General features: G+C 36.8%; 1 protein-coding gene across 1 annotated transcript; it reads right to left on the reverse strand.

The window, feature by feature from the left end:
- Window positions 1–960: 960 nt before the first annotated feature.
- On the reverse strand, window positions 961–43,013 carry LOC138396286 (alpha-2-macroglobulin-like). The gene is made up of 36 exons (XM_069489403.1): window positions 42,853–43,013; window positions 40,439–40,622; window positions 39,158–39,317; window positions 38,944–38,996; window positions 37,483–37,503; window positions 37,038–37,206; window positions 36,098–36,182; window positions 33,430–33,550; window positions 32,378–32,492; window positions 32,119–32,228; window positions 30,126–30,287; window positions 27,699–27,926; window positions 27,392–27,455; window positions 26,109–26,251; window positions 25,331–25,480; window positions 22,190–22,357; window positions 21,630–21,735; window positions 20,171–20,291; window positions 17,901–18,129; window positions 17,062–17,188; window positions 16,602–16,723; window positions 15,761–15,812; window positions 11,507–11,590; window positions 11,058–11,234; window positions 10,651–10,738; window positions 9,697–9,853; window positions 9,341–9,415; window positions 8,773–8,953; window positions 6,585–6,808; window positions 5,079–5,297; window positions 4,783–4,910; window positions 3,833–3,923; window positions 3,085–3,153; window positions 1,978–2,080; window positions 1,458–1,499; window positions 961–1,116 (listed from the first exon to the last, which is right to left on the reverse strand). The coding sequence occupies exons 1-36, from the start codon at window positions 42,936–42,938 to the stop codon at window positions 1,100–1,102; spliced, it is 4,431 nt and encodes a 1,476-aa protein (XP_069345504.1). The 5' UTR covers window positions 42,939–43,013; the 3' UTR covers window positions 961–1,099.
- Between the last annotated feature and the right edge of the window lie 29,076 nt (window positions 43,014–72,089).

Below are 72,089 nucleotides of genomic sequence, written 5' to 3' on the forward strand. Positions count from 1 at the left end.
TATGTTACAGCTTTTGTTTTTTATTTTTGCCCAGCCTAAACACAGAGCTAAGGACTGCTTGAACTTCAAAGTCCTTTCAAGTTCTTAGCTTATAACATCCACATTTATCTTATGTCAAACCATTGCCATTTTATGCCAAATGAAGACTAAGACTCCTAGCACTGCCCCTAGAGAATCTCTTGGCTCTGAATCCTCCTGTGTTAACCTCCTTCCTACTTCCTACAAACTCCTGAAGCTTCAGCCTCCCCTTCCATATAATGAATGATTTCAATACTTACTGCAAAGAAAACGAGAGAGAGACTAGATATTGTAAAATCTCTGATTTCTGCATCTGAGTATCCCCTTCACTTTATAGCTATCCTTTCATTCTGGCTTAAAGTTCCAGAAGAAAGATGCTTCAATACAATACTCCTATTTGGGATTTGAGTTATATACATTCTTTCTTCTGAGAAAACTTGCCTCTGCATGTACCACCCCATCAACATTTTCAGTCCATCATCCATATTGAATCTGAGACCCAAGGTTAACTGACTGATCACTCTTACCAGTCAGTGGCAGATTTGGATCTAAATTAGGGCACATAACTTCCAGTTCAGGTCATGTCGCAATCAATTATGCTGCCTCCCAATATAACCTACTCAACTTTGTATTTCATTACTTCTTTTTAATGTGAAAAGTCTTTTCTGGTCAAGTCAGTCTTCTATTTTTTCATAAAAATCCACTCTTCTGTTTTTTCTTAGGGTATTCGCATAACCAAACACACTGTACACTCTCGTAGTATGTAACCCAATACTTTCTTCTTTTCCCTGCAACCCCTGCACAAAGCCTGCTCACACCACCATCACTGTAACATTTCTCGTATTCCGAAGTCCTTCAGACCTTGATTGCTATTGATTTTTATCTCAGGATTCTATCGGGAATCATATGGAAATGTTTATTGAATGAATGAAGAAACGGTGATAGAGATTGACCAGAAAAAAAGTTTATTCATCAAATCTTTGGAGATAAAAAACCAAACCAAAACAAAAAACAACACTTGTCTTCTGTGGAGTCCTGAGAACAGAAACTCCAGCAAAAACACTTTTCATTCATGTGGTCTTCAAGCATTTCCTTGATCTGTGATAGTGGAAAGAAAAGAAAATTAAGATGAACTTCAGTTTCCATGAGCAGAGAATATTACTTCCCTTAGATCTGGGTAGCACAGTGCCTAAGGAAACCCAGTCGGTACAGTGGGAAATGAAATCTATTACAGATAATTGCCCAGTATGCAATCCTATGAACTGCCTGAGGTTTGACAGAGTCAGTGGCCCTCTCCAATAAATGTGTTTCTCTATAATAATGTGCAGTGTGAGCAACATGATCTCTATGAAAAATATTTAGCCACAATTTTATTAAGGAGATTCGAGGGACAAGCTAAAGGAATTCTGACTATATTTGAGGGAGTGTGAATTGCTTACCTTTGCTGCAAGGAGCATTGTACTCAGCAGTTGCAAACTCATCTGAAAAACAAACAAAAACCATTATGTGAAGTGAGAGGGAAAACAAAAATCTGTTGGATACAGGTCAATGAAGGAATCTTCATTGCAGGAAGAACCATATTGTATCAGAAATGTCAGCACCATTCATCTGATGCATTGCTTGCTGCCTTGTGTTACCCTTTCAAATACAGTATATTTTCTTTTACCCCAAACTCCTGAAGGACACTTCAAATATTCTACTTCATTAAATCTTCTATTGTTCTATAGTTGCTTTAACTGATGAACAGGGAACTAAAAATCCTACAGGTGTTTTGTATTAGTAGTTGATATATTTATAATATGGAATGTTTCTAAAATGTATGTCTAGAGGACAAAAAGAGGAGAATCCGACTTGATGGAGACAAAATGAAGTGACAAGGGCACTTAATGTAATAAATTCTCACACCTAAATTTCTGTGATTAGGGATTTAACTTCTATGTGAAAATCACTCACACTCACCTGTCTCATAGTAATCATAGACTTTCACTATGGCTGGTTTCAGGTCTCGTACTGGAATATCTTGCAGAACCATGAAGGAAAAGCTCAGTGTCTGATTTGACACCTAGAAAGCAAAAGGGAATTAAATGACTTTCTGGGGAGCTTTCTTTTCTCTTTGAATGAGTTTAACTATTCATCTACATTTGGGGAAAAAATTTTATCAACCAACAGCACACTACAGGATCCTTAAATTGTGCAGAAATCCCTCAGAGTGGATGAGAAATTCTCCAAATTATTTATTTTCCTTTTCTTTTGTTTCCTTTAGAAACAGGGCCTCACTGTATTGTCTAGGCTGGTCTCGAACTCCCAGGCTCAAGCAATCCTCTTGCTTCAGCCTCCTGAGTTTATTTCTTAAATAACTAACATAACTCATATACCTCCATCAATGCCAGCACATGCCTCTATTTATAAATGATACATGATTTTTATTGGTTGACTAGCTATGCCCATTTTTAAATATCCAGAGACTTGGTACAGTTTCACCCTTTGTCTTGCAGAAATACTTGTGTAGACTCAAAGAGGTATCTAAAAGTTTGATCATTGTAAAGCCTTAAGTTTTATAAAATTTATAAACTATAATTCCCACCAATATATGCATGAATAAACCATGATACCACACATATCTATAAAACCAGATTGTTTATTGGTGGGCTGGTCTTATTGTTTTATGATCCAAGCCCTTGTGGATACTGACAGCACTTTCCCCTTTTATATTGTTGACGGGATATTAGTAGAATAATTGACTAATCACAATGGTTACTTCCCTATATTACTCAGCATTTTCAAAATAACTTGTAGATATAATGAACACACTCTGTGGAGGATTTCTTGCTTCTAGGGTCCTGGAAATAGTCCTATCCCAATATTACAATTAGCCATTTCTGCTTACAATCCCAGGTGAAATAGAAATTAATGAAAGGAGAACATTCACTGGAATTAATATTAGAATTCTCAAATTTTTAGCATGGAAGTGATGTTTCTAAAATGCATTCACTCACTTCCCAGATGCTCCCATAAGAGAGATTACTATCTATATATTTTTTGCAACTAGATGGGCAGGGCTCTCACCTTATCCAGGTAAATCAAGACATGGTTGTTGCTAACTTCTGTCCGGCTCACATGGTTAGATCTTTCAAGCTGAGGAAAATTAAAACATCACAAATGTTAATAAATAAATGAAACACCTGCAGTATGCAGAGAAAATGCATTTTTTATTGCCAAAATAAGCCTGATGGTAGAATTTCTTTGAGCACTTTTTGTAAGTAAAGACATAAGGCAGTAAAATTAAAAATGAAAGGTAATTTGGATAAAGAGTTTAATATTAGTATGACACATGATCTATATGTAAAGTTGATTTCTCTGAAGAAAAAGGAACTAAATATCTGAAACTTGGGAATTGCTCATATTTCAAGATTCAATTTACATTCTAGTCCTTCATGAAGGAGTTTTCTTTTTTTTTTTCTTGCTCTAACTTACAGTAATCTCATTTTTTTCTTAACTTGTGTAATACTTACAGTTACGCCAATCGAGCATTTTCACTGGCCCATGTTCCTATACTTTATCTTATTAATGAGATTCTAAGCTCCATGAAAGCAGGAACCTACAGACTTTTCTTCCTAGTACTCACGGCTCCTAGCAAGCTCTGTGCACATGGTGGGCACTCACGCAAACATGCTAAATTATATTTCTGAGTTTGGAGAAAGTGTAAGTCTTTGATAGAAGATGATTTAATAGCATTTTAATATTTGTATTGTTTTAGTGTGGGGATAACAAAACATTAAAAAAATAGGACATTCTGGACTTATAATACACCTACCATTTTCACTGTTGGTTTCAGGGGAATGAAGCCAGATACCATCTTCACATCAGCAATCGCCATGTTGGAGGCAGGACGGCTCCCAGTGTAACTGAGGATGCAAAGGAGGAAGGAATTAGGGTTTTCTGTGTTATTAAATGTCCTCTTTTTCTCTGTCTACACTAAGCACTCAACAGCTCTAAAAGGTACACTTAAGTCTTCCCAAATATCCTACCCCAGTGGTTTGGAAAACTGGCTGTGTATAGAATTTTTAGGGAGCCTGTCCAAGCCACAGAGCCCAGGCCCTACTCTAGACCTGGTGAATCAGAATTTCAAGTGTGTGGGGCTGACTCTACAAGTGCTGCATGAGCTTCAGATTCTAATCTGTGCCAGTTATTTATTACATAAAGTGTATCCTAATGTTCTTCCTGAATAATATCCCTAACCAAGTTATTCTTGTGGACAGATACTTTTGTGTAAGCCCTGTAGCTATTTGAATATTGCTGTATATAAATGTACTTTTTCCCCAGAATTGATTATATTATATATAACCTGAGATTTATTTATTGCCAGTAGGAATTCTAACTAAAGAGTTACCACTTTCTTCTATTCATGCTTTTTAAGAGTTCTTGATCTCTGTTCTGAATAAAGCAAGAATAATATGGGATTTCATTACGTTAGAAGGAATTCAGGTCAGAGGCGAGGGGTAATATTCTTTATTTAATTACTACTGGGGGGACTTATTACCTTTAAATAATGAGGTTGGACAATAATAGGTCCTGGAGGCAGAAGACGGACAGTGTAAATCACATCATTGAGAAATTCTATTATATCAAGTTAAGAGAATACATTGCTTTTTCAATAAATGTAGTGTAAACATTTACTGTTGGACTGCTTTACTTAATGAGGAGTCCCAGTAAGAAGATTGGTTGTTATTCCCAGAATTAGGTGATACAATCAGAAGGTCTTACCTGACACTCAGTGAGACCTGGAAGCTGGTGTGGGCTTTGGGTCCATCACAAGTTTGGGGTAGAGTCTGTACCTCTAAAGCAAATGGGAACTCTTCCTTTGCTGGGACAATATTGAATTTCAAGGATGTCTATGGAACATTAAAGACAAAGTCTGTTTCTCGCCCTTCCCCAGAATTCCTCTCAAGTTCCCTAGGTCTTTCTCTGACTTGCCCCATTGTTTGCCAAGGTAGGACACATTGGTGAGAACAAGCGCTGTCCCCATCTACTCTCTGTCCTCATCTGCCCAAGAGTCTTACCTGGAGGTAGACACAGCCTTCTCCTGTCACTCTTGTGCTGTATTCCCCAGGCAGCTCTGGCAATGAGACCTGCTGTAGTAACAGGCGGTTGTTGTTGTCCACTTGGAAGTTGGTGGAAAATGCCCCGGAAGACTGGACGGTCACCTGTGCAGCCTTGCCAGTCCTGGTAAAAGTGGCTGCTCCGTATTTGGACAAAGCATGGAGAGCTACCACTGTGTCCTGGAAGAGATGAATGAGAGAACCTATTTTTAGGTACGGAACCCTTTGAGGGCTGAGATATTTTCCAAACGCCCACATGAGCTGTCATAAGGGGGCTTTGATTTCCTCTTTCTCTCACTACTTAAATATTAGAGCTCTAATTTGAAGATTGATTATAATCTTTGGATAGATGACAGAACTGTAACATTCACATATCTACCTTGGACTATATGCTCTAGACATTTATTTTTACTTGTCAGAGAACTGATTGTTTTCTCTCTATAAATATATGGATGTGGAATATGGAAAATATATGTGAATGGGAATCATTTATTGGCATCAGCTATTTGCCAAAGATGTCTTTCTTGACAACTGTGCCTATATCTGCCACCACCCACCCAAAGTGTCGCCTGCATCTCTCCCCAGATGAAACTGCTCTGCTGCTGAGGTCAGTGTCCTGTGGGAATCTGGGGTTTTTTGTAGCCACAATCAGGGTCATGATTCAGTTTCTTCAAGGAAATAAAAGGTGAATATTATAATTATTTTCTTGATTTAATAACATTTTATCTGGCTTTATTTTTTTTTAATTTTTTGGCTTTCCCTTTTTTGTTAGAATATTTCCTTTGCCCAGTGGATTCCTTTGGTGTGCCATATTCTCAATACTCATCAACACTGAACCTGGACGACATCCTTCAAGTAATAGATTTCTCAGAAATGAATGATAACTCTTTTAACAAAATGGTTTAGTCTTTTTTTCATTCATATGGAAAAATAAGAGTTTAAATACAATATAAAAAGGATGGGATGCCATTTTGTCACAGTCTCTTCTCTTTTAGCATGAATATGCTAATACCTAAATTCTGTGAATTCCTGCCCTGCCCATATTGATGGATTGTTTAGATATAAGATTATATAGTTAGGCTGAGAAGGTTGAATGGACAAAAACAGTTCTTTATGCTTCTGATGAACAAATGTTTGTGTATTAAGAGCTGGATAAGAGAAGCACAAAATGTGTCAGCTTTAAAAGAAGCTCATTAAAGGGGACCTAAGAATGGACAGATTTGCAAGGAGAGATTGCTGGATTTTGAGTAGTTACTCTGAACAGTTTGAAAGAGACCCTTAGAACTTCCGGAAGAATGGTAGGAGATATTTCCTTCATTCTGTTGGTGCCCCACTACTGCTTTAGGGAGGCAGAGCTGTTAATGGAGACAGGAGACTGATAATAACACTGAATTCCGGGGTGCAGGTGTATTTGTCTTGTTCAAACCTTTTGCTACCTGAAGTGAAAGGTTCTGGCAAGTCACCAACCTGGGTGGAGGAGAAACCGCCCTGGGAATTCTGTTGCTTTGTGATCCACTTCACAATGTGTGTTGCAGAAGTCAGGTCCTCCGAGGTGGGGGTCGGCTGGGCTGTGAGGTAAGCGAGGAGCACGTAGGACGTCATCTCCACCTCAGCAGAGGGAGCCTGGGGCTGGTAAAAATGCCCCACTCGTGCCTTGGGTTTCTCAGGTCGCTCCCAGTGGACTGAATTGTCTGGGTGTGAGAAAGAGATATTCGTAAGTGACACATATTCATATTTAATTCATAGTAAAAGTACCCAAGCCAGTGCTGAAGTGAGGGTTGCATTCCAACTGTAATCTCTTGAACCTTGTATATTAATAACGATTTTCCTTCTATGTAAACATGAACTCTGTGTGTCTCAGCCCGGCTAAGACAGGTAATGGTGCTGGGATCAGAGGCCTATACCCATCTATGTTTTCAAATAGTTGCTATAGTTGGGTTGGTGGGAGAAAGAAACGGCAGAGCAAGTTCTCTCACTGGTTGTGGTTATTTGCCTATTTCTGACGTTATCTAGAACTTATCTGGAATTTGTTAAATTTCCTATGAAGCGTGTTCTTAGAGGTTTCTTATGAGGATCACAGATCACATGAAATAATGGAATTTACACTTATTAGTAGATTGGAAAAAAAATACAGTAATCCTTGAAATACCAAAGGCTGACGTGGATATGAAACAACGGCAGCTAATATACACTGATGTGGGATGTCAGTTGCTCTTTGGAGAGCGATTTGGCGATGTTCAGCAAAGGAGAAGATGTGCTTAGCCCACTAATCAGTCACCTTACTTATTGAATAATTTGGGGAAACTCACACACATGCACAAGGAGACAGGCACATGAGTATTCATTGCAGCATTGTTTGCAATAGTAAAAAATAAGAAGAAAAGATTCATGAGGAGAAACTCAGTATGTAAATTTTGACCTATTTTTATGCTGTAATATATTATGTAGCAGTGAAAATTAATGAACTAGAGCTACAGGCATGCATACAAGGGACTTCATTAGCATAATGTTGAACTTAAAAAATAAAAGGCAAACAACCAAACAAAAAAAAAGCTTCTGAAATATCCAAAAGTGTGATACTGCTTATCTAAAGATGAAAACAATCTAAAAATTATGAATATTACTTAGGAATATATATGCAGCAAAAATACAAAGAAATCCATGGAAGTTATAATGACAAATTCAGGATAATGATTACCTCTGGGGGTGGAAGAGGGACACAGAGGATTTTTCCTGCATTGGTAATATTAATATTTTATTTCTTAAGCTGGGAAGGAGTTATACAGGTGTTTGCTAATTATTCTTTATTTTTTTGTGTGTATCTGAAATATTTCCCAAAACATTTTAAAAACAATTAATGGCACTGTCAAAAGAGAAATGTTGAATGTATTTTATGTACATCTTATCATTTGCATTTTATTTTTCTCTTCAGTCCTTCGTATAGACCATGGTATATGTAGAAGTATCGCGTGACTATGAATAGATTGGTCAACATTATTGGTTTTGTTAAATGAACTTAAAATACCAGAATTTATTCAAGGGGTTACCTCTATCAATTTTTCCTTATGTTTAAGATGTTATGATGTGCCATGTAAGGGTTGGGTATATATTAAGAACAGAAATTTTAGTAACAATAGCTCATACTTTCATTAACTACATGCCATATACTATACAAGTGTTTCATATGTGTTAACTTATTTAATACTCACAATAACACTATGAGGTAAATACTATTACCTTCATTTTACTGATGAAGGAACTAAAACACAGAAAAGTTAATGACTTGCCCAAGTGGTACATTCTGGAGCTAGTCTCCAGAGACTGAGCTTCTTACTACTGCACATGCAGATGGTCCCCAAGTTATGATGGTTTGATTTAATGATTTTTTGACCTCATCATGGATTTACTGGGACATAACCCCATCATAAGTTGAGGAGCAGCTGTACTGCCTCTTATCTTTGGCTGTATGATTTGATTAAATTTTATAAAAATTGAATTAGATTTTATTAAAGTATGATATGGACAAAATATATATGACATAGATAAAAGAAGAGAGGGGACAGGGATCACAGGAAGTAGAAGCAGAGGGTTTTTGCAGTGTAGTTCTTGATACAGAGAACATGGGACAGAAGAAGGATCTCAGGTTTGCTCTCACCTTTCTTCACAGATTCCTCATTAAGGGACTTGAGTACTTCTGCCCTCTTGTCCTGGTTACCTGCCAGGGCAAAAGCATAGGCCAATAGCGCCTTGGTGTAGACATGGCTGCCACCGGCTCCTTCGTTTGCTGACTTCCAGGCTGACTCCAGGCAGAACAGGGCATTGCGGACAACAGGATGCTGTGAAAGGACCACAGGAAGGGAGCTGAGCTATGTGAACAGGGTGCTAGTATTCCCAGGTAAACACACAGACGGTTTTCAAATGCATTTTTCCATCTATTCCTCATTCTTATGATAGAGAGAATAGTATTTTTTGTGTGTTATTTTCATATTCAAAAGGCATAACTTTAGGATTTTTGGGGGGGGGGTGGAGAAATAGCCTGGGGCATCACTAAGAAACCTTTCTTAATGGATTGACAAAATTCTCTATCCATCTGGGAAACATTAACACTGCATAGAAGAAAAGCTGACACTTCTTTTAGTAGGCTAGTAAGTAGTTCAGGGAGCAGCTAAGCTGTTTCAATGCATCCAGAGCTACCTTCAGCGGAGGCATGAGGTGGTACCTACAGTGACTGGGAGAGGAATCTCCAGAAGAGCAATTGTAATATAGGCGGAGAGGGTCACTTCGTCTTCTACTCCTCCCTGTAAACATGAGAGGAAGACATTTGAGTAATTCTACTTCTGAGAATGCTCTTGATCAGCTTTTTCTATCTGCTGTGTCATGCAATTTATCCCTACACACATCCATTCCTGTGGGGCAAAATATTATAACCAACCTAAGTTCCATCCTCTCTTTCTTGGTGCTATCTGGGATTTATTTTTCTATGATACCTTCCTTTAAGAATTCCTGCATTATTCCTTTCTTTCCTCATCCTTGTAGTTATCATAAGAGACAAATCAAAACTAGCTCCGGAACGGTTCACCTTCATGGCATTGTTGAACAGTGACCCAGAGCTCCTGAAACAGCCGTTGCCCTTCTGCTTCTGGGAGAGCCAGGTTAGGGCCTGGGTGATGTGTGCTTCATCGATGAAGATGTGGTTTCGAGCCTGGGCAAAACTCTTCAGTACAAAGGCCGTGAGCCTGAGAGGGGAGGAAGTGATGAAGATATGCATGTTGTTAGAATGGTTCTATAACCACTTCACAGCAACAGGCTTCATAGGACACTTCTTACATTGCTGTGAGATATCTAATAGGAATTCTCATGTACTTAGAGCTTCTGTCTCCTTTACTCTTTGATTAATCTGCTAGATCTGCCGACTCACTTTCCCTTGGCCACAGGGAGTCTAAGTACTTCTAATTTCCTTATTTTTCTTAATTATTTGAGTAAGTCTTTAAATCTCACTTCTCTTTAGAGATTTCTTTCAGTAGATGATAGAATCTTCTCATGTGCAGCTCTTGTATGCAATAACTTCTACTTTCCTTTGCCTTAGGGATTTTAAAAAATAAAGTTTCATATTACTGTCTTCCCAAATATTTCTTCCTATTAATAAATTTATTATAAGTCAAGATAAGTCTGATCTATAAGACATAATATAAGCTGAAGTTAACATGATTTATCTGGAAGTTATGTGTTATGTTCACTGGCCACATCATTTAAAAAACTCATGGTTATGAGAGTTATTTTGGAAGGAGTAGCTATTTTAGAAAGAATGCTTTGGTATATTATTAACAAGATCAATTTTGGGAATAAGTCTAACACACATGCATGTGGATATCAGCTTTTCTGCTTGTACCTTGCTAATCTTGGTGCATGTATTGCGTATAACCAACTATAGGTCTAATAATATATTTCTGTTACGGTTGCTGTGAATATAATAGTGATAATATATGTGAAAGAGCTGGCACACAAATAGCTCAAAAAATTGTTCTTTCCTTACCAGGTGTTGCCCTGGCCCCTGCCATGTTGCTCCCCAAAGGTGCTGTAGGAGCCATCGTGGTGCTTGTAGTTCAACTGTCTCTGATAACCTGGAGTGGAAGGTTCATGAAACAACATGACAGATTAATGTTCATGCTGAGGCCAGAGAAAATACTAAACTATGTTGGCTTTACTTGTGACCTTTCTTAAATTTGTTGTTATATATTAGAAAGTTCTGAGCCTTAAACATTTTATTGGAGGTTGGAGAGTGGATAGTTTCCATGAAATTAAGTACCATAGCATTCTTATCATAGTAGGTACCATAGTGATAAGCTAATGTATTATACTATTGATAAGTGACCGAAGCCTCTTGAGAAATCCAGTTGAAATAACAATGTGAAGTTTCCAATCACTCGTTCAGTCACTCACCAGTGTTGAGATAACCAATGGCCTTGGACTTGATATCTGGAGTCAGCTGCTGTGTTTCATTTAGATAATCCAGAACGTAGATGTTAGGAGCAAAGAGGGCCATATTCTGTTCTCCACAGCCATAGGGCATCTGGAGGAGATTTTGTGTGTTTTGCATGGCAGAGCCTAATATGTCTCCTGGGGAATGGGAGAGATGGGAAGTCATAAAGCTTAGAGATTATAATCTATCAGAATCATTAAGAATAAATAACTAGTCAAGCTAAAAAAAATGAGGAATTTTAGGAAGGGTGAGACTCCCAGGGACAGAAATATGATTGGAAGCAATAAACAAGCCCAAAGAAGGAAAGAAAAAAGAAGCTAAAATTTAGTTGTTATTTTAGTAAATGTGTATGGAAATAAACATAGTAGAAGCTATTAATGCCCAAATCCACTAGGGGCTAGAGACTCACCCACAACTGAGACAGAGGCTCGGGCAGATTCTTCTACCACATTTGGTGGCAACTTCAGGGATAATTCTTCAGTTACCTCAGCACCTAGAGAAAGAAATTAGCCATAAGAAAATTATTTCTTCATCTTATCTTTCTGAAGAGCTCTATGACCCAGAAGGTAGGACTATACCTTACATCTAAACTTATCCTGAAAAGTTGTCCCTCCTTTTAATAGAAGTTTTTTAATATCTTAAAAATGGGGTACTGGGATTCTGAAATTTCCAGAATTTCTTCTCCAACTATCTTTTCCCTTATATGTAGAATTACTTTCCAAAAGAAGATAACAAATGGATAAGAATTGGGTATGCTGTGATTCTATTTCATCTGTTAGTCATCTGATGGCTAACACAAAATAATTATCACAAGATGATCTATTTAGTGCCCACCTTAACCTCCTCACTCAACAGTTGTATGAGGAAAACCCCCCAACAATGCCCTGTAAGTGTGTGTGTGTATATATATACGCAGAGGAAAAATTTCTCCAAAGGTCCAGATTTTTACAATAATGGTATGTCCTTTCTTCAGTCAATTTTTACCAGATATAAAGACAGTATTTTTTGAAAGACCTAGAAAATAAGGGTGGAGAGGTGAACATGAATAGTATTTGACTCACTGAAAATAAAATAACACTGACAAACATACATTTACTGCCATTTTAATCTTGGTGAATTATTTGAAGATGAAAATGAGAGAATTGCATTTATTTTCATATTGAATCCTTCATAAAATTAACATTAAAACTTTTATAAAAAATACAGATGCCTTAAGCAAAGACAAAGGACAAATCAACAAGTGAAACAAGATGTTTTGATTCATTGAAAATAAAATAATTGCTACTGATGAACATATGTTTACTGCCATTTTAATCTTGGTGAATTATATGAAGATGAAAATGATAAAAGTATAGTATTTATCTTCTTTTTCTCATAAAATTAATATTAAACCTTTTGTAGGAACAAAGATGCTAAAAAGAAAGTTAAAAGACAAATGAACAAGTGAAAGAAAATATTTACAACATAATTAATAAAGAATCAGCGTCATACAACTGAGTCAGAAAAAGACACATTACTCAAAATGTGAATGGTCAAAGGCTATGAAGACAATTCACAAACATGCAAAAATAAGCTCATCCTTACTCCCAACACTTGTGATTAGGGAAATATAAACTAAAACAATATAAAAACATTTTTTTCATATAAATTTTTGGCCAAAATTAAAACATTGATGGTGATGTTGGTGATGGTGAGTATACATTATAAAAATGTATGCTGGTGGAAGTATAAACGTATTTAGTTAATAAAGAGAGGAGATTTTTTAAAGTTCTACTAAAACTCAGAATAGAGCAAAGTGGTGGAATAGGAAGTCTCAGGCTCCTCCTCCCTCCACAGAAAGTTCAGCTATCAACCATCTATGGATCAGAATATCCTTTTGAAAACCCCAGTGCTTGGAAACAAGTCTGGGACACCTGTGTAGTTCATGGAACTGAATGAAAACCAAATTAGAAGAGTGGTCTCAATTTAATCATGCCATCTCATTCTCTCCCTTAAATTAGCACAATGCCATATGGAGAGGATTCCCCTGGGCCCACAATTTCCACAGGGGGAATAGAGAACCAGAGGGAGTCATACAGGTTTCCAAGCATTCTGAGGCACTTTTCAGGAAACCAACTCTGGTCTCACCTCATGGGAACACTGGGAATAATGGCTTGGCTAAACCAGCTGGGGTCAAGTGGAAACAAAGAAAGGAGAAAGAGCTCACAGTGACAAACATGTGAATCCTGGTGGTAACTCTGTGTTTCTGCCAGCTATGGTGCGCATTTAGAGATACCAGCTAACTATATAGCCCACTTGCAAAGCTGAGCTGGTCACTTTCAGAAGCATTATATGATGTTCAACCTGGCTTGAGATTCTAGATGGCCTGTCTCCAAGCTCAGCCTCAGAACTCATCCCAATGCCCCTGCCCAGGTAGGAGACACAGGCCTCTGCACATTTCAGAGAAGTACAGGGGATAGACCTGCTTGACGCAGTTGTCCAAAATGTGGCTCAGCTCAGCCAAAAGGCCCACCCAATGACTTTGCCCAGGCAGGGAGATACCCAGCTCCACACATGTAGAGATATAGGGGCTAGGCCTGCTTGACCTGAGAGGTTAAGCAGCTGCTCAATTCAGCCAAAACCTCACCCTGTGGCTCCACCTACACAGAGAGGAAAGCCTCAATCATGAATTTCTAAGGACATAGTCTTTGGTCCTGCCCATCCCCAAGCAACAACTGCACCTAACTACAGAGCCCAGCCTGTGGCCCTGATTGCTACTTGGAACCTGATCATCCAGCCAGGCAATAAATCTTCTGACTAGCTTGATCAGAGGCCATTGCAGTACCCAGACAGCAGCTCTACCTGACAGTAGAGCCAAACCAGTCATCTCACCAGACAGCAAACCTGGCCAGTGGCACCACCCAACATCAGAGCAAAGGTAGTGATCCAGTTAACTAGAGAACCTATGATAAGATCTGCTTAAAGAATAAATTTCAAATATTCTTACCACAAAAAATAAGTATTTGAGGTTATAGATATGCTAATTAGCTTTACTAATTATTTCACATTGTATTCATAAATCATAAAACCACTTTGTGTGCCATAAGTGTATACAATTATAAATTGTCAATTTACAATATAATTAAATAAAAAAACAAAAAGCAAACAAAAAAACTGTGCATATATGTGCATGCCTCCTCTGACTCAAGAATTTCACATTTTGGCATCTACCCTAGGTACATTTGCATATATACACAGGAGGCTATTATTATCATTAATTAATTAATTTTTTTATTGACAAATAGTTGGAAAAACCAATATGGGAAGGTTAAAAGACCAAGCAGAATTGTGATGTATTGATATTATAGAATTAAAAGCAATTAAAAGGAATGATTGGAACTACAATTTAACACAGATAGATCTCCAAGACAGATTGCTGAGTATAAAATAAAGAGTTTTAGAGTGAAAGTTATATAATTTGTATAATACAATTTATGTAACATATACAAACACATTTACACATATTATTTCTAAAAGCCCATGGATGATCATTAAGGTATTGAAAAATATTAATGAGGGAGTGATGTTAGCCTTTAATATGATGTTCTGTTTTGTTTTCTTAAAGGAGAATTTATTTGTATAATTACATGGGTAATTCAAATAAATTTTAATAAAATTGCTTGATGATTGGTACTGATGCCAAAGAGATAAATCAAAATGAATAACTCAGAAATGGAGAAGTCATGATAAAAGGATTGAGTAGTAAGCACTAAATGCACTTAAATGTAGAAATAAAGCTAAAGACCAGGAAATAATGTTTTTAGAACACATTTTACACATTAAGTCTTGACAACATAAAAAGCATAGCAAAAAGACAGTGGATAGACAGAGAAAGGCAACGAACATATGTATGCTCTTGATTTGACATTGGTTTGGGGTGAGAACACATTGTGTTAGTACATTTCTTAGGGGATTAAATTTCTATAAATGTTTTTGTTTAGACTAGAAAATTCTTCACCAAGATAGTTTGGGGTGAGAACACATTGTGTTAGTACATTTCTTAGGGCACTAAATTTCTATAAATGTTTTTGTTTAGACTGACTAGAAAATTCTTCACCAAGATAAAGTTATATTTTTTCCTGTGAATTTTTTCAGTGCCTTTTCAAATGACTGATAATGCATTAGGTACAGGATTAGCATCAAACAAATATTAATATGATAATAATGGTAAAGACCACAACCACTCTTCCTTTGGGAAATAGCATGGTCCCGTTATCAAACGATACTGTCTATGCAAAACTCAGTGTTGGAATAACCTGAGTTCAGCTATCCATATGTTATATTAGTAATTATTCAAGGAAATATATACCCTTGGGCAATATTCATTTTGACTCTACCCACTTTCTACCTATGCCCACACTCCACACTATTCAGGAAGACATTTTGGTGTTTACATAAGTGCTGCAAGAGATCAAGACTCAGAATGCATGAGCTACGGATTTTCTCCCCCATCAAATTACTTGGCCTCTCTAAGAACCATTTTCTCATTTGTCAAATGTGCTGATGGCACTTCAGGTCTTACCTCATAGGGAAAGTGTAAAAATAATATACAAAAGTTCTTTGAACTTCAAATGCTATAAAATCTTTAGCCAATGTTTTTAGAATTATGATGGTTGACTCTTACCTGATGGACATAGCAGGGAGTTGAATGTTACTTCCTTCTTTAGTCCTTCAGGCTTTAAGTAAAAGAAAGAGAAGTCAGAGGTGAGAATGGACCGACTTTCAGGACACATGTGTTGATAGGGGAACCACAGATTTCCGGACAGTGAAGAGAGGAATCTGAACTGTTTAATATAAACAAACTCTGGAAATATAAGCGATATGAAAGGGACAGGTTGATACATGAGAAAGTAAAGGAAAGATTAAGAAAATATATGAAGGCCGGGCACGGTGGCTCACACCTGTAATCCTAGCACTCTGGGAGGCCCAGGCTGGTGGATTGTTTGAGCTCAGGAGCTCGAGACCAGCCTGAGCAAGAGCGAGACTCTGTCTCTACTAAAAATAGAAAGAAATTATATGGACAGCTAAAAAAAAATATATATAGAAAAATTAGCTGGGCATGGTGGTGCATGCCTATAGTCCCAGCTACTCGGGAGGCTGAGGCAGAAGGATCACTTGAGCCCAGGAGTTTGAGGTTGCTGTGAGCTAGGCTGACGCCATGGCACTCTAGTCCAGACAACAAAGGCAGACTCTGTCTCAAAAAAAAAAAAAAAAGAAAAGAAAAGAAAATAAATCAAGAGAAATAGATGATAGATGGGTAGGTAGGTAGATAAAAAAGAATGAATACTATTGTGAAACAGTTGTAATAATTATTGTATTACCCAAGTATATTATTGTTTTATTATTCTGGATATTATTGACCATATATTATTTAGGTCTTCTTACCTAAAAGTTGAAACCCCAGCTGTACTAAGCATTGGTTTTTGTGACTCAGTGTGACCTGTTAAATGGGCAGGCTTACTTACTTCAACTAACAGGGGCTTGATGATTGTGTCTTTCTTTCCATATTCAGGGACTGTAGGCTTCTCAGTCCCACACAACTCTGAAGTCTCTAGTGCTTCTGCACTCACAGTAAAATTCACATTTCCTGAAAAAAAAAAAAGAGCCAATAAAGATGAGTATCATTTTCCCCCATCCTCCATGCCTCCAAACTCAAGATTTATAAATGTTCAATGCTCTGTTTTATTTTTGTTTTATAAAAACACTGGAGCAGGAATGGAAATAGCATAAATGAGAGGCTAATGATACTGCGAATCTAAAGTGGAGATGTTTGGGGATATCCTTCTAGGAACCCTACAATGAAAGACAGAAAAATTATCGTGCCACCTGGGGTCCTTTCCTGAGTAAAGTAGTGTTGAATATAAGGTTCCCATGGATATATACAATTTTTGAGTAGAGAATTATTTCTAGGGGTCTGCCCCTCACCTAGTGACTTTGGGGTTACTTCCCAGGACACAGTTTGCCGCCCGTCCGCACAGATGCAGTGAGACTCTTGTTCTTTCTCCACTGGGACAGCTAGGAATTTGGGAGTGGCTTCCAGGTGCACACTGACCTGAAATGACATATGGAGGGAGAAGGAGACCAGAGGGAGAATGAGTTTGAAGTGAAGCATATTGAGGGATTGGTTAGATTTCAGGTTGCCTGATATTAATGATTATACAAACAAAGACCAAGCACCTTTAGTACATTTAGGTGGATCTGACATCTAGATCTGAGTATTTTGGTTGCAACGTGCTCTTTCATGCGGTGGGAACAGAGAGAGGAGAGGTAGTGATGGCATGTTGCTCTGTTTCTTTGGTCTGGAACCTTGCCCATTTCCTTAGCTCTCCCAGCAGAGTATGCAAGATTTATAAAGAGTTATGGTTTCAGCAGAGGTAAGATGCTCACAAATAACTTTTAAAATTAGGTTTAATATGATGAATGAGCTATGAAAAATTAAATATATGAGAATGTAGAGGCTGAAACCTTGAAGAATCTAAATAAAACATGAGGATGAAGAGTACTGATTTTTTGTTGTCTGTGTTATAAATCTTCATACTACACAAACTACTGAACTTTAAATGGTTATGATAAGGGCTAGAAGCTTGTTTTAAGTTGCAATTTGTTATTTGGAGATAGCAACTGTAACTCATATAACAAATGAATATCTGATAGTATTCTTCCTCTAGTTAGCACATATTGTACACAAGAGTCAGTACTCCTAGGCATGCAACTTTTAATTTACTTGACTGCTACCTTGTATACAATTAGAAAGAGTTCCTTACCCGAATGCATTTGGAAAGGTAGTTTAAGACAGTGGCCTTGAGTGTGAAGGCCTCTCCGCGGATCACAGAGTAGGGCATCGTGAGCTCCACAAAGAAGGGCTGGAAGGCTCGGAGAGAGGCAGTGGGAGAGAGACCAAGTCCAGTGTCTTGGGACAGACAGAGGGCCCCTGCCTTCCACTCTGTGATGGTGTCAGGGACAGATACTCCTACCTCAGCCACACCTGATGAGCTGGGGAGGAGGGCAATGTGAAGAACAGAAAGAAAGCAGTTAAATAAATCCTTTCTGGGATGATAACCCCTATAAGTGATTCTATTGTCATACTTGAATGAACTCAATAGAAATATCAATAATTGAGAGTATAATCAAGACTTGAGATGGGAATATATAGGTCTTCCCTTTCTTCCAATTCTGTTTTCAGTGCTAGTCTTTATCAGAATCTCCTCTATGCATACAGTTGTAGCATAATCTTTTACAGAAAAAATAGTTATAAACTTAACATGTAATTTGAGATCGTCCTTAAGTTCTTTTTCTAAAATGCTGTTCCACCAAGGGCTGCTATATAGTTTTTAATTCTATTACTATTGTGCAAAGTTGGCCTGACTGAATCTGTGCTTAACTCAAGATTGTTGACCAATAAAGGATCTTTTACACGTGTTTATCTCTGCAGTATTTGTTATATTTGGTCCTTATGTCCATTTTTTTTTTTTTTTTTTTTTTTTTTAGAAATCTTAGAATTAAACTTGTGCAAAATTTCTTAGTTTTGATGCCATTTAATGTGACTTTGTAACCGAGTATTTACGTTAAACCATTCCTGGGCCGGGCGCGGTGGCTCACGCCTGTAATCCTAGCACTCTGGGAGGCCGAGGTGGGCGTATCGTTTGAGCTCAGGAGCTCGAGACCAGCCTGAGCAAGAGCGAGACCCCATCTCTACTAAAAATAGAAAGAAATTATATGGACAGCTAAAAATATATATAGAAAAAATTAGCCGGGCATGGTGGTGCATGCCTGTAGTCCCAGCTACTCGGGAGGCTGAGACAGGAGGATCGCTTGAGCCCAGGAGTTTGAGGTTGCTGTGAGCTAGGCTGACGCCATGGCACTCACTCTAGCCTGGGCAACAGAGTGAGACTCTGTCTCAAAAAAAAAAAAAAAAAAAAAAAAAACCATTCCTGAAAATACCAATGTGTTTAAAAGAAGTATTTCAATGCTGAAAAATTAGCCAAGAGCTCCCAGTTTCTCCCTGGAAGGGGTTTGTTTACACACTTTCTCAGTTGCTGCCTGAGGGTTGGCTTCTAACTAGCAGGGATCTGGGAGCAGAAAGGTCAGGTAAACAAGAGACCTCTAGGAACCTGAAAAGGAGTTTGGGAACTTCCCGTCTTCCATGCCCTCCCTACTCCCTTCCAGTGATAAAATCCAGACTCCAGGTTTTCTCTGGAAGGAATGTGCTCATACTCCTTGATGTTCATACTGTTGGTGGGAATATAAACTGGTACAGCCATTGTGGAAAACAGTATGGAGATTCCTTAAAAAACTAAAAATGAAACTACTGTATGATCTAGAAATCCCTCTTCTAGGTGTATACCCAAAGGCAATGAAACAGGCACCTTAAATATATGCACTCTTGTGTTCATTGCAGCATTATTCACAGTAGCCAAGATAGGGAAACAGCCTAAATATCCATCCATGGATGAATGTATAAAGAAATTGTGTGTGTGCGTGTGTTTGTATAATGTAATATTATTCAGCCTTAAAAGGAAAAATATCCTTCCATTTGTGACAATATGGATGAACCTGGAGGACATTATGTTAAGTGAAATAAACCAGACACAGAAAGAAAAATATTACATGATCTCACTTGCATGTGTAATCTAAAAGAAACTGAACACATAGAAACAGAGAATAGAATCATGGGAGTGTGGTGGGGAGATGCAGGTCAAAGGCTACAAAGTCATAGTTATGCAGGGTGAATAAACCTAGAGATCTAAGGAACAGCATGAAGGTTATAGTTATAATATTGTATTGTATACTGAAAATTGGCTAAGAGGATAGATTTTTAAGGTGCTCTTGCCACACACACAAAAACAGGTAACAATGTGAGATTATAGATATGTTAATTTTCTTGATTGCAGTAATCATTTTACTATAATATGTATATTAAAACATTGTGTTGTACACCTTACATATATACAATAAAAATAGGAAAATTAGCAAAGCATTGAACATAGTGAGGGATCTATATTGTTGCATCTTGCATATAAAGGAAGTTACTTACTCCACTACCACCAAATCCCAGATCCATGTCTCAGGGAAGTACTTTCGTACAGTCTCTGTGTGAGCCTCTTCAACATGTATCATATTTGCACGTTCATGGCCTCTTAGCCCTCCATCTGCTTCTACAGTGAGTGAGGGAGAAGACAGGAACAATACGCATTAAAGCTAAAGCTTATGAGAGATTGTAATGGGTGCCATCAAGACATAAAGAGTGATGAAACAGAAACCAAGAGAGCGTGCTTGGGTGGTTAGGGAAAGCTTCTTTGAGGAGGTAATGTTCCAGCTGAATTCTGAAGAATTAGAATGAGCTAGGAGTGAGCTGGGGGAAGAGGATCATAAGCAGAGGATATAGAGACCAGGCAGAAGACCTTGGATTGCCTGTGGGGAGGAAGGGCTGCGGAGTCCTATTCGGCTGTGCCCTTATGGTAGGTGGAGAGTGCTATGACATGGAGTTGGGAGGAGAACAGGAGTCAAAGTTTCCATTGGTGTGTTTCTCAGTCGTGACACAGACTTTATGGCAGTGGCTCTGGGAAACAGTTTACAGGAGTGAAAAGATCAAGAATAAAAAAAGGCTCTTTATTCCATATTGTGTCAGAACCAGAGTTAGGTTCTTTTACCTTGTTCACCTTCTGCTAAGGGTATGCTGGTAAATATTTAATGACCAAAGCCCTGGAAAAAAATAGTGCACACACATATATATATATCCTTGTACATATGTCAGTTTACTCTAAATCTTACTGATAAAGGATTATAGAATATAATTTATAAATAATGTCAATATATACAATAATCTTTGTAACAATGATTCTCATTGAATGTTTTCCTTATATTTTGAACCTCTTTTGTCTGTGCTCAACTTATCCTTAACCATGATTTGACAATATGAGAGTATAGACACTTGATTACTATCTGATTCATCAGCGAAGTAGCTCACATCATTGATGAATGCTTGTGGTTCTCACATGAATATTGGCTGATGTTTTGGGGAAGTTGAAGAGCTGTTTTACTTGACTGATGAGAATGTAGCTCTATTTTGTGAACATTTCTATTTCTGTTTACATTGATTCTAGCTATATGTCTGGAAGCTTTTCCTTCCCTTTTCAACCTCACAGATCTCGATTTACTAGAAGCTAATTCTTCATGAATGACATCTGATTCCCCAAGCAGACTTAATACTTTCTTTTACTTTGCATATCTGTACCTCTGTTATAGGACTTTTTTATAATCTGCCTTGTACTGTTGCCAGCGTGGCGTATGTGGATGGCCTGATACAATCAGAAGAGCTGGGTTTATATTGCTATGTGACCTTCAATGGATCGTCAACGAGAACCATAATATATATGAAATATAAGTCCTTTTTTGGTTAATTTTATTAATTTTATCTTTTTACAAATTCTTTTATTTGGTTAAATATATTAGGAAATGCAGGGAAGGAAATAAATTTTTATTCATTTTTTTACCTGAATAAGCTAGAACTTTAGATGTCCGCATCTCATAACGTTCAGGCTGTGGACATACTTTGGGTTTACGAATCTTTGAGTTGGTGAATACCTTTAAGCCCATATCCTGTAAAGGAAATTATCACCTAATCAGTACACATATTTTATATATAGGTGCATACTTCTTTTCATTGAATTTGACAAACAATCCAGTTAGCTTAATATTAAACTTTTAATTTTCATATCTGTAGAAGAGATATTAGAATACTTATAGAAGTCATTTCATTCTCTTCCTTGAGTTCTTTCAACAGTAATTATTTTATATATGTGATATTTAAAAATATCACAAAGTAATGAATTTTGATAAAAAAGAAAACTTGATTAATAGTCCCAAAAGTTCCAGTTCCATTTTATAGATTTTAGCAGTTCTGCTACTATTAGTGACCTTGGAGAAGTCACTTGATCTCTTTATGTCCCATTATCTTCAACCATGATATGAAGGCATTAAACTAAATAATTTTTTCCATATACAATATTTTAAGAACTGTAAAAGCTGACCATCCACAACGAGAGGAATTTACCTGTAGGAAGCTATACATATCTTTTTCATTTGTATTTGATACTGGGGAATATGTTATTCCATTAATATGGATGGTGTAACCATGGACACAGTCTCCATCATCTTCCTCCTGCTGATTCAATCCCGCAGGGAAGCCAGCGAGGTCCTTCACTGGTAGTAGGTTATAAACCTGTACAAATGCAAAGGACAAAAAACCAAATTTATTTGTGGTTTATTTTTTTTAAGTTCAAGGAGAAAAGAACAAGAATAATCACCATCCGTCTTTCTTTGAGTGCTCTCATTGCTTTGACAATTTATAGAGAGGATATGGATCATTTTCTCTAAAAACTGTTGTCATTTTGAAGATGTTTAACCAAAACACTCTCATCTAAGTACTCAAGGGTCATAATATTTTGTTACACAGTTCAGAGGAAAACACTGGACTCAAAACTAGAATGAAATATAGCTATATTAATTGAGAAATTTAGGTCTGCTATATTTGAGATATTGCAAAAAGCTTTATAATAGATTGTTTTTCCTCATCTTGCGATTGGCAACTGACTCAGTATGTAACAAAGTTAATGGACATATGTTCTAAACAGGTACATGAACAAATATCTATTCTCTACATAGGACAGGATAATATTTTTTTAGGTATTATTCATGGAAGCAAAATGCTCCAGTTTTTGACACAATACATAAAACTTTAACTATAAAATACTGGACATGATGCTTTCAGATTCATTTGACGAGGAAGACTAAGACAGACATAAAAATGTTGATAGGTACACTGTATTACATTCATAGGGGTTGTAAATTGATTGACAAAAATAGATTAGCAAGGTGAGTTGTGGGATGAAATTAGACACTTTCTCAAAGGCGGCTCCCTTTCAAAACTTTCCATTTCCCCTCCCTGCTTTATTCTTCTGCAAGGCACATCATTATTGGCTGTCTCATCTATGAGAATGCATGTTACAGGAGACATGGAGTTTGGTCTTTCCAGTAGTACACTAGATCCCCAGCACTTAGTATAGTACCTAGAACATAGTAGGCATTAAATAAATACAGTTGACCCTTGAACAACAATGGGTTTGAACTGTGTGGGTCCACTGATATGTGGATTTTCTTTCACCTCTGCCAATCCCTGAGACAGCCAGACCCATCCCTCCTCTTCCCCTCCTTCTCGGCCTACTCAACATGAAGATGATGAGGATGAAGAACTTGAAGATTCACTTCCACTTAATGAATAGTAAATACATTCTCTCTTCCTTACAGTTTTCTTAATAACATTTTCTTTTCTCTAGCTTACTTTATTGTAAGAATACAGTATATAATATATATAACATACAAAATATGTGTTAATCAACTATTTATGTTATCAGTAGGGCTTCTGGTCAAAAGCAGGATACAAGTAGTTAAGTTTTGGGGGAGTCAAAAGTTATATTCAAGATTTTTGACTGTGCAGGGGGTCAGCACCCATAACCCCCACAATGTGCAAGGGTCAACTGTATGTGTTGAATGCATGACTTACGCTACTAGGGGCAAAGTGTTTAATGAGTAAAACAACTAACCAAGGATTAAAAGAAATTAGTGTTCTAACCCAGGTGTACTGCTAAGTACCCAAAAGCTTCTGCTTTATTATTAATAAGTTAAATAGGATTTTCTGTCTTTATCCATCGAGGTTGTTATAATTGAAAAAGTACCTTTGAGAAGTGTAAAATTCTTATACAAATGTAAAACATTAATGTTATTTTTCTACACGTCTTCTTGCTCCCACTATTGATATGTAGTTAATCCTTCCTTTAGAAGTATTCTAATATTTTCAATTAAAATCTTGTTAGAAGAACCAATAAGTATTTTCAAGTTTCTTGTTTAAGGAAGTAAAAATATAAAATTTCCCTTTGTAAAATTTTGATAGTAGAAAAAGTTTCAATAAAAGGTTATTCCAATTGGCCGCATATTGAAAATTTGAAGATATGAGGAAACTGCTATTAGTACATACTAATTTCTTGTTCCACTTCAACATACCTTCTTTGCTATATCTTCTATTAACCCCACATTTTAAAATATTTCATTTATCAATATCATTCATTTTTCCTAAATTTTTCATCAGAGATAATACATGTCTTCCTTCAGAAATTGTATTCAGCTTGGGACAGCCATTGTTTCAGTTGATATAATTCTTATAAAAACAGAAATTGGACATATCATTTATTCTGTGTGGTCTTAGAGCAGGTAAATGTTTCACTTTTGTTATGCTTTTTGAAATGTTAAAACTAGGTTGGAAACTCCTATTAATGGTTTCATGGAGCTCTGGGATTTCAGGGACTTTGGATAGTGCATGTTTTTCCTTTTTACATTATATAAATACATATACACAAACACACGCACAAAATATACAATATATAAACATTTATGAATGACCTCCCTGATTCTTCAATTAGAATTAATCTTTTATTTTGCATATCTGCATCTCTCTTATAGCACTTTTCACAATCTGCCTTGTTTTTTCTCCAGCTTGCATATATAATGTCTTGGCACATGAGATTTGGATTTGTATAGTTATGGGAACTTAATCTGATTCACAAGTCCTTTTTCTGTTTTTTTTTGAGACAGGGTCTCACTCTGTCCTTCAGGCTGGGGTACAGTGGCATCATCATAGCTCACTGCAACCTCAAACTCCTGGGCTCCAGTGATCCTCTGGCTTCAGCCTCTTGAGTAGCTGAGAATACAGGCACATGCCACCATGCCCAGCTAAAATTTTTTATTTTTCTTAGGGATGGGGTCTCACTATGTTGCCCAGACTGGTCTCAAATTCCTGGCCTTAAGCTATCCTCCAGCCTTGGTCCCCTCTGCTGTTAATTTTTTGGGTCACATTTTATATTTAAAAATTATTTTATTGATTTCAATATGCTGTGTGAGGCAATAAATTTTTTAGCAGTCTTTTTACCTGCAAAGGCTAGTAGTCTACGTGTGTGTGTGTGTGTGTGTGTATACACATACATCTTCTTCACGAAAGAAAGCACACATGAATGAGCTCAAAACTACTAACCCCTAGGTAAACATAATTTTAATAGACCTTATGCCCCTCAGATAGGCATTTCTCCTTGCTCTGAGCCCCTCGTGTGGCCCTTCCTGATCCCGTAGGCTGCGGGGAACTCACCGAGGACGGGGAGAGCTCAGCCTCGGGCTTCATGAGCAGCACGCTTTGGTCCACCGCACGGAGGGCGCAGACCGACTGCGGAGAAGCTGTGACTCGCAGGTGGGCGTGTGAGCTTGGGAAACTTTGTGCTGGGCTAAAGCTCAAATCCACCTGTGAAAGTGGGAAAAAAGGTCAGAAACAGAAATTTACTGATTTAACCACGCATATCCACGCATATCCCCACATTTTCTGAGTGTTCCTCCCATTCAGCGCAGAACCACTTTGACTCCAGTCAAGGTGGTTGGCGTTAGGTCAATCCTGAAGTTTTTTGTCCCCTACAATTCTCTTTCATTCTCAAGAATTGGTTGAGCCAGTATAATAATTTCTAGTTATTCTTAGACATTACTAATTATGACATCATTTTTTACCTTTGGTACACAGTGAGGTGCTCGTTAACTGCAGTGGGAATGCTCGTGGGTCTAGGTGCTCTTGTGTTTCTCTTTTGTAGTCTTAAAAACTTGCTCATATATTTCCCAACATTTCATCAAAGATGAAGGGAACAAGGTACTCTGCACTGTGTCATTTGGTAAGGGACAAGGTGCCAGGAGGATTTTGAGAGCTGTGCACTAGGAGTCAAGTGGCAGGGCTTCTCCTGGTTGACTCTGCCGTTATCTGGCTCAGTGTCTCTGGGCAATTTGTTTAATCCTTTGGGTTCCAATGCTCACATGTATACAATGAATGATAATGATAGTAACTTCTAGCTTGAAATGTTGAAAGGCTTATGATATAAAGCCCTCACCTTGTTGGCCAGACAATTTTCAACTTCATACTTGGCAGAATCCCCAATCACTTCCCCGTCAGGTAAAATAGCATAGATGAGCAACCGAGCAATGGGAGCAATGTCTGACCCCACAGGGACTGACACAGGAAAGTGGCCTTTCACTGGAGCAGGGAGAATGAGAGGAAGCAATCACGAGTTAGACCTCTCTTCAGGGCTGACATGAAATTATTCTGTTGTACAAAGGCATTTTAGGAGGCTGGTCTGGTTAGTGAGTGTTTGTGTTAGTAGATATAACAGAGAAAATAGACAGCAGATGCAGTAAATGAAGGACTGCAAACTTCAGTTTTAGGAAAAACTTTATCAAAGCCCCCTTTCCTCTCATTAATCATATACTGTATTAATTTCTCGACAATTATAAGTTGTAGCTCTCACCTATATAAGGCTCTGATGCTATCTAAGGCTATGGAGACATCCATTTTGCTACCATTTGATCTAGATCTCACATTAGAACAGCGAAATAGAACTTGAAGTTATAAGACGTAAAAGGAAGAGTTTAACACATTGTATTGAAGGTTATATCCTCTTTAACCATTTATGAAGAAAATATTCTATTTTTTCTCCTTAAGAGAAATATTATGCTCCTTTGAAAGTTATTTTTTGATGCCTACGTAGATTCTTTAGAGGTTGCATTAAGCTTCCCTAAGTCAACTTTGGTGTTTCTGTGTTGTTACGAAGAGGCAGCAAAAGAGTAGTTCACTGATAGTTTTCTAGTAAGTCATCTTTTAGACCCCATTAGACTAGGAGCAACCTTCAAAGGTTTATATTGCTACATATTTGTCCACGGGGAGAGTCCAATTCAATGGTGCCCAATTTAACTCTTTACAAATCATAACTATCTTCAAAGGGAAAATGAGATATTTATAAAGATATAAGTGACTCAACACAAGAATGCATCCCAAAACTTTACCTTTCCTCCTCCCAATTCTCTAAAACAATTCTCAAATGTCTCCCATTTTGAGAAGAGGGTCCAAGAATATATATGATTTAAAAATTTGGAATAAGCATAGATTGTATATGACAACTTTTAGTAATCCAAACAGAACATGCTAAGAGAAAAACCCCAGATATTTGATCAAGGATGTAAAAAAAGAAATATTATTGCTTTCCATCCCTCAACTTCTTCTTTATTGTGATTAGATAGAAATGATCTCTCTTTACTAGAAAGTGTTTCTGATATTTCTGTAGTGAAAGGTTGAAGTGTCAGAATGGACACATTTCCGTATGATTATGGAAATACTCACTATCTCCCTGCTCCACAGGCAGTACATGAGTTCCAGTTCGGACAATGCCTCCCTTTGCCATTATCTGAAAAAAAAGGAAATAAAAAGAAATTTAATGTGCCTGACAGAGATCGTATTCCAGGCTTGCTTCGATATGCTTTCTTCATCGAGCCCCTGCCAGCAATAATTAGCCCCAAGAGAAGTCCAACTTTCAAAAGGAACATGCATAAGAAGTTAAAGTGGTGATGCCTAAAGAGCTTCATAATTTCCTGGCCCGGCAGAGAGGTTTTATCTACAGATAAGTCAATGCAGTGACCTCCCTTCTCACCAGATAATAGAAGACAAGCTCCTTCAGCTCCTGCAGGGCCTGTGCGTTCAGAACGTAATGTGCCTGGACCGCCTGAGTTTGGTCACAGGGCAGTTCACCAGGGATGGGCTCGAGGTGCACAAAGCTCTTGCTTATGGAGAATACAAGATTAGCAGTGTGATATGCCTCTTCATTTTCTTCTGACACCCAGTGGTAGCCATAACAGACATTTTGGTCCTTGTGTTTGACCTAATGAATGAGGAAAGCAATGTTATTTTATAGATTATATGTCATAAAGAATAAATATACTCCTGAAACTGTATAAGTTCACTGTCCTCCCTTAACTAGATATATTTCCCTCCACAATAAAAAGTGAGAAAAGGGCTCCTTATTTCATTTATCTGTATCAAATGAGGCATGATTTGTGCTTTTACACTGCAGAGGCTGCCACGGTTGGGATTTACATTTCTGAAGAGCATAATAGGAGGCTTCCTTTGATCTGATTAGCTTGTTTGAAATTTCTTTGTCTACTTTACTTATGCAGATACAGACACTGGTGCTATGAAACTTCATTGAGGAGAGTAAATCATCTTAAGAAACTGCTTCAGAAACTAGCTGTCTCTTTTATGATGGGTTTGAAATGGGTATTATGAATTAATGAAATATTGCAACCTCAGGGGTCTGAGAAAACATTGGTAAAAAGTATCGATTTAAGAGCTGAGTTGGTGAATTAGCTGAAATCTACCTCTCCTGGGCTATCTTAGGCTGATTATTTTTCATGCTTCCTGCCGTTCTGGATTCTTATGCCTCATAGGCCCTATTGGGTTGTATTTTCAACTTTTCTTCATGTAGAAGTTGGTCCTTAACTCTTTTAAGGCTTCCCCTACCTTCCTCCACAGCTGCCAAATAGCATGAGTGCATCCTTATGCCAGCAAAACACTTTGTTCATATCTCAATATGTGTTTTAGTGATAACATATATATGACCACCAAAAAGAGGGAGCATTTAAAGATAATATTTTCACTGTCGGGACTAGCACAGTGCCTGGCACATAGAAAACATTCAAGACACTTCTTGATTGATAAGTGAATAAACATTCAAATTTGAGTCATTGGAGGTATGGGATTTTAGACCACCTATTTAAAGCTAAATCAATAAAATATGTTATTTATTTTTTCTTTATACCAAATGAGGCAGGGTTTTTCTAGTATTATGATATGTAATATATAGTGTAGATATACAGATCTATAAACATATACCTATATCTCTATTGATGAATAGAAGACTGTATGCTATACAAAACAAGTTATATAGGTATAGATGGGTCATCTGGAGAAAATTAAAAAGCAAGACAAAAATACTGTAAAACAATAATTTATGGAGTATGTATTTTTGAAACTAAATGCTAATTATGTTAAAATTGGCTTTTATAATAAAAGTATTTAACAGTTAATGGGCAGTTACTAAGTACTTTAACATGTATTTCATTTAATTTTCATAACAACCCTAAGAGTTAGATATTAATATTATACCCATTTTATAGGTAAGGAAATGAAGCATAGAGGTTTTAGTTATTGTCCCTTAACATAGAGTTGAGTCAGCATTTTTAATTACTTGATTTTGATTCTAGAACTTATACTTTTCAAAAAATTGTGATAAAAACAAAACACAAAATGACCATCTTCATAATTTTTTAGTGTACAGTTCGATAGTATTAAGTATATCTGTTGTGCAACATAGACCTTTCATTTTGCAAGACTGAACCTCTATGCTCATTAAACAGCAAATCCCTATTTCTTTTACTCCCCAACCTCTGGAAACCACCATTCTATTTCCTGTCTCTATGACTTTGACTACTTTAGGAACCTCATATAAGTAGAATCATATAGCATTTGTCTTTTTGTGACTAGCTTATGTCACTAAGCATAGTATCCTCAAGGTTCATCCATGTTGTAGCATGTGATAGGATTTCCTTCCCTTTTAAGGCTGAATAATGTTACATTGTATGTATATCCCACATTTTTTTTATTCATCTATTGGTGGACATTTGGGTTACTTCCATGTCTTGGCTATTGAGAATAGTGCTGCTATGAACATGGGTATGCAAATATCTCTTCAAGACCCTGCTTTCAATTCTTTGGTAAGGTTGCTGGGTCATATAGTAATTCCATTTTTTAATTTTTGAGAAACTGCTATACTGTTTTCCATAGTGGCTACACCATTTTACATTCCTACCAGCACTGCTAAAGTAGAACTCAACACTTTTAGTCACACCAAAATACTGCTTCCCTTTCATAAACTCATAAAAAGTTGCCCTTAAATTGGTTTCTAACTGCTAGTTTTTTCTCTCCATAGGACTAAACACAATTTGGAAATTTCATCACTTTTTAAGTTGCAACCATGTTTTTGAGGCTACTTCATGCCATTGGTAACTTCTTTCCAACTTACCCTAACAGTAAGAGAGGTGCCCATAACGTTGGTGGTGTTGATGGAGAACTGCACCAGGCCATTCTCATCTGTGGTAGTATTGGATCTGTAGTTAGCTTCATTTGCTGTGATGAAGATGATTTTATTTGGCATAGGGACACCTTTCCCATCCACTAGGCGCACCTTAAAATTAAAAGCTGTGGGTCAGTTATATGGATAATAACTAATAGGCACCAACCATATTCATTTTGTCACAAATATTTTTTGAGTGCCTCTTACATGTTGAATACAGTTCCAGGCATTGAGGATATAGCATTGAACAAAACAAAGTTCCTTTCATTACTGTCTAATAAAAGAGACAGATGCTAAGTGAATACAAAAATAACACACACTAATTTAGCAGTAATCAATCCTAAGAAGAAAAATAAAGCAGTTTGAAGGGATAGAGAGCAATAGGAATAAAAATAAGGATGACCAGAAGGATGCATTCTAGATATTCTGGAAATACTGTGTGTTATATATAACTCTTAGAGAGTCATAGAGCACAAAAGTAATACAGTAATGAAAATTTTAATACATTAGTCACATTTATTTGAGCCCCAAACACTTATTTTGGGGTAGACCATTAACTCCCTAGGATTAGTGTCTTAAAGCATCATGCTTGCAGAAGTAAGCAATTGCTAACATAGCGTGCTTCCCTAGTTGTGCTATCTATGGTGTCTGCTTCTGAATCTGGACTTTCAACCATTTGGAAGGCTGGCAGATTTTATGACACACTTCCCATGTGAAAAATGTAGAACTGAAAAGAGTCACACAGTATCAAATAAGGCCTAACACCAAATATTACTGCTAACAGTGAACTCAGCAGATGAATAGTCCAATCAGATTGTAAAGACGACGGTTCTTTTTCACTATGAGCTACTTTTGTTAGTAGGAAGTACAATAGGCCAATTTGCATCAGTATTCACAACTGATTAACAAAATCTAAGTTTGCCAGTGAAATGTTGGCTGCAAGTACAAAGATAAAAATGTGCACAAAATTCTGATTCTTTTCTAGTGAGAGTGTCTTATGACAAATAGGATGGTTATTTAATAGCAATGAAATATAAAAAAGTAAAATGTACCTCTGAGCAATTTAAAAATGGACTGCACTTTCATTTTAGGAAGCGTCCAAAGTTTCTGAAAATGTCATAACATAACCAAGCCCTCTAGACTGTGCTCCACTTTGTTGAGTCTAGTCTCTCTACCATTTGTGCCCTCCATAGCTGAAATCCTGAAACATTTCTATCAAGAACATGTTACACAGCAATTGCACATTGAGGTCCCTACAACTGCCATTCCAGACTTCTGCAATCAGAAAGGTCCATTTGCACATCTGCTTACAATAGAAAAATCACAATGGAAGATTTTTTGGTAGATTTGTATGAAAATTTATAAGTTAAAAATCTGGAAACCTTAAATGGCAGTATTTAAACCATAGGTTTACTGTTTTTAAAAATAAACTTGTCATTATAGAAAAGCAATGTAAATATAATACCCACAAAAGAAACACTAGGTATAGTAGAATCTTTAATATTTCAAAATAAAAATTAAAACCACCTACCCACCCATTTCCTTACAAAGTTAATGTTAGAAGGATAGTATAAATGGTCAACATAAAATCTGAGATTCCTATGAGAAAATGTCTTGAAAACTGAGACTGCATGGTAAACCATAAAAAGGAAACTGAGTGATATCATACAATACTGTTCCAAAGGTGATTAAAAAAACCCTACTAATTTTGATAGGGCTTTAGAATAATTTTATATATTTCATATACAAATTTACACAGCAACACATCTAGTTTTATGTGGCTTTATACCTTTGGTTATATAATCAAACTTTTGTAATATTTTATACCTTTGGTTATATCAATTGATAACATTAATCAGCTATGGTTTCAGCAGAAACTGCACCTATTGTGCTAATTAGGTGACAGTACATGGGTTCACCAGTGAACTGTAAAATACTCCACCTGCCCAAAGAAAGGGATCCCTTGTCTAAAGTATGGGTCCACTTTCACAAATGAGAGCTTGGTTATGATTCTTGTGATTTCAGTGGATCCTACTCCAGTTAATTCCACTCCTGAAAAAGAAGAAAAATAATAAATTTGTTTTTGGAAGGGCAATATCCCTGAACTTCTTATACTACCTCCTCCCTTACAATTTATAATTTGGCTAAAAAGTTACATCGATGTCCATTGTTTTTCTCCCATACCCATGTGGTATACAAACCTGTTCCTTCTTCTTTGATATTGGCCTCCACGTGAAGTTCCATTTTATACCCTTGCCTCTTCAGCTGGAAGACCTTGGTGTTTACTTGCTGGGAGAAGCAGCCATGGCTGTTCAGCTAAGAGGGAAGAAAATAAAATACAAAAACTTAGCATATATTATTCTGCACAGATCAGTGGTCAGTTAATCTGATGGGATTCTTTTTGGGACAACATAATCTTGGTATTTTCTATGATGAGGACATAATACTTTTTCTCTAGGGACTAAACATTATTACATTTCACAACAATACATCATGTGTTGTGACAGGCGTCTAACTGACAGGTGTATCCCCTAGTATCTGAAATTCCCTAGAGAGAATGAGATAGAAATGCCTTAAACATTTTTGGGTAATCTTTTTATTGATACATAATATTTGTACATATTTATGGGGTACATGTGACATTTTGTTGTTAGAGTAGAACGTGTAATGATCAAGTCAAGTTATTTGGGATGTCCATCACCTTGAGTACTTACCATTTTTATTTGTTGTGAACATTTCAAGTCCTGTCTACTGTCTACTTTGAAATCTACAATACATTGTTATTAACTATAGTCATGCTACTCTGCTATCAACCATTAGAACCAATTTCTCATCAAAGTCTAATTCCTCCTCCTGTGATACACAGGTGTGGTTGGGAAGTGGCCACCTATCTGGGGACTGTGTTCTCCACCTCCCTGGCATCTAGGTGGGGCCAAGTGAGAGGTTCTTGCTCACAGAAAGAGAGCAGAACTGACATTCTAACCAGCCAAGGCAATTAAGAGGTATATGTTTTTTCTCCTTCCTTTGTAGAAGTTGATGCTCAAGGGGCTTTGGATAGCTCAACTTCTGTCATTTTGGAACATTGACAATGGGCAATTACAAGAAATAATTTCTATTTTGCTAAGTTGATGATTTTTTAAAATTACAATAGCTGGCATGGAAATCTCTTCCTGAGTTAGCACCATGTTGCAACTCACTGCTTGTCAACAAAGCCTTTACTATTATTTCCTAGGAGGAAGAGTTTTCAACCTACTTGTTGACGAAATGTCTCGCAGAATGCCTGTGACTCTTCACCAAAGCAGGTGGAAGGGTTATTATACTTTCTGCAGATGTTCACAGTCACATGTCCTGGGACAGGCTTCCCATATGTGTATCTGTCATGAGAACATTTCCAAATGAATCAAAGCAGACATTGAACATCATCCCTGTTTTCTGCCTATTTATATTTAAATTTCCCCTTTAGCTTTTGTACATCCCACCTCTGTACTTCCCTCTGCTCTCTGCAGGGATCACACAATATTGAGGGCAAGAGTCACTAATCACTCTTCTCTTTTAGAAATCTCCAGTGCAACATGCTAAAATTTACTACATTCTTCTTTTTGTCATATCTTTTTCTTCCTTGATTGCTTTTTAATTTTATCTTAGAAAATGTCTTTATTAATACAAAAGCTAAACCTGTCCTTAAGAGAAAAACATCTTTATACCTATACCATGCCATTTTGGTTACAATAGCCTTGTGGTATAATTTGAAGTTAGGTGATATGATGCCTCCAGATTTTTTCTTTTTGCATAAGATTATTTTGGCTATTCATGTTCTTTTGTGGTTCCATATAAAGCTTAGTATTAATTTATCTAGTTCTGTGGAAAATGACATTGGTATTTTGATGGGAATTGCATTGAATCTGTAAATCACTTCAAGCAATATGGACATTTTAACAATGTTGATTCTTGTAATTCATGAGAGTGGGATGTTTTTCCATTTGTTTTTGTGATGAAAGAAGATTGCTGTCATCTGTGTTTGTAGTTGTCCTTCTTGTAGAGATTCTTTACTTCCTTGGTTAGGTATATTCCTAGGTATTTTATTTTACCTGTAGCTAATGTGAATGCTATTGATTCCTTTATTTGACTCTCAACTTGACCATTATTAGTATATAGAACTGCTACCAATTTGTGTACATTGATTTTGTAACCTGAGACTTTGCTGAATTTATTTATCAATTCCAGGAGTCTTCTGGGGGCGTATTTAGGGTTTTCTAGACACAAGATCATATCATTGGCAAACAGGGATAGTTTGAACTCCTCTTTCCCAATTTGGATGCCCTTTACTTCTTTTTTTTTGCCTGAGTGCTCTGGGTAAGACTTCCAGTACTATGTTGAATAGAAGTGGTGACAGTGGGCATCCTTTTCTTGTCCCAGTTCTTAGTGGGAATGCTTTTAATTTTTCCCCATGTAGTATATTTGGCTATGGTTTATGAGTGGAAAAAGAAAATGTGGTATATATATGTGTGTGTGTATATATACACACCACGGAGTACTACTTAACCATAAAAAGGAATGAAATAATGCCTTTTTCAGCAACTTGAATGGAACTGGAGAACATTATTCTAAGCAAAGTATCCCAGGAATGGAAAAACAAACATATGTTCTCACTAAAAAGTGGGTGCTAACCTATGGGTATACACGGTCATATAGTTGGTGTAAAGGACATTGGAAACTAAGAAGGGGGAAAGGTGGGAGTGGGGTGAAGGATATAAACGTACCTATTGGGTACAACGTACACTACTCTGGTAACAGGCACATTAAAAGCCCTGACCTCAGTGTTATTCAGTTCATTCATGTAACAAAAACACTTGTACCCTCTTAATATTTTGAAATAAAAACAACAAAACAAAAATAAAGAGAAGAAATGAATGACCTAAGCCTACCTAGGAATACAAGCTATTAATATGATGGTGTCTCTGCTTCCATCATCTTCTCCCCATGTACAGCCAGCCATCTTTAATTATACCAAGTTTTAGTTGCTTACTTTTTACAAAAATGGAATTGTTCCATAAATATGTCATAGATGATCACTGTGCTTCCTTCCCTATTTGAAATGTCCTTTATAACTCTATTTGCAAGAGCATTGGCTCACCAGTTACGTGGGACCAGGAACTTGGCCATTGCTCTGAGACAGCCTGGGGCAGGGGCCCAGCTGAGCAGTAGGTGCATGACATATGTGGTCTCTAGGCAGGACTGGTTCTTCACTCTGCCTGCTCTTCCTGCTAGTGCTACTGCAGGGCTACCAGGGGTAGGAGCACAAGATCTTAGAAACATGAGTTTTTGAGCCTTGAAGAGACCATACTGAGAGATCATGTCCAGTCTCCTTAGTAAAAATGGCAGTTCAGAGAGGTATATGACACACCTTAGATAGACCAATGAGTTAGATGGGATTTGGTTATATGCCTGTCTCTACAAATCCTGAATCTAGGCCATTTTCTGCCTATACATGCAAGGTCACGTAGATGATCTGTTGATGACTGAATTTTCTCTTTAATCATGTGTTGATCATCTCTCTAATATATATTTGGTTACTTCTGGTTAAGGGAAAGCCACTTTTCCCTTCAGCACTATCCTGTTGTTGTTTTTGTTTTTGTTTTGGTGTACATGTGCATGCAGTTTTGTCACTTTCAGAATCCATCCTAGTAGCATAGCCTCTATAGAAACAGTTCCCCACCTCCTGATAGTTACAGTAATACTTACAAGGATATGAAAGAAAATAAGAAGGAAAAATAGAAAAGCAACAGAAGAAGAACATTCTATAGATGGAGATGATCCCAAAATAAAGTGTTTGTGTTGCCACTGCTCCTACAGAAACTAGCCAAAATATTCCATTATCTTTTAAATAATTCTTCTGAAAAGATGAAAAATAATCAACTCACAGGCCACACACTGACACATTCATCTCTTCTTCCAAGATGGTGATTACCTTTGGCACTGTCACTTGCACTTCGAACTTGGGAAGCACTGTTGATTAGCAATAAAGAAGGTTCATGATTAGTTCTCAATTTGGGGGACGTTAATATTTTCAGGTTCTCTGTAACAATTTCTTAATTATATTTTAGGTCTCTGAAAAGGTACTTTCCAATATAACCATATCCACTCCTGCAGTTTGGATGTTTGTTCCCCCAGACTTCATGCTGAAATTTGACCCCAGTGTTGGAGGGTGGGGGCCTAATGGGAGGTATCTGGGTCATGGGGATGGACACCTCATGAATAGATTTGGGGTGTTGTATGATTTCTTGCTCTATTTGTTTCCACAAGAGCTGGTTGTTAAAAAGAGCGTGGCACCTTCCCTCTTGCTCTCTCTGGCTTCCTCTCTTGCCATGTGATCTCTGCACACACTGGCTCCCCTTCGCTGTCTGCTGTGAGTGGAAGCAGCCTGAGGCTTTTACCAGATGCCCAGTCTTCCAGCCAGTAGAATTATGAACAGAATAAACCTCTTTTCTTTATGAATTACCCAGCCTCAGATATTCCTTTGTAGAAACACTAAATGGACTAAGACATCTACCTTACTCTCAAAAGGAGATTTTGGTTGAGGGATTATGACAGATCACTGTATCCTTAATGAGTTATGGAAGACTCCACTAAAATAAGGATGTTGCATATTTTTGGAGTATAATTATTGCTACAAAAATAACCAAGTTATATGAAGTCCTATTCACAAATCATAGATGTCCTCATGGGAGTTAGATATAGTTAGTTCTACTCCAAGCCCAATGTCACCCATAGGGAAGGGAAAGACTCCAAATAAGCTCAAATTCTGGGCCCTAGATGTTTAACTACGAAAAAAAAGTATGCATGATTTTCCATGATCCATACCAAATTCCTCCACAGTGAAAGGATGCTCTACGTTTCCACCTGATTCTTTCTGTACCACCACCTTGTAGGAGCCCTGAAAGGGCTCTGATGAGAGGGCAAAGGACAATTGCTTGAGGCCATTCTCTAACTGGAGATTCTGCCATTGTGCGATGCGATTTCTTTTGGGGTCCTATGGATAAATTAATTATCACTTACAAAAGCATCTAGATCATTGGAGACAATAAAAGAAAGGTAAAAAACTCCTATGTTACCCACAAAGAAGACAAATGGGGTCATGGTGAGGGGTAAGGAGGGGAGTGAGTTATAAACATCCAATCCTAGGTGAGTCTGAAGGCTTCTCCCTTAATGACACATTTCTGAGATATTGTAAGAACCTCTCAAATAAGAACATTTTCCCTGAATTTGTTGCTTTCGTTCCAATTATGGAATGTTTCAAGTTGCTTACCTGAATGTATACTAGTGGAATCTGAAAGGAGAAAGCAAAAAAGGAATTTATAATTGTTTTCAAATATTCCCAAATCCTTTTTATAAACAAAGCAGATTTGTGTAGAATAACTCTCTCTATAGTAAGACACAAAAGATTCCAGGTTAACTTTTACAGAACTTTCAATTAATCTATTTTAAGCAATTAATAAATAATGTTATTTATTACCAGACCATCAGAAACAAATATATATATGCACTGCCATTCACTAGGAATGGGATTTACTAACATTACTTAAGTACTTATAGTGAATTTTAGTGAAGAACATTCTTTTGCCATGCAGTTATACAGATCAAGAAATAAACATTAAACTGTAAACAACCATGTTCAGATGTATGGGTGATAGAATTTTTAGGTAATTCTAAGAATGAGGAAGAATGGGAATAGCTCCTCTGCTATAAACGGTTATTGATTTTTAAAACTAATAGTTATTAAGTACCTACTCATGTGCTGTGCATCGTTCTAGGTGCTGAGAACGTAGCAATGCACAAAAGAACAATATGTCTGTTTTAACAGAACTTACATTTTAATACGAATGTACAAATAGGAAGAAAACCTTTTGTGTACATCTCTAAGGTGGTAGTAAATGCCAAGAAGAAAAATAAAGCTGGGTTAAGCTGACAGAATGATGGATGTGGCGTTTGATTTTAGATAGAGGAGTGCGGACAGAAGCTGGGAGCTCACTTTCAACGTTACTGCAATGATCTTGTTTAGAGATGATACTGACCATGAATAGGTTGTGGCAATTAGGGTGGTAAGAAGTAGTCTGTATATATTTTAAGTCAAGATGATTCTCTGGTGAAGTGGATGTGGGCATGGGAGAAAGAGAAGGAAGGCTTGATTATGGCACAATCTCTTGCTTTAGGAGCTAGAAGAGAAGAATTGCTTCCTTTTGAGATAAGAAAAGGTGGCAGAGGAGTAGACCTGGGAGAGAAAAAGGAAGACTTTGGTTTGATGTTTGCACTGTAATAGAAAGAATTCTTTTTTTTTTTTTTATCACAAGTATCAAAGGTTAATCTTGAGGAGCAAATTGATTACCCTCATCTTCCTTTATAGCAGAGGTTTAGGTAGGAGTGTTTAGAAAAAGTCTAAATCTCTGAAAAGTTATTTCAATTTAGGTCCTCTGATGGCTTATCTGTGTCTATTATTTAGTGTATCTTTCTAATATTCCTAATTGAGAACTATCTAAAGAGTAAGTTTAATTGCGTGACAACCGAGTACTAGTGCAAACGACAGAAAGAGTTCCCTACTCTCTTGACCTGGGATAACGTCATAAATGAGGATCTCATGGCCTTGTAATGCCAGAATTACTGTTAGTGATACCTGATTTGTCCTCTCCCTGGTCCTCCCTGCAACACTAAAAGTAGGCTCCTAGCCATTATATAGATAATAATAATTTTATGTAGATAATAGGAGACTCACCAACTCATTCAGGGGGTGAAAATCTTCATTCAATGAGACAACACGAAATTTCACTGAAACAGAAATATTTTCCATGAGCCCCCAAACCCTAAACTAGGCCTAGAGGCTGGTAAGACAAGCAATTAAGGAACCAAGATTATAGGAGCTTCGGGGAATATCCAGGGTAGGAAGGTCTTTGTCTTTGAGGTTGCCCTGACCGTAGGCTTCTTCATACCTGTCTGCTCTGGTTTGTAGATAGCTTTGTCCGTCTGGACAAACACCAGACTCTCCTTGTTTTTAACCATCACTGTGGTCCGCCTGTTGAATTCCTGGGTCGGTCCTTTCACTTGGATGGTGAGGAACATCACCTCCTCACTGGACGAGGACCGCGGGACCTGCAACACAGCAGAGATCCTGAGAGCTCATGCAGCCTCCCACGTCTCCTCCGCCGTGCTCTGCTCCCTCCTCCCAGAGATCTTGCCCTAATTTCACTCCCGCACTCTCGTCAGGGAAAGCTGGCATGGGTGGGAATGACGCTTGCTGTTTTACACATGGGAAGCCAGAACACAAGGTGGAGGAAAATGCTTCAGTAAGACAGGTTATGACTGAGACTCACATGTTCGTATAGCCCAGAAAATACAGTCTTGATTCAATTATGCGCTGAGCTTTACCAAGTCGATGTTATACGCCAAAAAGGCATGGGAGAAGCATGTCTGAAGGCTACGAAAAAAGCTATATATTTAATTGGCACCAGGCTGTAAACATCTCACATATGGGCTGCTCTGAAGTGATATTAGACATTTTCTTGGAGTAATTTCTTTAATTTTCCTCTTAGAGTGTGGAGTGATGCGTTCCTCTCAGCACGCAAGTGGCAGCTCATATTGATCCTGGGCCTAGTTTTCTTTATTAATGTTTTCTCCACTTTTATTAATACTTTTAAGAAGTCACCTTTTCTCTTTATTTAGTGCATACTATCTTTTTTGTTCTTTCTGGCTAATAGGGTGTTTTTTTTTTGTTGTTGTTGTTGATCATTAAGTTGATCCATACATTGCTTTTAATTTTATTTATTTATTTATTTATTTATTTGAGACAGGGTCTTGCGCTGTCACCCAGGCTGGAGTGCAGTGGCACAATCTCACTGCAACCTCGAATTCCTGGGCTCAAGTGATCTTCCAGCCTCAGCATCCCTGAGTAGCTGGGACTACAGGCATGAGCTACCATGCCCAGCTAATTTTTAATTTTTGTTTTTGTAGAGACAGAGTCTCACTGTGTTGCCTATGCTGTTCTTGAACTCCTGGCCTCAAGCGATCCTCCTGCTTCAGCCTCCCCAGGCGCTGGGATTACAGGCGTGAGCCACCCTGCTCTGCCTGCGTTTAATTTCTATGCTTAGTTGCTGCATTTCAATTCCTTCTTGAATTTTGTACTAGCCTCCTAAACCCTTATCTTGACTGAATACTGGATCCCTAAGACCTTCATCAATAGAACTGAATATATAAATTCAAACGGCCACACTCACAGTGAAGGAGACGCAGTGGAATAAGTCCTTCTCTGCCACCAGGTCAGTGAAGAGGCTCCTGTTTTCCCTGAGAGACTCCAAGAAAGCACGTACAGTGACTGTCTCATTCAGGTGGCTCAGAAGGACGCAGCCCTTCTCGGGGGTCTCAGTGTGGAGCAGGGAGGGGACCAGCACCATATAGTGTCTGGGAGTGGGAGAGTCCATAGATAGAGAAGAAGACAAGAAGAGAGGCACTGCTGTCAACAGCACTGTTTTCCATCATGATTGTTACTATTGTCAGTTCTACTCTAAGAGAAGACAGATTGCTGAGCATGGAACTCTGCTGTTGAATGGGACGCATAAGAATTATTTCCCCTTTCCATCATATGGCATGGCAGTGAACATTTTACTTGAGGTGGGCCTTAAAAGAATAAAATTTGTAGGCATACTTCACTTTAAGGAATCCTAATACACGAGCATCTGAATTCAAATAAAAAATATGTTAGTTACAGTTATTCACGTAATTTCTTTTACCTTAGGATTGCTGCAAAAAGCAAGCAAGCTCTCAGGCATGTGAACACTGAAAAGCCCATCAAATTATAAAACTTCCATTAAAAAAAGAAAAAAATATGCATAGATACATATAATTCGACTACTCTGTGAAATTGTATGGCAAGTACTTGCTTCTACCTCACAGCTATGGAATCTAAGCCTCAAAGAAAGTGAGTCATTAGTTTAAAGTCTCAGTTGTGGTTAGCAACTCATAAAGTCTTAGAGTGTTACCTAACCGTGGATGTTTGCATTTTAAATATTTGCCTTTCAACTCATATTTAGACAATGGTTCCATCCAAAAATGGTCCTCTAGTGATTGAACTTAGATCTTGCTAACTCATGAGCAGGACAGAAACATTCTCAGTATCCTGATATATAATTTAAGATGGACTGTAGTTTTTAAATATTTTTACTCACAGAACCCCTAAAATAATTTTTGAACATCTGCACGTCTTACATATTTTCAAGTAAATCTCTATTTTTAAAACCACAGTTTTAAATAATAGCAAAAGATATTATTTTTGATGATATGTTAAATTAAAACTTTGATTACTTTTACAAGTTTCCCATGGAATCTTAAATATTATAGTGATAAGATACCTAATATTACTTACTTAAAAACATTAAAAAGTTCTTTGTGTAATGGTCAGTTTCTTAACATCTTTCTTTTTTTTTCCTCCTTGAATTTGAATTTCCATGCCTCTTACCATATAGAAGTTTATCCTAAGATTTTTGTGCTTCAAAATATTTTATGGATCACTCTTACTTTTTTGCTAACAAGTATATGTACATATATATATAATATTCCAGGTGGGTAGATAAATTTAATTTTAACTCCACTTATAAAGATAATGTGACAATAAATTTGTAAATATTAGACATTTTCTTCTGATTGAGTTATTTACAAAAGTGCTTGTATACAACTGATCAAAACAAAATAAATACATTACAAAGTATGTTTCATGAATATTAGATATAAAACTAAAATAAAAATAATTCTGAAGCACATCTTTAGTGAGAATGATGAGTTGTTTTTTCCCGGTGAATTTATGCATCCATGGATGGATATTCCTTATTGCAAGAATTAAACAAGGTCTAACATTAATTTTGTTACTATTTTTGTTTTGTGTAGATTTAAGTCCTGAGAAGAATTGTTCACATAAAAGTATAAATGACAGGTAAAAGAATAGTATTATTGCCACCACTTGTAAATTCTTCTGCATTACTTGCCAAAATTCACCCAGTACCCTATTACCAGGAATTGCTTCTAATCACCTATCAGCCGGTATTTCCTTTAGTTCCTCCTTCAATTTTGTTGAAACAAAGAATTCATCACCACCTGATCTCCAAAAGGATTTTCTCTCTTGTCATGAGAGTCCTTTGCTTTCTCAACACCAATACCAGTATTTCAAATTGTTCCTTTATTTTGCACCCTGGAGATTTTTATACTCCAGGACAATGATCCATGGTAAGATATGGTTGAGGGAGAAGTTTCTCTTTATTTTATAAAACAGAATATGGGCAATTAAGAAAGGGGAGGTAAGAAAGGATAAATAGCATGGTCTCAAGCAGAGCAATATGAACATGAAGATCTGAAAACTGATTCCTTTAAAAAAAATTATCAATTTCTGATGCCCCGTAGAGAGGCTTTGCGTATCACCAGGAAATTTAGAAATTCAGAGATCTGGAGAGTTGGAGAAAAATGGTTAAGAATAAGTGAAGAATGAATAAACCAGATTTACAAACTCCCCTGGTTGGAAGGAAACTTAGAGATGAAGGAGAGGACAGTTTCACCGGAGAGGCAGATGAATGATAAAAAGGAGAATCTGAAATAAAGGAAACGACTCTTTAAGTTCGTGCTTCATGCTCTGTGTGGAACTCACGGTTTTGCAGAGACTGAGGCATCTGTGGGCAGGAGGATCAGGAGGAGAATAACAAGACTTGAATGAAGGAGTTTGTTCTTCCCCATGCTGCAGGGAGAAGGGACCGGAGGAGACCAGACTGTATTGTACCCTCCTCCCTACAATTGGTCTGGTCCCAAACACTCCTCAGAGCAACTGGGCTTTATGCTGCGCTCTGTGCAAACAGGAAGTTCCACCCACACAAGGTCTCTAAACAAAGTTGAGGTCTCTGAACATTCTCTGAAAGGATCATTGATGACCTATTTGTAGTCAAAGTTAATTCCTGGCGGGCTAAATAGAATTCCTGGAGGGATAAAACCACATTCCCGTTAGTGCTCACTTTCTCTGGGTTTTACTGTAAAGCAGCAGATCAGCTTTTCAACTCTCCTCTCTCTCACTCCCTCACAACCCCCCACAATGCCTTTTATGGTTCTTCTCACATCCCTTGTGTGAATGGTTGGCCAGGGAGACTACAGTTTCAGCAACACTGGGCAGGCTCAAAATAGATATTTTCCTACAAGTCAGTGTGCCTCCATTAGACATGCTTACCTTAGATGTCGAAGCCCTTTCAGAATTCAGTGGTCCTGTATGAAAATATTACTGGATTGCAGATGAAGAGCCAGGCCCTGGAAGAATGATAATAGAAAATAATTTCCTGTTTTAAGAAAGTGAAAAGATATACATATGCCACATTTTGTTAATCCACTCATGAACTGATGGACACTTGGGTTGATGGAGTACTACTCAGACATAAAAAAGCATGAATTAATGCTTTTTGCAGCAATTTGGAAGGAATTGGAGACCATTATCCTAAGGGAAGTATCTCAAGAATGGAAAAATAAGCACCACATGTACTCTCTAATAAATTGGAACTAATTGATGGGCATACAAGGACACAAAAGAAAGTATAAGTCATTGGAAATCAAGCAGGGGACAGGGAAGAGGAGGAAAAGGTCAAAAAAACCACCTAATGGGTACAGTGAACATTATTTGAGTGAAGGCACATTATAGCCCTGACTCAAGCCATATAGCAAAAAAAATGTATACTCCCCTAATATCTTCAAATAAAATAAATAAATAAATAAAGTGAAAAGATTAACGGAGAAGTAACAGGACCTCAAAAGCAAGCTTTGACCTACCATGCCTAACAAAGACCTCAGTTGCCTTTACCATCTATTTTGCAAACAAATTTCTTTACTATCTTCTAAATATGATACTACTCTGCAATCTTTAAGTCATATAAACAATTTCATTAATCCATCCATCCATGCCTGTATCAATTCATCCATCCATTCATGTGGCTATTTGGTTGTTTTGTAAGTATTTATTGATCCTACTAGAGCTAGACACCATGCACAATCCTAGAGATAGAATGGTCAAATAAGTAGAAACAGATATGCACTAAAAGGTTTTATATTCTTGTGGATGTGAGAACAGACAGAAAAATAAGCAAGAAAAATAGACTATCCAAACATTATTATTGAAGTTCAGGATGCTATGGGAGCACATAAGATGGGCATGTCATTCAGACTAATGACCTTGGAAAGGCAGTTTGGGGTAGAACAAAATGTAAATTAAGCTCTATAGTATTCGTAGTTGTTAGCCAGAGGAAGGAGATAAAAAGAGCATTCTGACATTGGCCTAGGCAAAGAATTTATGAAGAAGACCCCCAAGGCAAACACAGCAGCAACAAAAATAAATGAATGGGACATGATTAAATTAAAAAGCTTCTGTGCAGCCAAAGAAACAGTCACGAGAATAAACAGACCACCTACAGAATGGGAAAAAATTTTTGCATACTACACATCAGATAAAGGACTGATAACAAGAATCTATTTAGAACTCAGGAAAGTCAGCAAGAAAAAATCAAGCAACCCTATCAAAAAGTGGGCAAATGACATGAATAGAAATTTCTCAAAAGAAAATATAAGAATGGCTAACAAACATATGAAAAAATGCTCAACATCCCTAATCATCAGAGAAATGCAAATCAAAACCACAATGAGATATCACTTAACCCCAGTGAGAATGGCCTTTATCAAAAAATCCCAAAACAACACATGTTGGCGTGGATGTGGAGAGACAGGAACACTAATACACTGCTGGTGGGACTGCAAATTAGTGCAACCCCTGTGGAAAGCATTATGGAGGTATCTTAAACAGATTCAAGTAGACCTGCCATTCGATCCAGCAATCCCATTATTGGGCATATACCCAAAGGAAAATAGGTCATTCTGTAACAAAGACACGTGTACCCGAATGTTTATAGCAGCACAATTCACAATAGCAAAGATGTGGAAACAACCCAAATGCCCATCAATACATGATTGGACTAGTAAGCTGTGGTATATGTGTACCATGGAATATTACTCAGCTATAAGAAATAATGAAGATACGACATCTCTATGGTTCTCCTGGAGAGAGTTGGAACCCATTATATTAAGTGAAGTATCCCAAGAATGGAAAAACAAGCATCACATGTACTCACCAGAAAATTGGTTTCCCTGATCATCACCTAAATACACATCTGGGAACGACACCAATTGGATATCAGACTGAGGTGGGAGTGGGGGAGGGGATGGGTGTATGCCTACACAATGAGTGCATTGCGCACGCACCGTTTGGGAAATGGTAACGCTTGAAGGTGCTGACTCGGGAAGGAGGGGTGGGGAAGGGAGGGATATATACCTACATGATGGGTGCAATGCGCACTACCTGGGGAACAGACATGCCTGGAGCTCTGACTTGGGGGGAAAGGCGGTACATGGGCAACGTATGTAACCTGCAATTCTGTATCCCCCATAACAATAAGATGAAATAAAAAAAAAAAAAAGAGCATTCTGAGCACAGGAATGACATGCGCAAAGACCTAAGAAGTGAGAACAATCATGGCATATTCTGTGAAATGAAACGTATTTGGTAGAGAGTGAATACCTGTACACTTAGAAGGGTGGTAAAGAAATTCATCTTCAAATAAGAAAAGAACTTGAAAATATTAAGTGATTTGGGGGAGTGATTAGTGGATTGACTTCAGGTTGGTTTCCCGGGAAAATCACTTTTACTGAAATTTGGAAGACCCACTGGGAGGAGGCAATCCAAGAGGCAGGAAGACCCTGGGAGCTGGTGTGAGAATGTAGGTGAGAGCTGATGGTCTTTTGAACTAGGATATGGTGGGATTTGGAAAGAGGTTACAGATTTCTATCATATTTAAGAAGTAATGTTATAATATTCAGTGAACGTATGAATGTGAGGAATAAAGGAAAATGTGCCTTTTGATTTTCTTGGCTTGTCACTGAGTGAATTGCCTTTAAGCTGGGTAAGTGAAACTGAGATTGGTCAGAGAGAGGGAGGACAGAACGCTGAGAGTTGGGAAGATAAAGAGTGTAGTTTTAGAAAGCGCTTGTGAGATATTCAAGTATTAATATTCATAGGCAGTTTAACATTTGAATCTAGAGCTCAGAGAAATGTGGATCTAATAGGAATATAACATGAGCCTCCTATGTAATTTTCAATTTTCTAGTAGCCACATTAAAAAATGAAGCGAACAGATTAAATTAATTTTAATAATGTATTTTATTTAATGCAATATGTATAAATTATGATAATTTCAATATTTAGTCAATATAAAATTGTTAAGGAGAACTTTCAAATTCTTTTTTTCATACTCAGTCTACAATCCGGTTTGGATTTTACATTTATAACATGGATCAATTTAGGCTGGCCGTATTTCAAGTGTTCAATAGTCCCCTGTGGCTAAAGGCTATTGGACATAACAGGCTTAGAGCACTGTTTTCCAAATTATGGGTCATCATCTACAGTGAGTTATGGTATCATGGCCTGTGTGTGAGTCATGGCCAGGATTTTAAAAAATGAAACATAATATAATAAAATAGAAAATACAGTGTGTCAGACAGAATAAGTGAAAATACTAATTAAGGAAATATCTGTTTCACATACATCCAGCAGAGACTGTTGGTTGTTTCCTGTTACTACTTCTCCAATTCTGCTTTTAATAATAGAACTCATGAGTTCTGGGTGCAGACTGCCTGGTTAATGACTTTTATTTCCTAGCCTTCTCCCTTCAAGCTGAGTGTGGCATATGACTAAGTCCTGGTGATTGGAGTGTGCGTGGAAGTGCTACATGCCACTTTTAGTTCATGACTTACAGAGGAAGAGTAAAGTTCTGTACTTCCCCTTCCTTCCCTCCCCTGCTGGAGTGTGGACATGATGACTGTGGTCAGAGCTTCTCATAGAGCATACGATGCAAGCCAGGTGCCAAGGAAGGCAGAGCAAAAAGCAAGACGGAAAAGGCTCCTTTGGCTTGGACTTTCATGTGAGACAGAAATACATTCTCTTAGTCAAGGCTTTATATTTTGAGGTCTGTTTGTTACAGCACTGAAACCTACTTTATAACTTTCTCTTTCTTCATCACTATTTCTATCTCACCCCTCTCTATCCTTAACTCTGAATGGCCTGGGTCACAATGTAGCAGTTACATTGTGAAAATACGATTACAGTGTTACATTGTGAACTGCCTATTAAAAATACACAAAATTTCTTATTGTAGATTAAAGTTAAAACAGTCTGAATGACACTAGTTTGCTGAAATCTGGTCTACTTATACAGACTAGAGATTTATCAGTTTATTGGGAGAGTTGATGCCATGGAAATGGATAATAATACCCAAGTAGAACATATTGATGAAAAGAGAAAAGAGCTCAAGACAGATTCACAGGGAACACCCTTGTCTAGACGTTGGTCAGGGGTACCCAAATGGAAGAACAAGGGCCCCGAGAGGGAGAAACACAAGCAGGAGAGTGTGGGGTCTTGAGTCTCAGGGAAGGGTTCATTTTAATAAGGGGATAGTCAACAGAACATTTTTACTAGTTCAGAGTAATTGTGACTTTGTACCAAGATATCAAAGTTTATAGCATACAAAATTTTAAACAATTACAAATGACTGCATAATTTTGTGATGTACTGATTCAAAATATAACAGAATTTAAATTGTTTTTAAGAAGCTAGCAATAACTGAACCCTTATTTGCAACATTGATTACTTAAAACAAGAGAGATTAATGTTAATAGGATTCATCTGATGCCCCGCCATAAATTACAAAGATGATCTATAACGGTCGTTACTGACAAATTCCTGGCTGTTCAGGCCACTGTGAAATCAATGAACAGGTTGCTAATTTTTCTGCTGGATTTAGGGACAAGCACACTGTCAGTGCCGGCGTAGGGCAGAAGCTTCTTAAGGAGTGAGAGGAATGTGAGGAACTGGAGCTGGTTTTGCAGGGTTTGTCTGAGGGAAGAGAAATGATAGGGCAGTACTTGGCAGAGATGTCAGGTGAAAGGAAGATTTCTTTAAGAGGAGACAGATTTGAACACGTTTAAATGAAATGCTGCCTCTAAAAATGCTGAGTGGGAGGAGCAAGGGAAAGGGCAGAGGCTGAGCTGTGTGCAGTGAGAAGGGATAACCCCGGTGGGAGGCCTTTGAGGATGTGTGGAGTGGAGGTATTAAGAACATGGATGGAGGAACACCACTTTCGGTGTACTCATAGATAAAGAGGAAAGTATTATTAAAATCCCCTTTCACCAAGATAGAGCCTTCGTCTCCTGGGGAGACGGAAAATAAGCTTGAGGGGAAAAAAAGTGACTGGGCTGGTCAGTTGCCAGGACACCTGGGTCCTGTTTCTGACTGAACCACGGGGGCCTGGAAAACCCAGTTAACGGCTCTGAGCTGCACTCAACTTCCTCAACAATAAATAGGGGGGTGGTAACATCTGTGCTCTCACCTTCGTGGGCTAGTTTTATACAAGATGTGGTATGTGACAGAGCTTTAAAATTGTAAACTTTACCATGCTAGTGTTTTTATTTCTAATCCTAATGGCTGAGGAAGAGTCTATTTCAGATCTGCTTTGGGCTATGCTGTGGAACAGCAGCCATCAGCGTTTCCAGAAAAAAAAAAAAAGAGTTAGGTTATCTGAGTAGCGAGTCCTTGACAGAACAGGGAGCACACAACTCGGACAAGTTCTATACAGCTTGGAAGTATTTAGCAAATACTTGCTGCTAGAAAGCTGAGGTAAAGGGGTAAGAGAGAAGAGAAAGTAAGGAAAAAAGAAAGGCACTTCATGGAAAAGAAAGTAGGGGAGAAAAATATAGGAAACAAAGCACATGATATTAAGAACAAAGAAGGAATATTTGGGAATTGAGAAAAATTAGGATTAGGAGGTTGATGGGTCTAAATAAAAATAAATAGAAACAAATGTTTTCCCTTGTATTGCTGTAGTGCTTGCCAGAAACTAAATATAACTTCTCTAATTGTACCAATTGTACACTTAGTTCACATTGCCTGCAAAAAGCGAACATAGGAGCTTCATGTAGTTCCTGAGAGTGGATAATGAAGACCGTTTCAGCTGGTTACATATTAACCATCTTCAAAATCAGAAAGCTCAGTTGGTGACATAACATGTTTACCCTATCAGAGGGTGTGCTGGCTTTGTCTTTGCACAAGTATCTTCGTCAAAACCTGGAGTTAGGGAAGTATGTGTCTACAGAGATGTTCTCAAAGATCAGAGTGTTTCTTATTTGTGCTTTCTCTTTAATCCTTTAAAAAATTTTAATAAGAAAAAATATTTGCATGTACAAAGATAAAAGCACAACAAATTCTCAGATTGTTTTTATTCTAACAATGTGCTTGCCATAGTTTCTCAAAATTATCAAAAATTTAATAAGCGCTTTATCTTTTTAATTAAAAGCTGTTTGCTCTTTTAGATTTCTAAAGAGGACTGATATCCACAGACAATCCGGTTTACTAGACCCTATGATGTAATACAGAGGAATTAGTGCCTGCACTCAAGGAATTTACTACAAGCAATAAAATTCAATGACTGTCCTTACATATACACACTGTGGGTCATGTAGAAGTATTTTTGTATGATAAATCTGTACTGTGAACTTTCTAGGTCAAAGAATACACACATTTAAAACATTTTATAGTTACTATCACATTATCTTTCTAAAATGACTACCAATTTACCTTTTCAAAACCAGCAGTGTTTAAGGAGTATGTAGCTTCCCACAGCTCATCTTTTAACATTTTACCAATCTAATGGGAAAGGGGGCATGATATATTTTTTCTTTTCTTTTTCAAATTTATGATTACCAGTGATGTCCAGCATCATTGTCACTTGTAGCTGCTCTCTGTTGCTTGTACTTTAACTTTGTTTAGGGGTTTCATTTTCTGATTAGGAAGTTCTTCTGCATGCTGAAATTATAAAAATATTCTCTTATATTTTTCCTCTGTTAAGTATTTGCATTTAAATTTTTATCTTTAACTGCCTGAAGTTTATTTTTGACAATGAGACAAGGTGGAGAAATGTTGCAGAGTTAATTTTCCTTTGGTGAACAAAAACCCCAGTGTGTGTGTGTGTGTGTGTGTGTGTGTGTGTACGTGCACACATGCAGGGTTGAACAAAATCCCTGTTGTTCTCTGTGGCTTTCATGTTCACTGTGGAACTTTTCAGTGTCAGAACTTTCATTTTAGAAAGTTCTCTTTAGCCTGGGAACAAACACTGGACTCAGATTTTAAGAGTAGGGAAGGATGAAATGGTTTGCCAAGCTTTATTTTAATTACTTAGATGATGACAATGATGATAGTGATGCTAACAACCATAGCTACAACAATAATAGTAAAGATAGCTGGCAATTAAGTAGTATGCACTATATAAATCAGCTGAGCCATGTTCTAAGTGGTGTAAATGTTCTAATTTATTTGATTTTTGTCATGCCTAAAGATTATTTAATCACTAGTTGAACTGTGGGTTATTTAACCCACAATAATTATGGAATATAATGTTTAAGGTATTGAAAGCTGTTATGTTTTAATTGGTGTAGCCCTCATAATTCATGTATTTTCAACACAAATTATAAATATATACTCTCTTATTTAATTTGAAATAATGCAGTGTAATTTGAAGGTAAAATCACAAGTTATTTATAAAGCAAGGGGTATAAAAAAGGCATGGTATTTAATGTGTGTGCATCAAGCTGTATTTTGACTTTTGGTGGTAATCACAAATAACTATTAATTAGTTAGACATCATGATGTAATTTTTTGATGTTATTAAAGGAAATGGTATAGACTGCTAACATATTTAAATTTTTATTAGAAAGTACAAAATGTTAATTTTTATTAGGAAAAATAATTTAAATATTTCTTGTGTAGGAATAAATATTATATGATACAATTTTATAAATGGTTTTTAAATGACCTTAATCTTGTATACCATAGTTCCCCCTTATTCAAGGGGGATATGTTCCAAGACCCCCAGTGGATGCCTGAAAACTTGGATAGGGCTGAACCTTATATATACTATGATTTTTCCTATACATATCTACCCATGATAAAGTTTAATTTAAAAATTAGTTACGGTAAGAGAGTAACAACTAATAATAAAATAGAACAATTATAATAATATGCCAGCATCATTACGCTTGCACTTTGGGCCATTGTTAAGTAAAATAAGGGTGACTTGAACACAAGCACTGTGATACTGTGGCAGCTGATTCGATAACCAAGACAACTACTGAGTGGGCAGGAAGCGTCTGCAGTGTGGACATGCTGGACAAAGAGGGGATTCATGTTCTGCGTGGGAAGGAGAGGGACAGTGCAAGATTTCATCACACTACTCAGAACAGCATGCAATTTAAAACTTAGGAAATGTTTATTTGTGGAATTTTCCATTTAATATATTTACACAGTGAATGACCATGGATAACTGAAACTGCGGAAGGTGAAACTGCAGATAAGAGAGGACGACTATACTATCTTTCTTGTATAAAGCACATCTGCAACACATTGATTACATTTCTAGTTTCAGTTTCTTCCTCGTTTGTGAAGCAGTTAGAGTGAAGAATCTGCCTAGATTCTTTACACTTTCTCTTAAAATTTATAGTTGTTTTCTCCATGGCTAATTCAATGGCATTTTTTTTTTTTTTTTGCAGTAAATGCAAGATGAGCCTAGAACATCTTATCCTACCAAATAGAAAGGAAGCTGTCAAAGACTTCTAGGGTTATGCCAAAAGGACTCAGCTGCCCTGCTTAAGAAGTTTCTACTGGCCAAAGATGGGATGCCTTGAGTTTAAAAAAGATAAGAAATGTAATGTATTTAAACTCATTAAATATGTTTAAATTCACAAGTCCAAAATGATATATTGAAAAAATCTAATTGGTAATTTTATTTTTAGTTGACAAAAATTATATATATTTATTGTCTACAACATGTCATTTTGAAATATGTATACATTATGGAATGGCTTCAATGGAATTCATAAGTGATTCATTTCCATTGAGTCTGAAGACTTTCAACCTAGTTTTTATAGAAAAAATGAATTTTTTTTCATATTTATATTTTATTAGTTCACACAATTTGTTAAATAAGTTTATAATTACAATAATACAGCTGTCATAACAAATTTGGGAATATACCACAAAGATTTTGGGTAAGCATATAACTCAATTGTTAGGAACAAAAGTTTGTTCTAATAAAAATATTAGAGATAATTATTATATTAACCACAAGCATTTACTATTTCACTGGTTTCATTTTTTGAAATGGAGAATATTATTTCATCTAGTGAGTCTTTTGAGTGAAGATTAGTTAATAAAGTTTCTACAATTCATTTATATGTTATACAAAACATGGTATTCTATTGGAACTTTATTTCAAAACAGTAACAACTTTAGATTTCATATTTAGGACAAAATCTACTCTGTGAAGCAACTCTTCATGTGACATAGGACCTTCTGAGAGGAAAACTCAAGTTTGCTGTTTCTCTTGTGGCTTATTTTATGAAGCAGGCGAGAGTCCTGGTATAGGCTCCTTAATTTTTGCAGAAGAATGCATGACTTACCAGCTGCCCATCTGATTCCTAAATATGGATCCCTCATAGCAATCCAGAATACTGGGACTCTAGTCCTTCCATGAGCTATCTAGCTCCCTTGAAAAGCTTGACCGAAAGGGGTGATGTGTATGAACGTATCAGAATGCTCCAAATCTAGAAGTTTCCCTTAAGTATTTGGTGTCCCCTCCCTGTGTTCTTGTCTCCAGCATGGAACACAGTGGACTACAATTTGCCTTTCAGCTAATCACTGGTTGAAACTTCAGTACATATTTCTCTTGCCTGGGATTCTGTTCCCCCTTTTTACACAGTGGGAGATGGCTATACATTTTTTACTCATCTGTGTGTTCAGTCTCTATATCATCACCACATAATGCTGTGGAAACACAATTGACTTTGCTAAAAGGGTTAGAGTAATTGATTAAAGAAAACCTTATAATGCAAGAGGGAAAATGCAAAGTTATATGGTGGTCACACCTTATCCCGCAGTCTATGAGTAAAAGCTTTAGGATGTTACATTCTTTCTAGGAGGTCCTCAGTTCCTTGTTCTCACCATCCTTTCTCTTTATAAAAGTACTTCATTCTTCTTTTCTCTGCTATCTTTCCAACACACTTTTGAGAGTGTCTATACAATACTTCGAGGAATTGATTTGTCCCTCTCCGCAGCAGCACAGTTTTCCAAGTCTGAGTTCTCTCTAGAATGATGCCCAGAGACTGGCCTTTGGTAGGATATCCAGGAGTGGACTCCCGCGCTCTATTCTGGGGGATGAGGACTGTAGTTTAAATCCCACAGGCTGTCAAAGCTGAGTCTAGGAGCTTGAAGCCAGTGTCCATTGCCTTTTTCTGGCCTTTCTTTGGTCTTGCTAAGTCTACTCATAACACAAAAATTCTTGTAGTTGGTAAGAATGCAATCAATTTCTAAGCCAGTTGTTTTCCCACCAGCCTTCTTTGGGATGGAATGTGTGGAGTCAGGACGTGTTTCTTCTTTGCAGTTACACTTTTTTGAAGTATGTGGAATCTGTTTACTTTGCTGTATATTTAGACTCTGGATTTGGTAAAACCAGACCACCAAAATACTACAGACCTGGGCTATATTATCTTGGCTTGTTACAGGGCTTCATTAGGTGGCTTGCTTTTTAATGCCACCAGCTAGTCATAACCTCATTCTTTTCTCTCTTTTTCTTTTTTTCTCTTCCTTTATCAAAAGCTAATTTCAAGAAATAGGCATGTTCCTTACTCATGTAAGAAACTTTATATAGTATAAAGTATACTATATACTTTTTGTATATAGTAAAGATAAGGGTCCAACTTCATTTGTTTGCACAAGCACATCTGTGACATAGGCATTATTTATCATCACTAGTTGATAAATTATTTCATTCAATAAACATTACATATTCTATTGGTACTATATAAGCACAAATAAATGGTTATTACAATTTGAGAAGAGAGTTGGAGAGAAGAAAGTAACTTTTGATTTTTTTAGGTTTTTCAAATATTTCTCTGACTATAAAAGTAATATATGCTTATAGTAAAATATATAAGTATGAAGAAAACAGAAAATAATGTATAAGTTGCCCCCAAATATCTCCAGTCTATAAATATTATTGTATACAATAATATATATATGAAGATACAGATATGTATTTTTTTCCCATCTTAACCATTTTTAATTGTACAGTTCAGTAGTAGGTATATTCACATTGTTGCAAAACAACTCTCCAGAACTCTTTTATTTTGCAAATCTGAAACTCTATACTTAGTAAACAACTCTGCTTTCCTCTGCCTCCAGCCCCTGATAATCACACAATTTTACCTTCTGTTCCTGTGAATCTGGCTACTTTAGATACCTCATATATGTGAAATCACACAATATTTGTCTTTTTGTGACTAGCTTATTTTACTCAGCAAAATGTCTTCAAGCTTCATCCATGTTACAGCATATATGAGAATTTCATTCCTTTTTAAGGCCAAATAATATTCCATTGTATGTATACACCACATAGTGCTTAATCATTCATCCTTTGGTGGACATTTGGGTTGCTTCCATTCTTGGCTATTTTGAATGGATTGCAATGACCTTGTTTTCAATTCTTTTTGATATTAAGATATACCCAGAAGTGGAATTCCTAGATGATATGATAGTTCTATTTTTAATTTTTTGAGGAAACCCTATACTGTTTTCCATAGTGATTCTATCATTTTACCATCCCACCAACAGTGCACAAAGGTTCCAATTTCTCCCCATCCTTGCCAACATACTTTTTTCTTTGGATAGTAGCCATCCTGACAAGTCTGAGGTGATATCTTATTGTGATTTTGATTTGCATTTTTATGGTGATTAGTAATGTTGAACATTTTTTCAATGTTTTTGTCTATTTATATGACTTAGGAGAAATGTCTATTCAAGTTTTTTGCTCATTTTTAAAATTGGGTTATTTTATTTTGTTTTTTTGTTGAGTTGTAGGAGGTCTTTCTGTATTATAGATATTAACTTCTTATCAAATATATGATTTGAAAATACTTTATCCCATTCTGTAGATTGCCTTTTCACTCAGTTGATTGTATCCTTTGGTGCAAATGTTTTTAAGTTTGATGCAGTCTCATTTGTCTATTTTTGCTTTTGTTACCTGTGCTTTTGGTGTCACAGCCAAGAACTCATTGCCAAGTCCAATGTCATAAAACTTTTCCTCTATGTTTTCTTTTAGGAATTTTATAGTTTTAGGTCCTACATTTATGTCTTTAATCCATTTTAATTTTTGTACATAGTATAAGACAAGTGTCCAGCTTCATTAGTTTGCACATGGATATCTAGTTTTTCCAACACCTTTTGTTGAAGAGACTGTCATTTTCCCAATGAGTGGTCTTGGCACTCATGTTGATCACTTGACCATATACAAAAGGGTTTATTTCTGGGCTTTCTATTCTATTCCATTGGTCTATTTGTCTGCCTTTATGCCAATACCACACTGTTTTGATTACTGTATCTTTGTGATATGCTTTGACGTCAGGAAGCACGAATCCTTCGACTTTCTTCTTCCTTTTTAAAAATTGTTTTGGCTATTCAAGACCCCTTGAGAGTCTATATAAATTTTGGGATGGATTTTGCTTTTACCGATGGTATTTTCCTATGCATTTTGCTCTGCAACTTTTTTCATTAAAATATATATTGGAGATAATGTCCCATGTCAGTATATCTCTATTAAGAGAAATACTAATACATTCTTTTGAATAATTAACATTTTATTATTTTATATGTGTTTATTATAACTAATCAATCCTATATTTATGTACAATCAGATTTTTGTTATTCTAGTTATTAGGTCAATGAACATCCTTGTCTGTGAGGAGTCTGTAAGGTACATTACTGAAATGAAAATAGTAGATCAAAGGGTGAAGACTAGGATGTAAATTTCACAAGGGAAAGGCTTTTGTTCATTGCTATATCCTCAGTGCCTAGAACCTAGCATATACTATGGATGACATACTTAATAAACTTATTAATATTTATTAATATATTATAAATCAACATAATTATATATTACAGGTATGAATTTTTAAATATATTTGCATGAAATGTGTTTATATGAATATAATTTATGTATATGGATTTCTAAATTTCTAAGATGTAAGTCTTGAGCTGAATATCAAAAAACAATTAAAAGATCTTTGCCAGGTAGACTTTGGCAGACACTGCTCATTGGCTGAACTGCTCACAACCACTTCAAGCCATCATCAAACTAGAGGTGGCTATTTGATATAGTTTGGTCAATGAGATAAAAGTACAAAACTACTGGGTAGGGATGATGGGAAACATTTGCTTTCTCAAAAAAAAAAAAAAAAAAAAGAGAGAGAGAGAATTTTAGTGGGCATACCCCTAAATATTCTTCTTTGTTCTACCCACATAGAAAATAGACGTGATACTTGAAGTTTCAATGACTGTTTTGAGATAGCAAATTAACAAACAGGAGGATGAAGGTCTGCATATAAAAGTCCGAAAGATGGGAAGGACCTTGGTCCTTACCAGCATTATTAGGCAATTATATCAACTTTGGAACACCAACCTGTGGACTTTCCTATTTGTTTAAGAAACTGCTAGTTGCTTTTCTGTTATTTATTGCCAGAGGGATTCCAGCTGATACACAGACAAATGCAAAATGTATTCAAGATACATAGGTCAATGTGATCAAAGACATGGAGTTGTGAAACAATATGGGTTATAGGTAATCTGCAAGTACAGAAAGGAGTTCAACCTGGCTGGGGCTTAGGGATAAAACTGGAGAGAGAGTCCATGCCTTCCGTGCCATAAGAAAGAATCTGGATGTTGTTCTGTGAGCAGTTGTGCAGATAATAAAGTGAGTTAGGCACGGGAGAAACATGAATGTGGCACACGTTGTAGAAGGCAATATTGGAGGCAGGGAGACAGGGGACTATGTCAATGTTCAGGTGAAAGAAAATGAGGCCCTAAAGTAAGATTATGGCAGTGGAGAGAGGGAGAAAAACATGGATTTGAAGTATACTTGATGTGACCTAATTACTACTTTAATTTTGATGGGCATATTGGAGAGAGTTAGTGCATTTTATCACATCTATGAAGCCATTGATATAAAAGACACCATTGTTTAATGTACTACTTAAAAAAGTCCCATCTAATTAATGATTAATTAGTTATACATCTAATTATGATACACTACCGATCACAAAACACATCTTGATTTTGGAGATACGAAAAGATGTGAATGTTGGAATCAATGAAAACTACTGATAGTTAATATTTGTGGATACTATATGCCAGGAATTGTGATAGGCACTTTATTTTGATTATTTCACTTAATACAATCAAAACATTATGAATAGGAATGGATTTTTTGTTTCCATTTTAGAAATGATAAGTAAAGCAAAGGTATGGATAATATTGCTAATAACAGATATAGAGAAGGAAGGAGGCAGAGTGTTAGATGTATTAAATTAGAGGTTCTTTTGAGATATTCAGTGACGCTATTTAATATGGAGTTGGGTATAACATTCAGAAGTTAGGGAAAAAAGAGATTGATTAATTAAGCCATTCATTCATTCAGTTAATATTTAAGAGCCTATGATAAATCAGGCTGTGTATCAGGTCTTGGGGATATTGTGGCAAGTAAAGCAATCAAGTGGAGAAAGTGGATATTACTTAGTTCACAAATATTTTAATGCCTATTTTGTACCAGACACCATTTTTTTGATTAACAAAAATCATATGTCTCTGCCATTGGGGAATTTACATTCCTGTGGAAGGATATAGTCTGGAGTACATAAACAAATAAATAAATAATTTCGTATGATGGTAAGTGCTATGAAAGAAAGAATTTTTTTCCTTCCTTGAACATACCCAATGTTATGAATACTTATAAGAGGGAGGTCCAATCTAGGTTGTGTGTTCGGGGAAGGCATTTTTTATGATATGGAATTTAAGCTGAGAATTGATTCTTGCAAAAAGGGAGAGAGCCAGTCATCCAGCATTACAAGCAGAGGGAGGCATGTGCTAAGGTCCTTAGATAAAAACAAAATTATCAAGAATGGAGAGAAGGCTGAGGTGCTTACATACTGTCACCAAAGAGTTGAACAGTATGAGGCAAGAGAATAGGCATGGAAATATCAGTCTGGGACTGTCACATAAATAATACTAAAAGTTGTAGAAATGGATGAAGAAAATGTAGAGTGGAAAGAACAAGCAGCACAGAACTAAATCCAGAGGAATCACAGCATTTAGAAGTTTAATAGAAGAGGAAGAAAGCTCGAAAAGGGTCTGGTAAGGAGGGGCCTGAGTAAAAAAACAGAAAAACGTTATTTTGTAGAAACCAAAGGTGAAGACTGTTCTAGGAAGTATAGAGTAGATAATTGGGTTTAATACTTCTGGAAAGACCCTGCTCTCAGTATTAGCCTTGGTAGAACTGAAAGGAAGTCTACAGAACTCTTCTTTCTCCTGGTTAGACTTTGCCTGTCTTGGTCTTAACAGTCATAACAGGATTACACAGAAGACTGCAGGGCCGGTGGTGTTTTGGGGGAGAACTGCCAATCTCTCCATCATTCCCCACCTCAATTGCCCAGGACTCCAGTCTCAAGTCAGAGCCCATAATCTGAACCTCTTCTTAAGAGAACATCAAACCAATACCCATACACCCATACATCTGTTTACTCAAGTTACCACAAGAACACTAAGATACCCAGGCATCCTTCTTTCTTTTTAAAATCTTATGTTATTGTAGTAAGAACACTTAACATGAGATCACCCTCTTAAGTTTTTAAGTGCATAATATATTATTGTTGACGATAGGTACAATGTTGTAGAGCATATTTCTAGAGCTTATTCACCCTTCTTAACTAAAAAGTTCTGCTTGTTGGTTAGTAACTCCCCATTTTCTTCTCCCTGTATCCCTTGATAACCATCATTCTACTCTGATTCTATGAATTTTGCTATTTTAGGTAGCTCAGATAACTGGAATCCTGCAGTATTTCTTTCTGTGACTGGCTTATCTTAGCATAAAGTCCTCATGGTTCGTCCATTTTGTGTTGTATAGTGAAGAATTTTCTTCTTTTTAAAGGCTGAGTAATATGCCTCTGTGTGTGTGTGTTTGCATACATATATCATATTTTCATTATCCACTTATCTGTCATTATACATTTAGGTTGTTTCCATATCTTGGCTATTGCGAATGGTGGGTGCTGCAATGAAAATGGGGGTACAGATATATCTTTGAGATATTAATTTCAATTTTTTAGAATAAATACCCAGAGATGGGATTGCTGGATAATGTGGTTCTATTTTAATTTTTGAGGACCTCCATACTGTTTTCCATTTGGTACCATTTTACACTTCCACCAACAGTGTATAAACATTCCTGTTTCTCCACATCCTTGCCAACACTTGTCTTTTGTTTGAAAATAGGCATTCTGACATATGTGAGGTGATATCTCACTGTGGTTTTGATTTTCATTTCCCTGATGACTAGTGACATTGAACATTTTTTCATAATATACACATATACCTATGAATAGGTATATTCATACAATATATCTATTGGCTATTTGTATGTCTTCTTTTGTGAGATATCTATTCAGGTCTTTTGCCCATTTTAAAATCATGTTATTGGGTTTTTTGCTGTTGAGTTGTAGGCATTACTTACATAATTCGGATATCAACTCCTTATCAGATATATGGTTTGTAAATATTTTCTCTCATTCTGTGGGTTGCCTTTTCACTCAGTTGATTATTTCCTTTGCTGTGCAGGAGCATTCTGGTTTGATGTAGTCCAACTTGTTTATTTTTATTTTTGTTGCCTATGCTTTTGGTGACATATCCAAGAAATCATTGCCAAGACCTATGTCATAAAGCATTTCTTCTATTTTATCTTCTAGGTGTTTTACAGTTTAGTTCTTACTTTTATGTCTTTAATTAATTTTGAATTAAGTTTTGTGAATGGTATAAGATAAAGGTCCAATTTTATTATTTAGGTTATGGATATCCATTTTCACAGCTCCATTTATTGAAGAGATGATCCCTTCCCTATTGTGTATTATTGGCATGCCTGGGTAAGGTCAGTTGACCTTTTATGTGTGCATTTATTCCTGGGCTTTTTACTCTATTCCATTGTTCTATATGTCTGTCTTTATGCCAGTACCATAGTATTTTGACTACTGTGGCTTTGTACTATATTTTGAAATCAGAAAATGTGAGTCTTCTAGCTTTGTTCTTATTTCTCAAGATTGATTTGGTTATTTGTGGTCTTTTGTGGTTTCATATGAATTTTTATATTCTGTTTTCTATTTATGTAAACAATACCATTCTGATTTTGATAGGAATTGTGTTGAATTTGCAGATCTCTTTGAATAATATGGACATTTTAACAATAGTAAGTCTTCCAATTCATGCATATGGGATATCTTTTCATTTAATTGTGTCTTCTTTAATTTGTTTCATCAATGTTTTGTAGCTTCCATATGCAAGTCTTTCATGTCTTTGGTAAAGTTTATTTCTAAGTATTTTATTCTTGGGTGCTATTGTAAATGGGTTTGTTGTCTTATTTTCCTTTTCAGATAGTTCGTTGCTAGTGTATAGAAATGCAACTGATTTTTGTATGTTGATTTTGTATCTTGCAACTTTATTAAATTTGCTTATTAGTTCTAACAGTTTTTTAAATAAAGCCTTTGGGGTTTTCTATATACAAGCTTATGACATCAGCAAGCAGGAAAAGTCTACTGTTTTTGATGACTTTTATTTGTTTTTCTTGCCTAATTTTCCTGGCTAGGACTTCCAGTACTATGTTGACTAGAAGTGGTAAGAGTGAGCATCGTTTTCTTGTTTCTGCTCTTAGAGGAAAAGCTGAAAGCTTTTCACCATTTTGTGTAACATTAACTATGGACTTTTCATAGATGGCCATTATTATGTTGAGATACTCTTCTTCTATTTCTAGTTTGAGAGTTTTTATCATGAGAGAATGTTGAATTTTGTTAAATGCTTTTTCTGCACCTACTGATATGATCACATAATTTTTTCCCCTTTATTCTGTTAATAGCACATCACCTTTATAGATTTGTGTATGTTGAACCATTCTTGCATCCCAGGAATAAATACCACAAAGTCTTGATGTATGATTCTTTTAATGTGCTGTTGGATTCTATTTCCTAATATATTCTTGAAGACTTTTGCACCTATATTTATCAGAGATATTGGTCTGTAGTTTTCTTTCTTGTGATTTCCTTGTCTGGCTTCAGCATCAGGGTGATTGTGATCTTGTAAAATGAGTTTGGAAGTGTTCCCTCTTCCTCAGTTTTTTGGAAGAGTTTGAGAAGGATTGGCATTGATTTTTCTTTAACTGTTTGGTAGAATCTACCTGTGAAGCCAACTAACTCTGGAATTTTATTTGTTAGATGATTATTCATTTAATCGCCATACTAGTTATAGTTCTGTTCATACTTTATATTTATTTGTTATTACTCTTGGTATGTTTTATGTGTTTAGGAATTAAGGGTTTTGGGCTTAGTCTATTTTATCTAAGTATTGCTACCTCTGTTCTGTTATTGTTACCATTTGCATGGAATATCTTTTTCTATCCCTTCACTTTTAGCCTATGTGCGCCCTTAAATCTAAAGTGAGTTTCTTGTAGACAGTATTTATTTGGGTCATCTTTTTTTGTTGTTGTTGTTAATCTATTCAGCCAGTCTATATTTTTCAATGGGGGCTTAATTGATATACATTTAAAGTAATTATTGATAGGGAAGGATTTACTTTTGCCATTTGTTAGTTGTTTCCTGTTAGTCAGGTAGTGATTTTGTCCTCTTTTTCCCCATTACTGTCTTACTGTCTTTGTTTGTATTTTTTTTTTTTGTATTGAAATACTTTAATTCCTTCTTTTTCTTTTGTATAATTATAGATTTATTTTTTGCAGCTACCTTGGGGCTTACACAAAATATCTTATCATAGTCAATTTTAACTTGATAACAACTTCAGTTTAATCACATACAAAAACTTTACACTTTACCATCTCTCCCCACACACTTTATATTATTGTTGTGAAAATTGATATCTATTCATTTTGTGTTTTTGAACTTATTTTAATTCTTTTGTCTTTTACATTTTAACTAAAATTAAGAGTGATTTACTAACCACCATTACAGTAATGCAGTAATCTGTATTTGTTTTTATATTTACCTCTGCCAATGAGATTCTACTTTCTTAAGCTGTCATGTTGCTGTTTAATGTCCTTTTGCATCAGCTCGAAGAACTCCATTTAGCATTTCTTGTAAGGCAGGTCTTAGAGGTGACAAACTTTCTCAGCTTTGTTTGTTTGAGAATTTTTTTTAGCTCTCCTTCAGTTTTGAAGGGCAGATTTGCTGGGTATGGTACTATTGGCTGAAAGGATTTTTTTTCTTTTAGAACTTTGGATAACTCAATGCATTTTTCTGGCCTGAAAAGTTTTCTACTAAAAAATTCACCGGTAGTCTTATGGGGGTTCTCATGTATCCACAAGTATATTTTCTCTGTGGCTTTCAAAATTCTCTGTCTTTACTTTTGATAATTTAACTATTATGAACATCAATGTGGATTTCACTGGATTCATCTTATTTGGTGGTCACTGCTGTCTTGGATCTGGATTTTGTTTCCTTTTCCAGATTGGAAAGTTTTTAGACGTTACTTCAATGATCAGCTTTTTCATCCTGGGACTCCTATAATGTGCATGATGGTCCATTTGATGGTGTTACATAAGTTCCTTAAGCTTTCTTCACTCTTTTTCTTTTTTCGTTTTGCTCTGCTGACTGAATTACTTCCAATGACTGGCCTTCAAGTTCATTGATCCTTTCTTCTGCTTGATCTGATATGCTGTTGGACCCCTGTATTAAAATTTTCAGCTTAGTTATTGTGTTCTTTAGATTTTTGTTTGGTACTTTTAAATATTTTGTATGTTTTTGTTGAAATTCTCACTATTCTGCCTTGTTCTTTTGACTTTAGTGAGCATCTTTATGACAATTATTTTGAATTCTCTCTCACGTAAATCATAAAATTCCATTTTATTAGGGTTAATTTCTAAAATTTTTCTTGTTCTTTTTTTTCCCCCCTAAGGAATATCTTTGGAGACATTTCCCAACTCTGGGACAGACTGCAGGAGCCACAAGGGCCCAGTGGGTCCCAGGTGATCTGTGTGACTCCAAAGCCCCATCATTCTGGGTGGATTGCCTCTTGGAGATGACTAGAGGGTGGACTTTCCTCTGTCTAGACTCTTTTTTGTCCTTTCCCACTTCCGGCCACCTGCAGCTGCTGAGAGAGACAATTGAGCCACCACACAGAGGCTTCCACAAGGAACAGGGCTCAGACCTTTCCTTTTGGGGTTCTGCTGCAGACTGAGGAGTGCTCAGACTGTAAGCTCCCTGACTGCTGGCCTTTCCTGGTGCTGCCTGCCTGGCAACTTCAGCAGAGAGGGACATTGAATCAGCTTAGGCACTCCATGAGAGAGACTTGAGACCAATATCTTTCTCCCTGGCATGGTCAGGGTTTTATCTCTAGGGGTTGGGGATGGATCTGCAGGCCAGATCCTGTACACCTAGGTCTCCATCACATCGCCTGGGGGCAGAGAGGGGATATTTGTGAATTAGTCTTGGGGGGTGTGGGTGTCTGCAGGGGCAGATCGGGGTGAGAGTGCAAAGTGGGTCCCAGTTGCTGTGTGCCTGAGGGGCACCCCTCCTTCCCATGGAATGCCTGCACTCCTGTACTGACAGGGAAGTCAATTTGTATACCCTTTTACTATTTACTGACTCATCATAAAGGGTGTAGTCAGTTCTCACCCAAAAGCACCACTGACTGGCTCAGATATGAAACTGGGCATGTCATTATCTAAACAAAAGAATATCTAAAGGTAAGAAATAACAGCTGCTCCAGATGAGAAGGAATCAACAAAAGAACTCCAGAAGTTTGAAGAATTAAAGCAAAAGGACACCCCCAAAAGGGAACACCAGCTCTCTATCAATGGATACCAACCAAAATCAGAACATTGAAATGATAGATGAAGAATTTTAAACATGGATTGTAAGGAAGCTCAATGAAGTGCAAGGTAAAATGGAAACCCAACACAAAGAAACCACAAAAAGAATGCAGGAAATGAATGAAAAATTCACCAAAGAAATTAAAATATTAAAGAAAAATCAAACAGAACTTCTGGAAATGAAAAATTCATTCAAGGAATTACAAAACACAGTGGAAAGCCTCAAGAATAGAGTAGATCAAATAGAATAAAGAATCTCAGAGCTTGAAGACACACCTTTCAATTCAATAAGTCAGTTGCAGAGATAGAGCAGAGCAATAAGGGAAAAGAGCAAAGCCTATAAGAAATGTAGCATTATGCGAAGAGGGCTAACATAAGAATCATAGGCATCCCTGAGGGTGAAGAAGAAAATACACAAGTTTTGGATAATCTATTTGAGGGAATAATTGAGGAAAATATCCCTGGCCTTGCTAGAAATATACATATCTAGGTACAAGGAGCTCAAAGGACTCCAGGGAGATTCATCACAAAGAGGAAAACACCATGATACATCGTCATCAGACTGGCCAAAATAAACACAAAAGAGGCCTTCCTATGAGCTGTAAGGCAAAAACAGCAGGTAACTTTCAGAGGAAAACCCATCAGACTAGCTGCAGACTTCTCAACTGAGACCTCACAAGCTAGAAGGGACTGGAGCCCCATTCTCCATTTTCTCAAACAAAATAATGCCCTGCCTAGAATTTTGTGTCCTGCAAAACTATTTTCATATATGAGAGGGAAATAAAGTCTTTCTTAAACAAGCAAACACTGAGGGAATTTATCAAAACAAGATCTGCCCTCCAATAAGTACTCGGAACTACATTATACATGGATCAGCACAATAGACACTCACCAGTGTGAAATCATCCAAAAGCTAAAGGTCAAAGGCCAGATACCCCAATGACTGAAGACATAAAATGAAGCAACAAAGTTCTTCTCAACAGGATGAACAGAAATCCACCCCACTTATTCATTCTTTCAACAAATATGAATGGCTTGAACTGCCTGCTGAAGAGACATAGGCTTGCCAAATGGATAAATATACACAACCAAGTATCTGGTATCTAGAGGAGACATATCAAACACACAAGGACTCATTCAGTCTCAAGGTGAAGGGATGGAAAATAATATTTCATGCAAGTGGAAACCAAAAGAAAGCTAATATAGCAGTTCTTAGATAACTTAGTCTTAAAATCAACAAAAGTAATGAAAGGCAAAGATTGGTCATTATATAATGGTAAAGGGAACAATTCAGCAAGAAGATATAACAATTATAAATATTTACACATCCAACACAGGTGCACCCAGAGTCATGAAGCAAATCCTACTTGATCTAAACAAAATGATAAACAACAGCACTGTAATAGCTGGGGGTGTCAATACCCACTCTGACAGACAGGACAGATCTTCTAAACAGAAAACAAAGTAAAAATGGACTTTAACAGAACTCTAGAACAAATGGGCCTAACAGACATTTATAGATTTTTTTTACCCTAAAACTACTGACTATATATTCTTCTCATCAGCTCATGGGACATTCTCTAAATTGACCATACCCTGGGCCACAAAACATGTCTCAACAAATTAAAAAAAATAGAAATTACACCTTGTATCTTCTCAGACCACAGTGGAATAAAATTAGAAATCAACACCAACAGAAATACTCATTTCTATACAAAGTCATGGAAACTAAACACCTTCTGCTGAATGATTATTGGGTCAAGGAGGAAATTAAGATGGAAATCAAAAGATTTTTTGAACTAAATGATAAAGGGGACACAAGTTATCAAAATCTGTGGGACACTGCTAAAGTAGTCCCGGGAGGAAAATTTATAGCCTTAAATGTCTATATACAAAAGATAGAAAGATCACAAATCAACAATCTAATCAATTGACTCAAAGAACTGGAAAAAGAAAAGCAAACCAATACCAAATCCAGCAGAAGAACAGAAATAAACAAGATCAGAGGAGAACTAAACGAAATTGATACCAAAGAACCATATGAAAGATTATTGAAATAAAATGCTGGTTTTTTTGAAAAGATAAACAAAATTGACAAATCTCTTGCCAGATTAACCAGAAGCAGAAAAGAAAGAACTCTAATAAACTCAATCAGGAATGAAAAATGAGAAATTGCAACTGATGCCACAGAAATACAAAATATCATCTCTGAATACTATAAACATCTCTATGCACATAAACTTGAAAATGTGGAGGAAATGGACAAATTCTTAGAAAGACACAGCCTCCCTAAGCTCAATTAGGAAGAAATAGAACTCATGAACAGACCAATATCAAGTACCAAAATTGAAACAGCAACAAAAAACCTTCCTAAAATAAAAAGTCTCAGACCAGATGGTTTCACACCTGAATTCTACCAGACCTACAAAGAAGAATTGGTGCCTATCCTGCAGAAATTATTCCACAACATTGAGAAGTAAGGAATCCTCCCCAACGTGTTTACAAAACCAACATCACCCTGATACCCAAAGCAGGAAAGGACTCAATAACAACAATATCAACAACAACAACAAAAAGCTATAGGCCCATATCCTTCATGAACATAGACAAAAAAATTCTCAATAAAATCCTAGCAAACCAAATTCAGGTGCTTATCAAAAAAATAATCCATCAGGATCAAGTGGGCTTCATCCCAGAGATGCACGGATCGTTTAACATATGCAAACCTATAAATGTAATTCACCATATAAATAGAAGTAAAAACAAAGACCATATGATCCCTCAGTAGGTGCAGAAAAAGAATTTGAGAAAATTCAGCACCCTTTTATGATAAGAATGCTTAACAAAATAGACATATACAGGACTTACCTCAAAATGATAAAACCCATACATGACAAACCCACAGCCAATATCATACTGGACAGGGAAATATTGAAAGCATTTCTGCATAGAACTAGAACTAGACAAGGTTGCCTTCTATCACCACTTCTATTCAACATAGTGCTGGAAGTCCTAGCCAGAACAATCAGACAAAGAATCAAGGTCATTCAAAAAGGGGCAGAAGAGGTCAAGTTATTGCTCTTTGCTGTTGATTTGATCTTATATCTAGCAAACCCTCAAGATTCTGTAAAGAGACTATTGGAATTGATAAATAAGTTCAGCAAAGTGTCAGGTTACAAAATCAACATATGCAAATCAGTAGTATTCATATATGTTAACAGCAGACAAACTGAGAACCAAATCAAAGACTCAATAACTTTCACAATAGCAACAAAGAAAATAAAATACCTAGGAATATATTTAACTAGGGAGGTGAAAGACCTCTACAGGGGGAACTATGAAACACTAAGGAAGGAAATAGCAGAGGATGTAAAGAGGTGGAAAATCATACCATGCTCATGGATCAGCAGAATCAACATTGTTAAAATGTCTATACTACCCAAAGTGATCTACAGATTCAATATAATCCCTATCAAAATACCAACATAATTTTTTTTTACTATAATCAACATAGACATTCATATGCTTTATTTATGTACAAGAGGAATACTTAAGGGCAAAGTGGGGAGTTTTTTTTTTAGCTCATTATGGGGGTACAAAAGTTCAGTTTATATATATTGCCCATGCCTCCCCATCCCCCCGAGTCTGAGCTTCAAGTGTGTCCATTCCCTAGACAGTGCACATCACACTCATCATGTAGGTATGCACCCATCCCCTCCCCAGACCCCCATGCCCCCAGTCAAAACTTTAGCGTGTCCATTCCCCAGGCAGTGCGCATCGCACTTATCAAGTAAGTATACACCCATCCCTTCCCCCGAGCCCTGACCTCTGTCCGATACCCAATTGGTGTTATTCCCAAATGTGCACTCAGGGAAACCAGTTTGCTGGTGAGTACATGTGGTGCTTATTTTTCCATTCTTGGGATACTTCACTTAATAGAATGGGTTCCAACTCTCTCCAGGAGAACCAAAGAGATGCCATGTCGCCATTATTTCTAATAGCTGAGTAATATTCCATGGTATACATATACCACATTTTGCTAATCCATTAATGAATTGATGGGCATTTGGGTTGTTTCCACATCTTTGCGATTGTGAATTGTGCTGCTATAAACATTCGGGTGCAGGTGTCTTTTTTATAGAATGTCTATTGTTCTTCTGGGTAGATGCGCAATAATGGGATTGCTGGATTGAATGGTAGGTCTACTTGAATCTGTTTAAGTTATCTCCACATTGCTTTCCACAGGGGTTGCACTAGTTTACAGTCCCACCAGCAGTGTATGAGTGTACCTGTCTCTCCGCATCCACACCAACATGTATTGTTTTGGGACTTTTTGATAAAGGCCATTCTCACTGGGGTTAAGTGATATCTCATTGTGGTTTTGATTTGCATTTCCCTGATGATTAGAGATGTTGAACACTTTTTCATCAGTTTGTTAGCCATTTTTATATCTTCTTTTGAAAAATTTCTATTCATGTTCTTTGTCCACTTTTTGATAGGGTTGTTCGATTTTTTCTTACTGATTTTCCTGAGTTCTAAATAGATTCTTGTTATCAGTCCTTTATCTGATGTGTAGTATGTGAAAATTTTTTCCCATTCTGTAGGTTGTCTGTTTACTCTCAGGACTGTTTCTTCGGCTGTGCAGAAGCTTTTTAATTTGATCAGGTCCCATTTATTTATTTTTGTTGTTGCTGTGATTGCCTTAGGGGTCTTCTTCATAAATTCTTTGCCTAGGCCAATGTCTGTAAGAGTCTTTCCTACATTTTCTTCTAGAATTCCAATGGTTTCCGACCTAAGGTTGAAGTCTGTTATCCACCGTGATTTGATTTTTGTGAGAGGTGAAAGCTGTGTGTCCTGTTTTAGTCTTCTGCATGTGGCTATCCAGTTTTCCCAGCACCCTTTATTAAATAAGGAATATTTTCCCCAGAGTATGTTTTTGTCTGCTTTGTCAAAGATTAGATGGCTAAATGAGGATGGTTTTATATTTGGATTTTCTGTTCTGTTCCACTGGTCTGTGTCCCTGCACTTGTGCCAATACCAGGCAGTTTTAAGAACCACAGCCTTGTAGTATAGTTTGAAGTCTGGCAAATTAATACCTCCCATTTTGTTTTTGTTGCTTAAAATTGCTTTTGCTAAACGGGGTCTTCTCTGGTTCCATACAAAGCATAAAATTATTTTTTCTATATCTGTGAAAAATGCCAACATCATTTTTGACAGAGCTAGAAAAAATAATTCTACACTTCATATGGAACAAGAGAAGACCCCATATAGCAAAATCCATCTTAAGCAAAAAGAACAAATTGGGAGGCATCAATTTACCAGACTTCAAGCTATACTACACGGCTATAGTAACTAAAACAGCATGGTACTGGCACAAGAACAGAGACAGAGAACAATGGAACAGGACTGAAAACCCAGATATAAAACTATCCTCATATTGCCATCTGATCTTTGACAAAGCAGATAAAACATACACTGGGGAAAAGAATTCCTATTCAATAAATGGTGCTGGGAAAATTGGATAGCCACATGTAGAAGACTGAAACAGAATCTACACCTCTCACCTCTCACAAAAATCAACTCACAATGAAAACAGTCTTAAACCTAAGGCATGAAACCATTAAAATTCTAGAAGAAAATATTGGAAAAACTCTTATGGACATTGGCCTAGGAAAGAATTTATGAGGAAGACCCTAAAAGCAATGACAGCAACAACAAAAATAAATAAATGAGACCTGATCAAATTAAAAAGCTTCTGCACAGCCAAAGAAAGTATCACCAGAGCAAATAGGCATTGCACAGAATGGGAGAAAATATTTGCATGCTGTACGTCAGATAAAGGGCTGATAACTGGAATCTATATAGAACTCAGGAAAATCAGCAAGGAAAAATCAAACAACCCCATTAAAAAGTGGGCAAAAGACATGAATAGAAACTTTTCAAAAGAAGATAGGCCAGGCATGGTGGCTCACGCCTGTAATCCTAGCACTCTGGGAGGCCAAGGTGGGAGGATCTTTTGAGGTCAGGAGTTCAAGACCAGCCTGGGCAAGAGTGAGACCCCTTCTCTACTAAAAGTAGAAAGAAAATTAGCTGGACAACTAAAAATATATAGAAAACATTAGCCAGGCATGGTGGCACGTGCCTGTAGTCCCAGCTACTTTGGAGGCTGAGGCAGAAGGATTGCTTAAGACCAGGAGTTTCTGGTTGCTGTGAGCTAGGCTGAGGCCACAGCACTCTAGTCCAGGCAACAGAAATGAGATTCTGTCTCAAAATAAATAAATAAATAAATAAATAAAATAAATAAAAAGAAAAGAAAATAGACTAATGGCCAAGAAACATGAAAAAAGTCTCAACATGACTAATCATGAGGGAAATGCAAATCAAAAGCACAATGGTATCACTTAACTCCAGTGAAAAGAGTTTCTATCAAAAAGTCCCAAAATAGCAAACGTTGGTGTGGATGTGGAGAGATAGTAACACTCATACATTGCTGGTGGGACTGCAAACTAGTATAATCTCTATGCAAAATAACACGGATATACCTCAAAGCACTAAAAGTAGACCTATCATTTGTTACAGCAATTCCAGTACTGGGCATCTATGCAATGGAAAAAGACATCTATAATAAAGACATGTGCACTAGAATGTTTATAGCAGCACAATTCACAATTGCAAAGAACTGAAAACAACCCAAGTGCCCATCAATACATGAGTGGATTCATATAATGTGGTATATGTATACCATGGAGTTCATTTTTGTGGTAAGAACACTTGGCATTTTAAAAGAATATAATATATTGTGATTAGCTATAGTCACTATGTCACTTTTTGTTGAAATGATTTATAGGAGGCAGGTCACTCCCCTGTATTCTTTGAAGATTTTAACACCTGGGTCACTGCTTCATTGCCACTATTACTTTTATCTTCATTCTTAGTAATTTCATTCTCCATGTTTGTTGACGGTTTATCTAAAACCTGGCTCTCAGTCCTTTTTTCATCCATATAACAATCTTGTCCTACAATGTACTTTAATGATGAATTATCAAGATATTTGTATTTATAACTACACTCCTCTAAAATTTCAATCTCAAACACCTTTGATGTTTCTTACTCTAATTTCCTGACTTTTCTAGTCCAATCATATTACCACATACACACTATCTATTATCTTCTCATGCCCTCACTTTCCACCTTTCTCAGACAAATTTTTATGGCCCACCCTCAACTCTTTTACCTGCAATCTCCATCCTGCTCTCCTAGTAGAATGCTGACCTTTTGAAATCCAAATTCCTGCTTATTCTTCACGTGCACTAAAATTAGAGAATATAGCTATGAAAAACATGCAATCCTGCTGAAACATCTCACTTTAATGTTAAAAGAGCCATTTCTAATTACTCCCTTCAAATTCAGAATTGTATTCATAACTACTTACTCTGAGTCTCTACTTAAGTCTTGTAGACACTTCAAACTCAACATGTCCCAAATTAAAACTTTTGATCCCTTCTCTGTTTCCAGAATTTTTTCCCTCAATAAATGGCATCTCATTTCAGCCAGTTGCTCAAGCCAAAAATGTGTGGATTCATTCTTGGCTTTTCCCTTTCCACTACTTCCTAACTGAAGAATAGCAACAAGTCAAAATATATCCTTAATCTACTCTCTTTTCTGTATCTGAGCTAGCATCATTCTAGTCTTAACCACTCTCATCTCTCTATTAGTGCAACAGCCTCCTAACTTGTATTCCTGTTTCTTCTACTGCTCTCTTACAATCCGTCTTCTCACAAAAGCCAAACTAAATCCT

This window comes from Eulemur rufifrons, chromosome 16 (genome assembly GCF_041146395.1).
Source record: "Eulemur rufifrons isolate Redbay chromosome 16, OSU_ERuf_1, whole genome shotgun sequence".
Taxonomy (NCBI): Eukaryota; Metazoa; Chordata; class Mammalia; order Primates; family Lemuridae; genus Eulemur; species Eulemur rufifrons.

Coding starts and splice junctions, on each gene's coding strand:
- LOC138396286 (XM_069489403.1), bottom strand. CDS start 42,938: ATGGGGAAGAACAAACTCCTTCATTCAAGTCTTGTTATTCTCCTCCTG. Junction 32,493..33,429: donor GCGAGACATTTCGTCAACAA/GTAGGTTGAAAA, acceptor CTTCCCTCTTAG/CTGAACAGCCATGGCTGCTT. Junction 18,130..20,170: donor TGGGATTTGGTGGTAGTGGA/GTAAGTAACTTC, acceptor CCTCCTCCCCAG/CTCATCAGGTGTGGCTGAGG.